The 66,449-nt window shown below is 35.5% G+C and overlaps 1 protein-coding gene across 2 annotated transcripts; it reads right to left on the reverse strand.

Moving 5' to 3' along the window:
- Nucleotides 1-39,763: 39,763 nt before the first annotated feature.
- On the reverse strand, nucleotides 39,764-44,250 carry LOC113357639 (serine/threonine protein phosphatase 2A 55 kDa regulatory subunit B beta isoform-like). 2 transcript variants are annotated; one of them, XM_026601080.1, is made up of 14 exons: nucleotides 43,810-44,250; nucleotides 43,450-43,553; nucleotides 43,272-43,367; nucleotides 43,071-43,190; nucleotides 42,828-42,977; nucleotides 42,496-42,587; nucleotides 41,793-41,911; nucleotides 41,472-41,595; nucleotides 41,197-41,320; nucleotides 40,912-40,980; nucleotides 40,733-40,824; nucleotides 40,573-40,650; nucleotides 40,422-40,489; nucleotides 39,764-40,306 (listed from the first exon to the last, which is right to left on the reverse strand). In XM_026601080.1, exons 1-14 carry the CDS (start codon nucleotides 43,910-43,912, stop codon nucleotides 40,146-40,148), a joined length of 1,500 nt encoding a protein of 499 aa, XP_026456865.1. In that variant the 5' UTR covers nucleotides 43,913-44,250; the 3' UTR covers nucleotides 39,764-40,145. The 2 variants fall into 2 exon arrangements, with proteins under 2 accessions (XP_026456865.1, XP_026456866.1); XM_026601081.1 differs by having other exon boundaries at nucleotides 42,831-42,977; nucleotides 43,810-44,249.
- Nucleotides 44,251-66,449: the final 22,199 nt, after the last annotated feature.

Here is a 66,449-nt window from a genome sequence, read left to right on the forward strand (position 1 = left end):
TCTGGGAACTCTTTGTCCCAGTGTGATCTGTCTATAGTGAAAATGCGGGGGGTCTAACAACCACACCCAACAATTCGTTTGGAAATCTGAGAGGACTTACTCCAATACACTTTCTAGAGAATCAACTAGACATTTAGACTCAATCTAGAATAAAGTATATCAAAAAGTTTAATATCTCTAACTCTTAATTCAAAACGAAATCAACAAATAGAAGCCCGATTGAATATAAGAGGAATTACTTGAACGGTACCAAAGACCAATATTCAAGTATCAATCAATGTAAATCAACAACCAACGGTTGGATATTCTAATCGATTGATCTTAACGCAAAACTTGTGATATTTCAATTATATAACAAAATATATGCGGAAAAGAAATAACACAGACACCAGAATTTTGTTAACGAGGAAACCGCAAATGCAGAAAAACCCCGGGACCTAGTCCAGATTGAACACCATATTGTATTAAGCCGCTACAAACACTAGACTACTACCAATTAACTTCGGACTGGACTGTAGTTGAACCTTAATCAATCACACACTGATTCAAGGTACAGTTACGCTCCTTACGTCTCTGATCCCAGCAGGATACTACGCACTTTATTCCCTTAGTTGATCTCACCCACAACTAAGAGTTGCTACGACCCAAAGTCGAAGACTTGATAAACAAATCTGTCTCACACAGAAAAGTCTATATGATTGAATAAATCTGTCTCCCACAGAAATACCCAAGAGTTTTTGTTCCGTCTTTTGATAAATCAAGGTGAACTGGAACCAATTGATAAACCAGACTTATATTCCCGAAGAACATCCTAGTATTATCAATCACCTCACAATAAACTTAATCGACTAGCGAAACAAGTTATTGTGGAATCACAAACGATGAGACGAAGGTGTTTGCGATTAATTTTCTATCTTGCCTATCGGAGATATAAATCTCAAGCCAATTTTACAATTGCACTCAATCACGATAGAAACAGCAAGATCAGATTACACAACTACAAAGAGAATAGTTGGGTCTGGCTTCACAATCCCAATGAAGTCTTTAATTCGTTAACCTACAGGGTCTCGAGAAGAAACTTAAGGTTAAAGGAGAATTGACTATAGTTATGCAACTAGTAACACACAGTAGGTGTGGGGATTAGGTTTCCCAGTTACTAGAGTTCTCCTTTATATAGTTTTCAAATCATGGTTTGCAATCCAAGTTACCTTGGTAACAAAGCATTCAATAATTACCGTTAGATGAAAAATCTGATTACAACCAAGCTAATATCTTTCAACCGTTAGATCGAACTTAGCTTGTTACACACAAATGAAATATACCCTCATTCAGGTTTATGTAACCGTGCCTAAACGTGTACACCATGTTGGTTCACAAATAGTTAACCGAGGTTAGCCATATGATTACCCTCATATCAACCTTATTCATCTTAACCATAACTAGTTCAAATGACTGAAATTAAACTAGTTAAAGACTTGTTCAATTGCTATATTCTCATGGATTTATACAAGAACACAATTGAATCAAAATCGGTTTGATTCACTCGAACCGATACATGAACAGTATAGCCACGGTTTGCAAAGATTGCATTCCTTATTGATAAATGTTTTAGTTCATGAACTGACCGATTTGATAAAGTAACCAGCTTAAGTATGCATACTTAAGCAACCGGATTTGAGTTGGTTTAGTTTCCAAACTCAGCAGAAATGTTCGGTTCGAAAACTTCTGCCAGTATGCGTACGGGTACGCATACTTAAGGTGACTAGTTAAGAGCTTGTTAATTCCCAAACTCAGCAGAATTTTTCGGTTGGAAAACTTCCGCCAGTATGCATACGGGTATGCATACTTAACCTGTCTCCTTCACCAATTTCATATACACACATATGCATACCCTTGGTTCCGGTTTATGGATTTATACACTAATGTGCCAACACACTATATATGCTTATATCCAAAGATGGTTACATAATCTCAACTCTTCATTTCAATCATTGAAACATTCTTCTATGATGATAATAACCGTTTTCACACACTATTAGCATCAAAGCAATTTTCAAGATATTGAAATAATCATTATCGAAACATTCCACGTCTCACACCAAATGATTGTATCACACAAACCATGTAAGATATTACTCGGCAATTTTCTCATGATATAAGATGAACTTGGTCGAAGCGAAAGCTTACCAATACATATTTCGAGAAATATGTGATGGGCACCTAATATTGCATACATTCTTATCATTTTGTAGGTGTTTAGGGTATTTTGTTGCACTAATTGCTTGTAATAATGCCAAACTATATATTTTGTACTTCTTATTCGTTGCGAGTAAAATGTGTGGCAGTTGTCCTGACTTTTGTTTTGTAATTCTAGGGGAATGGAAAGAATGGTCTGAACATGTGCTTTGAAGGAAGTGGAGCTACAATACCCTGTCAAGCTAGTTACCAAGTCGATGTTAGGCAGACGCATGTAGTGGAGAACGCAGCCATGATGCCAGCAGAGTTGTGAAGCTAATGGATCTACTAATGGACCAGAAATGCAAGAAGAAGAAATCAATGGGCCTAAATTCAAGTGATAGCCATGTTGGGAATTAAAAGGAAGCCAAGCCCAATTTTTCTTCTCATACCAAAATGGGGTCTTCATGCTTCACACATGAATATCCATTCCATTACCTTTCCCAAAACCCGATCTCATCACAAGAAACAAAATATCTCTCTGTTGTTGTGTTCTTCTTCCCCAAAATTTCAATCACCCATCTTTTGTGTCTCCCCAATTTGCTTAGCATGTCAAATCTATCAAACCCATACCTCTATCACCACTTTTACCCTGTCAAGACTAGTTTCTTATCTTTTCTATTATCAATATTGAGTCATAACCCTAGGCTTTGAATGATACAAGAGTAGGTCAGCTGTTTGGTCCTCACAAGCGACAAAATTGACAAGCTAGAGGTCTGATTTTGTTACTCCTTGCAAACATCAAAAGCATCAGCAAGAAATTGACGGCAATAGTCAGAAAAAGAAGAAGATGTTGACCAATTCTCTCTACAACAGCAGGCAGCAGGCGTGTAAAATTAGGTCTGAATTTGACTTTCTTTGCAACAACCACAAGATGAAGATAAGTGCAGTGGCGGTTCAGTGGTGAGTTTAATCACATCAAATCCCTAATTTTGTGGTTGTACTTTGTTGAAAATGGGATTTGTATTTTGGGAAACTTTTGTATAAATAGAGAATGGGTTGTTGATGAAAAGCAAGCCCGGACTAGCCGGTGCAAATTGTAGTTTTAGGTTTTAATTTTGCAGTGATGTTTTAGTTTGTTAATTAGGGTTGAGATGAAGGGCTTACCCTGATTAGAATACGTTAGCAAACTCTGTTGTTCTGTTTGAATATTATTACATATGGAATGGTTTAATACTTGTTTACCAACATATATGTATAACTTTCACTTCAAATGTCTTGCATCTGTAGTTGTTAGGATATTTGTATGTTGTGGATCCAACTCATGCTTCATTTGATATGGTTAATCTGTGATTAGTTGTGCTATAAAAATACATCTAATTTTAGGGATTAATCCTTTAGTTGACATTAGACCATCTACTTAAGAATCTTTAAATTATCGGAAAAACGGGAGACTTGTATCTCTACCGCCGATTAAAGGGACAACACTGTTAGCTAAACTATCCAACCTAGGTTAAGTACTAGATTCAACTGCCTTAGTACTTTCCACTTGTGTGTTTAAAATCCTCTATTTCATTTACTTTCTGCATTCTATTTAGCACTTCATACCAACTGTTTCTTCGTATCGACACCCAAAAAAACAACTCTTGTGATACTCTCTCTTTTGAATCAGTTTTAGTAAGACTTTGGAATCAACGTTACACCGACCTAGTCTCTGTGGGTTCGACCCGTATTTTCCCTGTTTACATTGTTGACACCGTGCACTTGCGGTTTATTACAATTGTAGGTTATCTTTCTTAGCCTACCAAGTTTTTGGTGCCGCTGCCGGGGACTCGGTAGCGGTGTAGTTGATTCTTTAGCTTCATCTTACTGGTTTTAATTTAGTTTTGTATATATGTGTTAGATTTTCTTTTGTTTTCCTGTCATTATAGTTGTAGCTTGTTCTATTGCATATTAGTTGTAGTAGTTGTTGTAGTTTTTCTTTTAACTTCAATTATTCTATCTACCTGCATTCTCGTACAATCATCATTGTATTAGTTAGTCCATTTGCACATCTTTCTTGCATCACTTAAAACTGCCTGCATTTGTGTTGTTGTGGCTTGTCAATTTTCTGTGCTTCTGTAATTTTTTCCATTTGATGTTTTGTAGTCATAACTTAGCAGGTTAACTCCATCCCATCTGTAGTATGTCGCATCCTGTAGCTGCTTAGCAAAAATTTTAATTGTTTTCCTTTACTTTCTTAGCTTATAGTATTTAAACCCATTTTTGTATCTAATTTTCAGTAGTATAATCCACTTGTCTATATAAACTGCATTTTAGCTTTGTGTTGTTAGTTGTAGTTGTAATATTTCAGTTCACTTGCATCTGTAACTTTGCTGTTGTTTTGTAGTTCAAGCTAAACCATTTGTTCATATATTTTGCATTACTTAAAACTATTTGTCCTTGCAGTCAAAAAAAAATATTGTAGTTGTAGCCTTTAACTTCGATCATTTTGTATCTGCACCTCTTCATAGTTATATTTTGTAGATTAGTTCATAGTTGACATCATTCCAGCGCCTGTAACTTTCAGTTTGTTGTGATACTATAACTTTCAAGTCATCTCGTTCATAACTACACTTTGTTTTATATTTCAGTAGGTACACTCAATGTAAATCAGTCAGTTTTATTTATTTGTCTTTAACTTAGTGGATGTAGTTAAGTTTTGTATATACTTATTTAGATTTTAGTCATTGATATAACTTAGGCTTTTAACTCCATCTGTGATATAATCTGTATCTTAGTTCTAGGTGAAAGATTCGATCCATGTAAAGCTGTAGCTTGACCTTGTAAAGTTTTTGTAGCTAGTTCTGTTATAGTGCAGGTTGTAAAATTTGTTAGATTTCCATTGTTTTTAGCTTTCTCTGTATATATAATATTGGGATCTGTAGCTGACTAATAATTGCAGCTCATAATATTTTCGCACCTGTAGCTCTCTAACTCGCATAATCTATTTCAATAGTTGAACGTTCTCTTAGTATAACTTTTGTTTCCGCAGTTCTGTTTCATTTACCTTGCACCTGTAGGATTAGGGTAGCCTGTACACTTTGTAAATTTCTTAGTTGAGTCATAGAATAGTACCACCTGTAACTCATCAATCTGCTGCAATTTTTCTGTCACCTGCACTTGAACATTAAACCTGCAAAACTGTCTTGCCCTCATCTCAGTTAAATCTCCTTAGTGTTAACTGACTCCTGAGCTGTGTTAGGTGTTACACAGCTGTTGCTGTAGTTTTCATTTCACGGAAATTGCATCCGTAAGGTGGTAAGCACTGGATTTGTTCAGTATTTTGCATCTCATACCTTATTGTACCTTGTACGTCGCTACGTATTTTGTCAGTCCCAATCAGTCCAAATAAGCATAAGTGGTATTCACTTTCCCCTGTAAAATATCAAATTTCTGCACTTTGTAACTTTTCAATTTGTGCTTGCATTCGGACTGTCCTGAACAATCAAGTGGAATAACTCATTTTCAGGCAGTAAAGTACTCTCAGTTGCTTATACTTATATCGATATTGTTTGTAACTGCACATTTTTGGGAGCTGAAGCTTGCTATTGAGTTTACAGGTACCTGTGGTGTCGCTGTACAAATCAAAGAAAAGGAAGAAAATGAGCAGCAAAATCTGTGGTACTGCTTAAACCCAGTTTTATACTGACGGTATCATTCTCAACTTTTAATGTTACTTTCTCAGATAACTTCCATGGCTGCTTGTTGAACCTGTAACTTCATTGCTCAACATTCAATCTCTCAACTTTTAATGTTTTATCTTGAATGAATGCCATGAGTGCTCGATTCTGAACTAGTTGCTTGATGACCCAACCCCTGAATATCTGGAGTTTATGCTTGATTCTGGGAAACTTGGTAAAATTTCAGCTAGCTGAAATTCTTTTTCGCTGCACTAAATCTGTGTCTGTTTGAATCTCTGAATCCTTGAATCTGATTGTCATTTCCATAAATCCTTGTTCCCCTGATCTGCATAATTACTGCTTTGTTGATCAGTGCATCATTTTGAATCTGTGTGCACAATTCTGAGAACTAGTTTTTGATACCCATAAACATGATCCTGTGAAGCCGATTAACATGTTTATGTGCTGAAATTGCCATTTAACTGTGTTGTTCTCGATTCTTAGACAAAAATACTGTGTATGCGTGCATGCATCTCTAGATCTAATTCTCAGTCTGCTAAGCATCATCTCTGGCCCGAGTTTACTATTGTGGGCCTCTGAACCAATTTGAATAGTGTGTTATGTGACCAAACTGATGGTTTAGATAGTCTTCATCAAGACTGCGTACTTCAAACACCATCCCCCATTATTGACACACATGTCCAAGTTGAGACAATGGGTGATGACATCAGTCGGCCCCGTACTCTCCATGAGTACATGTATCCCACAAGAACAAGTTAGTTCTCATGTATCGTCTTATCCCAGACTGACGGTCCATTTGAATTGGATGCAAACATGATACAAATGCTTCCAATATTTCGAGGGGTTGAATCTGAAAACCCCTATCATCATGTAAGAGAGTTTGAGCAAATCCATCGGACTATGCAGTTTGAAAATATGTCCGAGGACTCTCTAAAGTTGCGTTTGTTTACGTTTTCGTTAAAAGAAAATGCTAAATCATGGTTTTACAGTCTGAGACCGCAGTCAATCACCACTTGGGACCAACTCACTACAAAAATTTTCAAAAAGTTCTTTCCATATCATAGAACCATAAGTATTCTTCAAAGCATAAACTTTTTTGTGCAGTTAGATGGAGAGACATTTTTTCATTATTTTGAATGATTTAATGATTTTTTGTTTGAGTTTCCTCATCATGGCTTTGAGAAGTGGAGACTGGTGGCTATTATTTATGAGGGACTAGACTTTAAGTCCCGAGTCATGGTTGAGTCCATGTGTAATGGCGAATTCATTGATAAAACTGTGGATGATGCATGGTCATTTTTAGCTGAACTTGCAGAGAAAACCCATCAATGGGAATCCTTCAGAGAAACTAGGACAATGTCACATGATATGGGTGATCTCCATGACTCTGATACAAATATAGAATTCTTGATTAGGAGAGTTGAAGCTCTAGAGAGGTGCACAGATGAAAATTTTGTTGCACCCAAGTTATGTAACCGGACTGAATTCCCTTTTTGTATCTTGTGTGATAGCTTAGGCCATTTTCTTGAGAATTTCTCTGAATTACATGCCATTAAGCAGTATAAAATGCATTGTGCCAATACTTTCCATCAAATGTATGATCATAACCTATATTCACCAACTTGTGAACTAGGAAGGAGAAACAACCTGAATCTTTCATGTACTGCTGGCCCTACACAAGGTTTACAACCTGCAGTAAGCCAAGTTGTCACTCAACCAAATGAAAATGGAAGAATTGATGAGCATGTGGACTGTGAGCCTGAAATGTTTGTTTTCCCCAATGAATTTAATTTTGAGTATAGTATTTCAGACCTTGTTGCTGAAAATGTCAATCCATGCTCACCTATTTTAGAGGCAGCCGAATGGGCAGAAAACACTAATGGTTTTGATGGGGTAGGATTTTCATGCATCTGTGATGACAATGAGGATATAATGTTAGAGGAGGTCGTTAATTTTGAAAATGAAATTTCAGAGTCTTGTAACTCCAAAATGCTAGACCGTAGTGTAGAGACCTTCACTGATAATGTTTCTTCTAATGTTTATATTCATCACAATCAATATCCAAAATGATTTTGATGCTGATTTGGGGCTTGTTAATTTGTTCGATGACCGAGAGCATGATATTATAATACTTGTTTCTAACTGGGGAAAAACTGAATTGTGTAGTGATACTTTTGAGCCTAAACATGAATGTAATTTAGACGCATTTGATTCCCTGTCTAAGTCACAAAATGATTGTGTTACATCTGACCTACAGCTTGTTCCTTCAGAGAATGCTAAACTCACTTTGTTGGCGAGTCCCAACCTAGGGTTAGAGTTGTGTGCATTTCAAATTCTTTTGGACATCCTGTCCACTAAATATCATGTTATTGAGAAGCCACATATGGGATCACTTCCTGTTTTTCTGCATGTCCCTGAACATGTCAATTCATACTTTGAATTTGTGCAGGAAATGCCTCAAAATCTACCAGTTTATGTTAATAAATGCCATATCTTTGTAAAATTCAGGTTTGGGGGTAACTCGTTTACACCCGCAGTTTCGCTTGCATTTCTGTGCTGTTATATATGCTTGAAACTGTCGATATTTCTGCATGTCATTCTATGGATTGATCCTCAACTCTTTAGGTTGTATATATATGATGAAGAACCTCTGTATAATCCAGTAGGGAAAGTGAGGTTTATGTCTTGAGGAAGTTTGAGTCTTGTTCCATTTTTTTGCATACCTGTTTGCTAATCCAATGTGACTATCAGCTGATTTCCTTGGGTTCCAGCGTTGAATAACGGGGTTTTAATCTTGCTTTCGCTGACATCTGGTAATCTATTTCCCTTTCTTTACTTAGCATGATCCTCATGGTATGTTGCAGTTATAATTTTGTTAATCTTTAGAAACATTGAGGACAATGTTTAGTTTAGGTTTTGGGGTGGAGAGTAGATGTCATTGACTGTCACTGTGTTATATTTTGAAACTGAATTCTGCCATATTAAAAAAATGAAAAAGATGAAAAATGGAGCTCATTTACCTTGATTTGTGTTGCCTGTGCATGTATGTTATCGTAGGATTCTTAGTCTAGATGATGAGGCACCCCTGATTCTAGCACAATTCACATGTTGATAAGAAATTTGCACATGCACGATCTACCAATACATCTATAGCCTCGGGTCGAGGTGTTTTATCGGTTAAGTAGACTGCCAATCATCTAGAATACTGAATGAGACTTGACTAGCTTGTTCTTTGGTTGGCTGGGATGGAAGTTGGAGGATACGTTAAGAAAAGCAACCATTGAATTTGACCGGGTGCATCGAAAAGGGATGCCTCTTGCCAAAAGTGTCATGTAATGTATTGTTATGTTTTTGTGTAAAGTTGTTGTGTCATCTTGTGTTTGTATATCTCGTTATTGCAAAGTCAGATGAAAAATCAGTTTGAAAAAAAAAAAAAAAGCAAAATACAGTTGAAAAAAAAAAAGAAAAAAAAATCAGAAAATGAAAAGAAAAAAAAAAGAAATATTCATTGTCTGTTATCATGTTTTATTTCAGTAAAAATGTTAAAGTGTCTCTCTTTCCTCAAAATGAGAGTAGCCAATGTAAAATGTTTTTTGTTGTTATGTGTTGTAAATGGTCTTGTAATATGCAAGGAGGGTGTAGCCATCGACGTACAAGGCGGGTAAGCTGAAATATCACCAACTCTTAGGTGAACATTCACAATTCTCGTAAAGCCGGACAGCTAGCTTGGCTTTGAATTCAGTTCTTAGCCTAAAAACTATCTTTAGCAATTGGCAGTCATAACTTCTGATCATTCTCTAAACATGTGTAGATACACTTTACACTCTTATCACATATCCTTAGTTGTTTCAGTGCTAGAATTGTGCCTTTGAAAGCTAGATTGACATATCCTTTTGCTGTGAGCTAAAACTGAATGCAGGTATCACTTTCATGGATCTGAGCTTATATTTTGTCCTAGAACTTTTGGATATTTTTTTGACCAGCGCCAGTGGCGTAGGTAGGACTTTTCTTTTGGTTTTGTGTTTTACTCGAGGACGAGTAAAAGGCAGGTTTGGAGGTATTTGATGGGCACCTAATATTGCATACATTCTTATCATTTTGTAGGTGTTTAGGGTATTTCGTTGCACTAATTGCTTATAATAATGCCAAACTATATATTTTGTACTTCTTATTCGTTGCGAGTAAAATATGTGGCAATTGTCCTGACTTTTATTTTTTAATTCTAGGGGAATGGAAAGAATGGTCTGAACATGTGCTTTGAAGGAAGTGGAGCTACAATACCCTGTCAAGCTAGTTACCAAGTCGATGTTAGGCAGACGCGTGTAGTGGAGAACGCAGCCATGGTGCCACCAGAGTTGTGAAGCTAATGGATCTACTAATGGACCAGAAATGCAAGAAGAAGAAATCAATGGGTCGAAATTCAAGTGATAGCCATGTTAGGAATTAAAAGGAAGCCAAGCCCAATTTTTCTTCTCACACCAAAATGGGATCTTCATGTTTCACACCTGAATATCCATTCCATTACCTTTCCCAAAACCCGATCTCATCACAAGAAACAAAATGTCTCTCTGCTGTTGTGTTCTTCTTCCCCAAAATTTCAATCACCCATCTTTTGTGTCTCCCCAATTTGCTTAACATGTCAAATCAATCAAACCCATACCTATATCACCACTTTTACTCTGTCAAGACTAGTTGCTTATCTTTTATATTATCAATATTCAGTCATAACCCTAGGCTTTGAATGATACAAGAGTAGGTCAACTGTTTGGTTCTCACAAGCGACAGAATTGACAAGATAGAGGTCCGATTTTGTTACTCCTTGCAAACATCAAAAGTAGCAACAAGAAATTGACGGCAATAGTCAGAAAAAGAAGAAGATGTTGACCAATTCTCTCTATAACAGCAGGCAGCAGGCGTGTAAAATTAGGTCTGAATTTGACTTTCTTTGCAACAACGACAAGATGAAGATAAGTGTAGTGGCGGTTCAGTGGTGAGTTTAATCACATCAAATCCCTAATTTTGTGGTTGTACTTTGTTGAAAATGGGATTTGTATTTTGGGAAACTTTTATATAAATAGAGAATGGGTTGTTGATGAAAAGCAAGCCCGGACTAGCCGGTGCAAGTTGTAGTTTTAGGTTATAATTTTGCAGTGATGTTTTAGTTTGTTATTAGGGTTGAGATGAAGGGCTTTCCCTGATTAGATTACTTTAGCAAACTCTGTTGCTCTGTTTGAATATTATTGCATATGGAATGGTTTAATACTTGTTTACCAACATATATGTATAACTTTCACTTTAAATGTCTTGCATCTGTAGTTGTTAAGATATTTGTATGTTGTTGGTCCAACTCATGCTTCATTTGATATGGTTAATCTGTGATTAGTTGTTCTATAAAAAGACATCTAATTCTAGGGATTAATCCTTTAGTTGACATTAGATCATCTACTTAAGAATCTTTAAATTATCGGAAAAACTGGAGACTTGTATCTCTATCGCCGATTAAAGGGACAACACTGTTAGCTAAACTATCTAACCTAGGTTAAGTATTGGATTCAACTTTCCTAGTACTTTCCACTTGTGTGTTTAAAATCCTCTATTTCATTTACTTTCTGCATTCTATTTAGCATTTCATACCAACTGTTTCGTCGTATCGACACCCAACAAAACAACTCTTGTGATACTCTCTCTTTTGAATCAGTTTTAGTAAGACTTTGGAATCAACGTTACACCGACCTAGTCTCTGTGGGTTCGACCCGTATTTGACCTGTTTACATTGTTGACACCGTGCACTTGCGGTTTATTACAATTGTAGATTATCTTTCTTAGCCTACCAAGTTTTTGGTGCCGCTGCCGGGGACTCGGTAGCGGTGTAGTTGATTTTTTAGCTTCATCTTACTGGTTTTAATTTAGTTTTGTATATATGTGTTAGATTTTATTTTGTTTTCCTGTCATTATAGTTGTAGCTTGTTCTATTGCATATTAGTTGTAGTAGTTGTTGTAGTTTTTCTTTTAACTTCAATTATTCTATCTACCTGCATTCTCGTACAAGCATTATTGTATTAGTTAGTCCATTTGCACATCTATCTTGCATCACTTAAAACTGCCTGCATTTGTGTTGTTGTGGCTTGTCAATTTTCTATGCTTCTGTAATTTTTTCATTTGATGTTTTGTAGTCATAACTTAGCAGGTTAACTCCATCCCATCTGTAGTCTGTCGTATCCAGTAGCTGCTTAGCAAAATTTTCAATTGTTTTCCTTTACTTTCTTAGCTTATAGTAGTTAAACCCATTTGTGTATCTAATTTTCAGTAGTATAATCCACTTGTCTATATAAACTGCATTTTAGCTTTGTGTTGTTAGTAGGTGTAATTTTTCAGTTCACTTGCATCTGTTTTGTAGTTCAAGCTAAACCATTTGTTCATATATTTTGCATTACTTAAAACTATATGTCTTTGCATTCAGAAAAAAAATATTGTAGTTGTAGCCTTCAACTTCGATCATTTTGTATCTGCACCTCTTCATAGTTATATTCTGTAGCTTAGTTCATAGTTGACATCATTTCAGCACCTGTAACTTTCAGTTTTTTGTGATACTATAACTTACAAGTTATCTCGTTCATAGGTACACTTTGTTCTATATTTCAGTAGGTACAGTCAATGTAAATCAGTCAGTTTTATTTATTTGTCTTTAACTTAGTGGCTGTAGTTAAGTTCTGTATATACTTATTTAGATTTTATTCATTGATATAACTTAGGCTTTTAACTTCATCTGTGATATAATCTGTATCTTAGTTCTAGGTGAAAGATTCGATCCATGTAAAGTTGTAGCTTGACCTTGTAAAGTTTTTGTAGCTAGTTCTGTTATAGTGCAGGGTGTAAAAATTGTTAGATTTCCATTGTTTTTAGCTTTCTCTGTATATAGAATATTGGGATCTGTAGCTGACTAATAATTGCAGCTCATAATATTTTCGCACTTGTAGCTCTCTAACTCGCATAATCTGTTTCAATAGTTGAACGTTCTCTTAGTATAACTTTTGTTTCCGCAGTTCTGTTTCATTTACCTTGCACCTGTAGGATTAGGGTAGCCTGTACACTTTGTAAATTTCTTAGTTGGGTCATAGAATAGTAACACCTGTAACTCATCAATCTGCTGCAATTTTTCTGTCACCTGCACTTGAACATTAAACCTGCAAAATTGTCTTGCCCTCATCTCAGTTAAATCTCCTTAGTGTTAACTGACTCCTGAGCTGTGTTAGGTGTTACATAGTTGTTGCTGTAGTTTTCATTTCACGGAAATTGCATCCGTAAGGTGGTAAGCATTGGAGTTGTTCAGTACTTTGCATCTCATACCTTATTGTACCTTGTCCATAGCTACGTATTTTGTCAGTACCAATCAGTCCAAATAGGCATAAGAGCTATTCAATTTCCCCTGTAAAATATCAAATTTCTGCACTTTGTAACTTTTCAATTTGCTTCTTGCATTCGGACTGTCCTGAACAATCAAGTGGAATAACTCATTTTCAGGCAGTAAAGTACTCTCAGTTTCTTATACTTATATCGATATTATTTGAAACTGCACATTTTGGGGAGCTGAAGCTTGTTGTTGAGTTTACAGGTACCCGTGGTGCCGCTGTACAAATCAAAGAAAAGGAAGAAAAGGAGCAGCAAAATCCGTGGTACTGCTTAAACCCAGTTTTATACTGACGGTATCATTCTCAACTTTTAATGTTACTATCTCAGATAACTTCCATGGATGCTTGTTGAACCTGTAGCTTCATTGCTCAACATTCAATCTCTGAACTTTTAATGCTCTATCTTGAATGACTGCCATGAGTGCTCGATTCTGAACTAGTTTCTTGATGACGCACAAGCTCTCCTTAGTAGTTCTTCGTCTTCAAGTGATAAGCGCTGTGAAGTCTAAGCTCAACTACACAAACTATGTCCTAGTCCGAGACATCTATAAATAGGCTAGAAATCAAGACTTATAGTTTTGATCACTAACATTGACAAACATGCTTGAGATAGCAATGCATGCGAGTTCGACCGAGCAGTGCTCTAACATATGTTGCTTGCAAAGAGAGTAGCATTAGCAAGCTTTCCAAAGACCATTAAATCAAAAGGGACTTCTTTAGTTGTTCATCTTCCCTTTTCCCAGTCAAGCGTTTTTCCAATAAGACCAATACAGTTGATATGGTATCCTGATCAACTTCATTACCAGTAATCATATTACTACATTTCTCATTATACTTGATGATGTTTGAAATCCCCTTACGATCGACATGATCAATAAGATTGCAGCCAATAAGTGTGGCAAAGGTAAGTTTTTTATGATTAATATTAATATTAGCATAAAAAATTCTTACCATATCCGGTGAATAATTATCAAAATTAAAGAGTTTTCCTCAGTTCCGACCTTGAAAAAACTTCACATAGTTTGCTTCTGTCACTTCAGAATCAAATATATTTTCAGTAGTAAATCATATTCCTTTGAGAGAATGATACTTTTTGCAACATGAACTATCCACAAACGAGGTAAGAGCATGCTTATCCTTGATCATATTGGGAAAACAGATCTTTTCAATATAATTAAAAGGAATAAAAGGATTTAAAAGATTCTTATTGGAAAGAAACCCTAGTTTTATTACCAAAAAATTTCTTTAAAATTATTTGTAAAAACAATACATGAGCATTTCCTTTTATGTGAAGAGAAAACATCATTTTTTTCCTTCAGAAATTGATAGGTTTAGTTAATAATATTGTAATCAGAAATACAGTTTTAAAGGGAAACTGATTTGGATTTGGAACTTTACCTTTCTTATGAAAGATTTCTTTTCCTTTTTGGATTGGGCCTTCAAAAAGGGTTAATTATATATTCATGATCAAAGATGTGGTTATACTCTTATTACCCAAGACTTTCACTAACATCTTCCGGAACCCACTCATGGTGAAAAACACACGATAGACTTTTCACTGAAGATGGCTAAGTAAGAGAGAATTAACCTAGTCATGAAAAGATATTTAGAGACAATATCCTTAGAATCATTAATCCGAAAATCTTTTAAAAGATCACATGCTTCATAAAATAAGTTGTCAAGAGCATGAAGAGTCCCTTTGCTAACAGTATGGTTAATAATCATATTATCTTTCATGGACTCAAGAAGGTACCAAGAGTCAGACTTGTTTTGAGACACACAAACAGTTTTAGTTCTGAATGTGTACTTATATATATTCAGATGGATTTTATACCATTCAACGACAACAACTTCAAAGGGACTATAGTGAAAAGATATTACTAGAGAGTCCTTTTGAAAATTCTTACACATATCAGCTTTTGACATAAATGTCACATAGGTATTTATGATACCTCTAACTGTTAATTGTATATTCAATAGACTTGGGATACGTATGGGATTAATCCATATTCCAAGGATACTCTGGAGAGAGTGTTTCTCTTTCGTCATTCGTATCTTCCACCACGAAAAATTGAAGCCATCAATTCTTGATGGTACGTACGTTAACTGAATCAATTATAGGTTTCGTCAAAACCATTTAGATTCAAGTCTTATAAGTTGGATCACACCAAACACATATTGTTAGATCTTTTCGTTTTTTCCTGCTCTAATACCAATTGAAATGATGAGGGTACCAAGTACACCATAATATTTTGATATCAACCAACAATTCTGATACCTTGTGTGATCGTCTATGGAAAAAGAAGTCGAGACAATACAACTCTGTTTTTCTTGTTCGATAGATTTCTCAAACCTGCATATGAACAGAGTTAAATGCAGGACATAAGAACAAGACAAACAACAAGAAAAAAAAAACAAAAGATTATACTCACAAATATCTCTGGTTGAGAGTCATAATAGCAAGAGCAGCACATCTATGATCAATGTAATCAATAAAACCATATAATGACTAAAAAAAATAACGCAAATGGTAAGCAAACACCTATATAAACAACCAAAAAAATAGCAAACCCTTAAAAAAAAAAACTTACAGCTGTCCATCCCTACAAGGTTGATCAATTATCATCCCTTTATAGGAAATTCACACACTGTACCTTCTCTTTTCGAATTAATTAACTTGCAACCTTCAGCTGACTAGTACTTGTAAAAACCTCCTGAAGAAGTGATTCGGTCCCCTGAGTATGAATGTTCCCAACATAGCTGCAATCACATACACGTAACTGATCAGATACTAATTAGACCGATGAATTAAAAATGAAATATTAAAATATAGTCTATATTCAACAATTGCAACCTCAATAAACAACACTTACAACTATGTAAAATTATAACAGGTCAAGATCATCTAGTTGTGGTTCAGGTTCTGGCTCTATAAAAGAGTCTAGATAAAAGGAAATCAGGGGCAGGGTTTCATCATTGGCATGATCCATAGGATTAGGTTGTGGAGTTCAGAAAAGCTCAACTAAAAACTTAGAAGAACATAACGATAACCTGAATAATTGTGGATCCTCAGAGTTAATAAGATTTAACTCACATAGTTGACCACAATGAAGGTAGTGGTCATTCTTAGGAAAATGTGTCTACTATAATCTCCTAAAATAATTAGGTTTAGTCTCAAAACTTAATATTTGACACATTTAAAATTCATAAGTTCTCGCAATTGGCAGAATTTTTTTTGGTGGGAGAACAAAGTCAATCTTGGTATCATAGCCTGGATAAACCATATCAACCAGATGATGGGTTACTAACAACATAACTTCTTTCCGGACATCATTACTTTCAGTAAAACGTTCATGGAGAGAATATTGTAAAACGGTTGAGGCACAAGTGAGGGATCTTTCTAAGAGCCAACAATGAAGCACATGGAAAACGATAATCACCCCCAAACTTAGAGTTTTTCAGTGTCTCTAGATAGACTAGTCACAATTTAGAATCAGGAGGTGCATCCACACTCATATTTAAACTCTCTACGAGTCTAAAACAATCATTTTTTTTAAGTCGTTGGACTTTAAAACAATATTCTCTAGATAACCCATTCCTTTAAACCATCATCGACTTCGAAACAAGGAAATACTACATCGTCTAAAACGATGGTATCTCCAGTCAAATCCTCATCCTTTTGAATAGGTGAATAATCATTAAAAGTATTAGGATCTGAACTAGAAATAACATTTTCATCCTGAAGTTCAATTGGAGTAATAAATTCCTGATCACTATGCCTACATATTTCAGATTCTTCATCAGTATTATCCTCAACATCATCATAATCATTATAATAACCTGAAGATGGTAGAACCTTATCTAAACAAGTAGTTTTACCAATTTTAACCTCGTCATCCTAATTAGGTGAATAATAACTATTCTCATTTTCAAGGGTGATACTGGAAACACTGTATTGACAATTAAGATTATTTTGAGAAATTGTTTCCTTCGTCAATAACTCAAACCTACGCGTCGACTCAGCTAACTTCCTGAGGGTATCTTCTAAAGAACCACCCTAATATATCTTTTGTATCTCTAGTAATTGACCACTAATATATGATACTCGTGCTTGTATTATTCTCATTAAATGATTCTACCAAGGTTTCCAGCTCTCTTTTATATGAGTCAGAATTACATCTCGGTCTCATGCTCGGTAGATAATTTACTCTGTACCATTACTATTGAAGCCAAAATTCTATATCTTATACAATAATATATATATATATGTATATATGTATGTGTGTGTTTGTGTTTATGTTTGTGTTTTTCACATGTTCCAGTATACCGATGTGGATATATTCTGCCAATCTAAGCCTCCTTTTGTCAGAATCTTTTCCATTGTTAACATTACTGTAACGACCCTCAAGATCGTCAACGCTATTAGACCAATTAAGAGACGAATTAAACGCTAATGACTCGATTAGTTAACATAGATTTTAATTAATAGAAATTAATCTAACAACGTTCTAGATATGAAACTAATATCATCGAATAAGTCTCGAAAAGTTGTGTGAGATGGGATACTCGGAAGATGCCTGGCTGTCCTTATCCATTTTCTGGGCGCCTTAATAATTATTTTTGGTCTTATCCCCTTCACCAATCGAGCAGATAAGCTCATTCTCCTTTCTTTTCTTCTTCATTCATCTTTCTTATTCTTCTTTTTCCTTCTTCTTGTTTTTCTGCTTCTGTCCATCGCCTTCGGCGATTTTGTGAGATGATTCTGAGGTCGAATCGAAGAGAAACTTAGGGGAAACGTTAGGAATTGATTTCTGGTGGTGTTGTTGATGCTATTTGAGCTCGAGAGAAGAAGGAGTTATGTTGTTGAATCGAATTAGGGTTATGCTCTTGATTTGGAAGAGAGACTAAGGAGAGTTTTGAGTTTCTGTTGGATGAAGATCGAACGGGTTGGTGTTTAACTGAAGTTCTGAAGCTGTTCTGGTGTTGATTCGACATAAAATAAGGTAATTTAGGAATTCCCTATTTATTGATCAATTCGTTAATTTTTGATTGATAAGTTGTTTGTTGTAATGGGTTTGTCTTTAATTTGAGGTGGAGTCGATTGCATGAGGTTTAATTTAAGTTTCTTGAGAATTCATGGATTAGGGTTCTTCCCCTGTTCTTCCCCAAATTAGATAATTAGGGTCTGTTTTATTAATTAAAACTTAGGGTCCCTGAACATGGTTTGGATGTGTTAGAAATTTCCAAGAAGAAGATGAAGAATTATTGTTTTTCTGAGATATGGGGTAGCTGAAGTTGTATGTATTGAAGGGAATTGGATAAAGGAAGTTGTGGTTATAGCATGGTTATGATGTGATTTTGAGCATGAGTATCTTAGTTAGATGAAGTAGTCATGCTGGTGGAGATGAAGATGATTCTGGAGATTAGTGAAGTTAGAGTGTTGGTGTCTTCTTAAAGATATTGAACTGTTGATTGCAGGGTGCTGGAGTTGTGATTTATGGAACTGGTATTGGTTGTTGATGAAACTCAAACTGAAAGTGAAGAATATGATGAAGATGTTGATGATGTTGTTGTCACATTTATGGAGATGGGGAAAACTCAGTTTAGAAAGTATAATGGAAGCAATAGTGGAGTGGTTAGTTTTTGGATGAGATGACTAAAGGAAATCAGGGTTGTAAAGAAAATGAATGAGCTAGGTAGATGTATGATCTGCACAGGTGAGATCGAAATGTTGGTGGAGTTGGATTCCTGGTGGTGTTTAGATGAATGCTAGGATATTGTGAGAATGATCTTAACTGCAATTGTGAAGATATGGGTTGAAGTGGTGGTGCTAATATTGGTGGTTAGGATGTTGCAGGAATGAAGGCGTTGGCGAAGTTAAATGCTAGGAGTTGCAGGGGTAATGGTTTGGTTAGTGCAAGGCTTTGCAGGATCGTGATGGACAATGAGAATTGGATTTGTAAACTTTGATATGGATGCTATATATGTTGAGCTGAGCTTATAGATGTGATGAATATGCATTTCATGGAGTCATGGAAAAATAGTACTTAATTTGAATCAATGAAGAGATGATTGAATTATGTATCTTAGCAAGAGGAGTTAGAAATACATCATTTGAGTCTTGTTCTGGTTTTGTGTTGCATTAGAAATATGCAAGTTAGTCATCCTATGTATGACCGATTCGACCCACTTGACTTAGCTATCTGACTGAGTTAAATCATTAACCAGAATTGACTCAGTGATTCTTGACCAAGCTGGATCGTTTGAATAGACTTGACCTTGACGTTTGACTGGACTTAGACGACTGTTAGTTGGCCATTTGACTGTTATTGACCGTTAGTTGACTCTGGTGGACTGGGGCTTATGTTAATGGGCTTGTTTAGTGAACTTGGGCTTAGGAACAGTTTTCCCATTTTGATATATTGGACCTTATGGTCTGAATTAACCTTTAGTTCCTTCAAGTTGTAGATACTCTTTAGACTTATCAAATGGACTATAGATTCTATCTAATTGGATTAGTAAACCTTCGTATGCTAGAGATAGGTAATGAAAATGAGTAGAACCTAATTGGGCGTAAAACCATTAGATAGTTCACTTATCCTCTAATTAGAGGATTATATGAGATTATGTTATGAGCCTTGTGTGAGCCTTTTGGCTAATCTCTTGGAGTGCTTGTGTGATTAACATTTACTCTTTATTAACAAAGATCGATTTAAAGAATGAAGAACTGGATTGTGGATTTCGAGGCGGACATGGTTTGCCTACAAATCAGGTGGGAACTCTTGTAACTCTCTTGTAATCATTAAGTTACTTTAAATGGCGAGCATGATGTGTCTTATTAATTTTGACCATGTTTGAATGTAGCTATTTGTTCTTATGCAATACATGTTTGAGTGCAATTGATTGTGTATGTTGCGTATATGCATTGTCTAGTCTCCTCGCGAGGATTGTCTGTATTCTCCACGAATTCTCGCTAAGCGTTTATAGGTGGGGAAGGCCACGCACTCGTACATAGGTGAAGATCGGTACCCAATATTACTATAGGTCAAAGCAACCTATAGATTACATAGACCCTAGAAGTTGTCTGGAGGCAGTTGTAGGTTGATATTACTATTTTATACCTATTTTACTATAGGGGGAATGACTCTCTGCCTTGAGGGTACCTGCGGGACACATCAGGGTATCACTGGGTAGCGGAGAACAATAAGCCCCCAACTATCGAATATATATAGGGAGATTGGTCGTTTGCATATTATGCTTGATTATTCAGTCTTAGCAGTATGACTGGGTTACTATGATCTCGACTCAGGAAGAAATTTTAGGTTCCTGGTAGGATGACACCTATTGGGAACCTGTTGTACGGGGTCGAGTCATAGTAATCAAACTTTCTTATATATTCTAGACTTAGATGGTGGCATACGAATTTATGAGGAGTACGCATTCCATGAAAACATCATATGGTACCTGGATTCATGCTATCATTTGAGACTGGAGTTATTCTAGCATCTTCTCCTTCATTAAGTGAGACGAGGTTAGGATGACATATGTTTAGGTTGCTGTATTTCATCTCCGTAGATCCATCCGGTGGTGGATCTTTTATAGATATTGTTCATGGACACAATATTTTGGGAGGAGAGTTGGAGCAATCTTCTGCTTTGTGTTGTGTGTATCAGATGTGCAATCATTTTTTTTTAGTAGAACTGTGAAGTATGTTAGTGATTTACCTGATTGTTATAAAGGTATCCACTGAGCCCCCTTTTGGGATGATGCGCTCACTCGTTCCCACTTCAGTTTTCAGTTACCAGAAGATATGGTGCACGCGAAGATATTCGTTTCCGTGTCTTAAAGATTTTAGAGTTGTTGCGAATTATTTTAGGATTTGTACATTATTTTTGTAATCACAAACACACTATTTTATTTATATAGAGAGATTTTTCATTTATAATTGTTTCGAGTGATGAGTTTAGTTTTGGGTTAAGTTTTGTATAAGATTTTCTATTTAGAAGTTAAGATATATGATTGAGATATTTAATGCCTCATTAGGTAGTTAATCGCTTGGATTAATAAGTAGCTTAATTTTGGGGCGTTACAAACTTGGTATCAGAGATCACTATTAGATCTTACATGGGCGAAGATAATAGATAGTGCCAGATTGATTATTAGATTAGTTTATAGTTGGGATGGGTTTGTGAGATAAATCTTAATTCACTAAAAACAATTAATAATTAAAAGATGAATTGATTGATTTGATTTGTGTAACATGTTGAATTACTTGTTCTTTGTTTTATGTATGTATGTTACGTTTATAATATGAAGTAAAAAAATTGTAGGTTGAAACCAGTTATGTTATCACTAGAAATTTTATGAGAAAATTAAAGATTAATTAGTCTCAATGGAATGACACTTAACAACTTTCAGTGTTGAATAGTGAGGCTTGCAATACTAATGTGTTTGTGTGATACTTGTTACCTTGGTAGGCATTGTCAGGCGTCGCGAACCTAGACAGGAAAACTTGTTTCTATTAGTTAATCGATAGATCCCAAATTTTACTGAGAAACTAATAGAGTATCTTTTCTCGTAATTAGAACCATTATCCTATTAAAGTAGAAATAAAGTTAGGTTGTGAGAATAGTTAAGATAATTGTTCGACCACTAATGTAAATAATAATTAGGATCAAGTAGTTACGCAAAATTATTAGTAATTATTTTCGGTCAGATTTTGTAAATTAAATAAAATTAGAAATACATTCTTGAGCATTGAAACAAGATAGATAATATAGGACTTGTTAGACTAGACCTAAGAACGTGCGGATATATTGCATAAAATGAAATGACTAAATTTCTTAGTAATCTTATACCCAAATTACCGTTAGTCCAACATATGATTTACTAAATCCCAAAAATATACACATACAGAAATAATAATAGTATTTTAATGGTTAGTACAATAATAGGCTTGAAAGAAAATAAATTCATATATTAATTGGATATTTTATATTAATAGAATCTAAATTAATAAATTCATATGTACTATTAAAGTATTACATATCAAGTATATAATAAAGAAAATATCTTATTAATATATACTAATAAATATCTTTAAATATGAATTTATTAAATACTCGATATATATGCACAAGATATATATACAGAATACAGACTCGATATGCATAAATAAAATCAAATATATCAACTTTTATTAAGACTTAGTATATCAACTGGACTATCAATAAACAAATAACGATAATAATAAGATAGTGATAATAGTAACACAAATAATAATAGTATTTAGATAATTATGTTTATAGCAAATATAAAGTAGACAATATTTGGAAACATTATTATTTTGTAACAGTAGAGTTAAAATAGTAGATATTATAGATTTACGTGAAATCAAATTTGAATTAGTTAATATGGATAAAATGAATTTATTTTAATATGAAATACGATATTGATATTAAATAAAGGAATTAATTTATATATTTAATATAGAATTAAATTAAATATGTGAAAGTAGAAAAGTATGTATATCTGAGTAATATGTGTTTAATGAAAAAGTATTAGTATAAATAAATAGGTAAATTTGTATAAATTTAAAATGATTTAATTTTGATAAAAATGATGATTAAAATTAATTACAATGAAAGTTGTTCTTAAAGAAGAAGTGGGCTCAAGGTTTTCCAAGCCCAAACTCATTTCCCAAACCCATATTCTATACCCAAAAGCCTAAAACCCAAATCCATACCCGCTTGCGTCTTCAGCCGTCAGATCAGTTCTCAGAAGCATCCGACGGTCGCTCCCTTGCTGTGCATCGAAGTTTGATATCTCCGCCTTACACTACAGCACCTACCTCCATCTTGAGCCGTCAGTTTCGTTGTATTTTTGCATCCAACGGTCGCTCATGATCTGTCTCAATTTCTCCGTTAGATCCGTTTCAGAAGTTATCATCCCACAGTTTTGCTTTGCGATACATCAAACCTTGTTGATCCCGACACACACTATAACACCTAACCCTATATCCCACCAAACCAAACGCACCCTTCCCCTTTCTCCATCGAACCCATCTTCTCCTCCACCCCGTCACAGAGAACCACCATCACCTTCACCACCAACTCCACCAACTCCACTGCCTCAATCACCACAACGAACACCATCATCACCAAACCAACCCTAGACCTAAACCCATCACTACCATCATCACCCCCCTCTTTCTAGCCCCCTATTTGATTGATTTTTCTTCTCACCTTTCTCTGAAACCCTAGAAGAAAAATCAATCGATTAGGCGAGTCTAGAGAAGCAATTGGCGCGTGGGAATGGAGCAGGAAGAGATTACAAGGTATGGGTCGACATCAATTGGAAGAAATTGCATCAATTTAGGTGATGTTCAACAACCCTAATTTTACTGATTTGGGGGATTTGTGATTTATTTGGTTGTAACTATAAAAGGGTATTAGGGGTTGTAACTGTGGACAGGCCCGGAGTAGCCGGTGCACCAAGTTGTAGTAGTTTATTTTCAGTAGTGGTCATCATGTTATAATTTAATAACTAGGGCTTTGATGAAACTCATAATCATATGTTAAGATAATTCATGTTCATGTTGTTGTTCTTGATTGTGCTTCATTGCTTTAGGAATGACAGGAGGCTAATTAAACCAAATGAGCCTGTGATAGGTTGTGCTGTAAGAAGACAGCTTATACTAGGGGTGAGTTAGTGAAGTTGGTTGATAAGTCTTCCATTTGAGACCTCTCTGGAAGAAGAAATGTGCTTCATTGTTTTAGGAATGACAGGTAGCTAATTAAACCAAATGAGCCTGTGATAGGTTGTGCTGTAAGAAGACAGCTTATACTAGGGGTGAGTTAGGGAGATTAACCGATAGATCATTCATTGTAGCTTTATCTGGAAAGGAACAAGAACACAATTTGAATAGGTATTGCCTTAGTTTAGGATTATTGGGTGAATTCAAATGCCCTAGTGCTTTTAGTCACTAGAAAGATTTAGAATACAACACCAGCTCCCTCCTTGTCCCTGTGGACTTCCCCTTATTTGCTCACTCACTACTTTAGATCCTGTATACTTGCAGGTTTAGGTTAAAACATAGTTTTAGGACTTATTCCTTGAGCTACCAAGTTTTTGGCGCCGCTGCCGGGGATAATTTCTAGGACCTTTTAGAAGCCTACCAAGTTTTTGGCGCCGCTGCCGGGGATTGGTGCTGTGTTTTATCTGTGTTTTTCTTAGCTATTTTGCATTCCATTTCATAGCATTTGCATCTGCATCTGCTTCATTTCATTTGCTGTTGGACCTGCTGATTCTGAACCTGTTTTTCCTCTGCTGGGACGCCACCAAGGAAAAGAACCAAAACCCAACTGGGTTTTTGCAACAATATCAGAGCAGCTGGGCTGTGCTAAAAAGGTAAGCCTAAACCCATTCATTTGAGAGAACCCAACCTGTGGGCTTCCAAATTTTTAATTGTGGGCTTGTAATATTAAAGCCAATTTTTGGGCTTCTCTTATTTTCTGTTGGGTTTGTAATAATTTATTTGTGGGCTTGTTTGTTTAATTTGTGGGCTTGTATTTATTTTGTGTGGGCTTGTTTAAATTCTTCCATTGGACTTGTATTTTGGACTCTGGGTTTAAACCCAGCTGAGCTTATAACTGATTGTGGACTTGCTTCCACTCAAGAGTGGACCTCGAAACCAAAGTTTTAAAACAAACGTCGGGCCTTAACCAACTGGGCCAAATTAAACTTTCAAAATTAAAACTTGGATTTTCGTAGGCCGCAGCCTTCATTCCATTCCATTAGAGGCTTGCACAGTGGGCGTGCTCCCAATTCAAAAACCAAATTTCATTTTCTTTTTCAAAAAAAAAAAAAAAAAAAAAAAAAATTCTTTTGCTCCCTATTTTTAAAACCAAATTTCTACTTTGCTCCCATTTTTTAAAACCAAATTTTCTTGTAGATAATGTGTTAGTTAAATTTCCTTTTGTATATATTTTGCTAATCCAATATGATCTCGGCTGAAATATGTTGGATTTTTGCCTTGAATAACGGAGTTTTAATTCTGCTTTCGCCGAAATCGGGTATTCTCTCTCCTTTTACTCTACTCAGCATGTCCCTTTCCATATGTTGCATTTTAATTCTTTCCATATTTTGAAACATTGAGGACAATGTTTAGTTTAGGTTTGGGGGTATAGAGTAGATACCATGATAATTTGTCATAATTGAAAACAAACTCCATCTTTTTGAAAAAAATTGAAAAATTCCAAAAAAAATTGAAAAAAATCAAAATTCAAAAAAATTAAAAAAAAATTGAAAAAAATCATAAAAATGGAGCTCATTTACCTTGAAATGTTGACTCTTGTGCAAATATGTATTTTTATTAGGAGTCTTAGTCTAGATATTTAGGCACCCTGATTCTAGCACAATTCACATAGTGATAAGAAATTTGCACGCGCACGATCTACCAATACATGTATGGCCTCGATCTTCAAGGTGTTTGATAGGAAGTTACGATTGCCAATCACTTTAGAATACTGAACGAAACTTGACTAGCTTGTTCTTTGGTTGGTTGGGATAGAAGGTGGAGGTTACATTAAGAAAGACAACCATCGAATTTAACTGGGTGCATCAAAAAGGGCTACCTCTTGCAAAGTGTCATGTAATTTTTGTTTCTTTTTGTTATGTATCAAAAGTGTTTCCTTGTTCAAAAAAAAAAAAAACAAAAAAAAAACAAAAAAATCAAGTATTTATCAATTCCATCATCTCTTGTTCCAAAAATAAAAAGAGAATAGTCAATGTAAATAAGAGTCATTTTGTTGTTTCATTGTAATAAGCAAGGAGGGTGTATGCCATTGATGTACAACGCGAGTAATTGTGAAATACCTCCAACTCATTCACAATTCTCGTAAAGTCCGGACAGCTAGCTAGATTTCGACCTCAGTTCTTAGCCTGAGAAACTATCTCTTGGTGATTAGTAGTCATAACTTCAAATCTTTCTTTACACATGTGTAGATACACTTTACACTCTTATCACATGTCCTTATTTGTTATCAGTGCTAGGATTGTGCCTTCGATAGCTAGATTGACATCTCCATTTTGCTGTGAGCTTAAACTGTTTTGCACATGTCACATTTGATGGAATCTGAGCTCATTTTTTGTCCTTAGGTTTTGTAGGCACACCTCTGGTAAACCTTCACGAGACTTCAACTCGTCCACTAGGGACACTTAGTGGTTTAAAAGGCTTAGTGCATACGCTAAATGCATTCGAGAGACCAGCGACAGTGGTATAGTTAGGATTTCCTTAGTTTTGTTTTACTTGAGGACAAGTAAAATTCAGGTTTGGGGGTATTTGATGAGTGCCAAATATTGTATATATTTATCCCTTTTTGTTGGCATTTAACTCATCTTTTATGCATTAAGTCTACATTTTATCCCATATTCTGTATTTTCATTGTTTTCAAGAATAAATATTTTTCTTACTTAATTTTGCATTTTTAGGTAATAAATAAAGATTGGATGAGTTGCGGAGCAAAAAGAGCAGAAAAGTAGTGAAAAGCCAGGAGGAATTACGCAAGGAAGCCGCGAAGAGTGATGTGCGGAAGACCAAAAAAAGGATAGAAATGGGCTTGAAGAAGAAAGTTTTCTTAAAGAAGAAGTGGGCTCAAGGTTTTCCAAGCCCAAACTCATTTCCCAAACCCATATTCTATACCCAAAAGCCTAAAACCCAAATCCATACCCGCTTGCGTCTTCAGCCGTCAGATCAGTTCTCAGAAGCATCCGACGGTCGCTCCCCTGCTGTGCATCGAAGTTTGATATCTCCGCCTTACACTACAGTACCTAACTCCATCAAGTACCGTTCGTTTTGTTGTATTCCTTTATCCGACGGTCGCTCCTATATGCTCCTATCTCACCGTTAGATCCACTTACCATCTTCGCATCCAGTGGCTTACCTTCGCTGGACATCGAACCTTGATATCCCTCCTAACACCCTAGCAACCGAATCATTTAACCTCAACCAAACATCCCCTCCTTCCTCTCCATCGACCTCATTTTCTCTTCCACCCCCTCACCTCTGCAGAGACACCATGTCCTGCCACCACCAGAACACCACCTCTGCCACTGCCGCTTCATCACCAAACACCATAGCCACCCTACATCAAAGACATCGAAACCCATCCATCCTATTAGCCTATTTCGCTAGTTTCACAAACCCTCTCAAATTTAGGGTTTTGAAATTAGGGAAATAGAGTTATAGGCATGACAGAGATGGAAGAAGAAGCAATAGAAGCATGGGAAGAGCAGGAGGAACAAGAATAGAGCATGGGTCGTCGACGTGGGTGAAGAATTTTAGGTAAACCCTAACCCTAGTTTTCTCGGTTTTGGGAATTAGGGTTCGTCATTCCTTTTTTGTATAAATTGAGGGTTGGGTATTACTGTTGAGGTGTTCTTGGTTAGCCGAGATACCCCCTACTTGGGTTAATTTCAGTTTAATTTCAATGTCCTGTTAATTTCAGTTTAATTCCAATTTTAGTTTCAGTTCAATGTTCTAGTTCAACTTCAATTCCAGTTGTTAATTAGTTTCAATATGTTCTAACTTCATATGCTAGGGGCTAGATGATACTCTTGAATTGTATGCTAGGTTAATCCATGATCATGTTAATTGTTCTTGTAGTGCTTAAATGTCATAGGACTGATAATATCTACTTGAGTGAATGCATCTGTGATCAGTTGTGCTGTAAGAAGACAACTGATTCTAGGGGTGAAAGAATGATGGTAGCTAAGAATTCAGTCCATTTGAAGGACTGTGTTTAACTGTCTTAGGGTGATAGATAGCTTCTTGAACAACAAGCCTGTGATCAGCTGTGCTGTAAGAAGACAGCTGATGCTAGGGGCAAGTGAGTAAAGATTAGCCAAGAAAATCATCCATTATGATCTTCCCTGAAATGAAACAAGAACAATGATTTGAGTAGGTACTGCCTTAGCTTAGGATCAAGTAGTGGATTCAAAGACCCTAGTACCTTCACTCTTAACTTCACTGCCTTTGGCTCACTGCCACTGAATTTTCTTTGGTTCTTTAGTTCACTGTCTGTCACTAGCTCAGCTATCTAGGAAACTTCAATAGCCCTCTCCAAGTCCCTGTGGACAAACCCTTTCTTCCCATCACTAGCTACAACTGACCCTGTGCACTTGCAGGTCAGTTTGTAGGTTTCTTTCAAAACCCACCAAGTTTTTGGCGCCGCTGCCGGGGACTCGGTAGCGGTGCCATTGTTGTTTTCTTTTTCTTTACTTTACCCTGTACATATTTTGTGTAGTTTTTTTTCTTTTCAGTCATTGCTACTGCAACTGTGTAGTTCTGCATCATTTGCATACTACTTGTATATATGTGTTAGCTGTACTGTTAGTTGTGGTTTTAGCTGCATCATTGTTTTATCTCACTGCATCATTGATAGTGTAACTTAGTGTAACTTGCATTAGCATCTTGCATATTGCATATTAGTTTGCATCTTAGTTTGCATATCATTGCATACCTGCAAATCATCACTGCATCTGTAGCATTGCCCTGTTGCTTTGCTCATTGTCTGTGATTTTCTCATTTTGACATTGGCTTTGCTCATTGTCTGCATATTTGGTCACTGCATTTGTAGTTTTGCTTAGCCCTGTATCTGCAAACTACTAATGTGCATCTTAGCATTGGTGTGCATCACTACATCTGAAGCATTGGTGTGCATCTTAGCAACATCACCTGTACTTAAGCATTGAGTCTTATCATTGCAACTACCATTGAGTCTATGTTAGCTGTAGTTGTCTCCCTGTAGTCAGCTGCACCTTCTCTTTGTTAGTATATCCATCTTGATGTGCTATGCTTCGCTTCAAAGAGACTGATCTTCTCTTTTGAGCCAACAGATGCTGTTACAGCCAGCCTCTGGTGCTGCTGCTGTTTTTTTGTGGTGCTGCTATTGCTGCTGAGCTGCTCCACCTGCTGCTGCTGGTGCTCTTGTGCTGCTGTGGTGCTCCTGCTGGTGCCAGGCCAAGAATCCTGTGAGCTTCTGCACCTGTTGCTGTTGATCTGCTCCTGCTGCAAGGCCCTGAGCTGGTGAGCCTGCTGAAGACCAAGCCCAACAGGACTGTGCTGCTGAGAAAAAAAAAAAAAATCACAAGCCAATCAGTAGCAAATCACAAGCCCAACTGGGCCTGCTGAAGTTGCTGCCAAGCTTAACAAGTTGAGCCAAGCCCAACTGGGCCTCAGAAAAGCCAAAGCTTAGGATGATCCAAAGCCCAACTGGGCTTTTGCAACCAAACTGAGCAGCTGGGCTGTGCTTAAGCAAGTAAGCCTAAACCCATTAAGAGAACCCAACCTGTGGGCTTCCATTTTTAATTTGTGGGCTTGTAATAATTTTTTTTCCATTTTTCTGTTGGGCTTGTAATCTTAATTACTTGTGGGCTTGTTTGTTTAATTGCTTGTGGGCTTGTGATGTTAGACTGATTTGGGCCTGTAGTTTTAAATTAGAAAAACTGAACTTTTGAAAGCCCAACTGGGCCTCCGACCAAACAAGCAACAGTTAGGCTATTTCAAAAGCTACATTGGGCTTCAGTTTGCATACACATTGTAGGCTTAGTTCAACTTCCCTTGACAAAGCAATTTCTCCCACCAATGTGGGCTTGCTCCTAATTTCAAAAACCAAAATTGCTCCCAAATTAAACCAAATTTTTATCATCTCCCTTGGGCCTTACTTTTTTGTGATTTGTGTGATTATTTCATAAAACAAAGACATGTCTGGATTTTGGTCTGTCTCTGGGAATAAATCTATTAGAGATGCTTACGGGCAAGATTCACCTTATGAGCCTCCCACAGACCATGATGTCAATAGTTATAGGGATTATAATTATGGACCTTTTCAAGGTCATGAGTCTCAATATGCAAACCCGTATAACTATTCACCCATGTATCAACCTAGCCAACCTAATATGCATGTTTGTACCTTTTGTGGTGGTTTAGACCACCCTGATGAATATTGCTATGTTTTGCATGAATTTAGGAAATCTAGGGGATACCATGAAAATCCAAATTATGAAATGCCCACAAATTGTGAGGCTGGTAGTCATTGGGACCATAATCAACCTTTCGAAGGTTGTGATCAATATTTTGTAAACCCTAATGACCATGCACACATGTACCATTCACCACAATTTGAACATGAAGAATTTTGTACTCCCAGGAATTTAGACTCCACCGTAGAAGCTCTCAGACTCGGTGAGCAAAATTCTGATAGAACTATGTCACGCATTCAGGCGAAGTTAGATCAGATTTTGCTTCAACTACAAAAGGAGGAAATTCATGAGAAAATGCATGTTGTCCCTAATGAAGTGTCCAGTCCCATTCATCTAAATGCTATTGAATATGAACCTGAATTAGAGGAACATGAATCGACTAAGGACACCACCACTTTTAATGAGGATCAATATGCATGTTACCATGATGATGATTATGATGATAATGATATGTTAGAAGAACATATTTTTGCTGAAAATATTGTGGAACCTTTTGGTTCAATAACATATGGCTTCTCAGCCTCAACCTTCATGAATGTTGTTTCTTCTGATACTCATTGTAATTCATATGATTTTGATTCTAATATGGGGCTTGTACAATTCTTCTGTGAAGATGAACATGACATAGGAATAGTTGAATCTTCTGTAGACACTAATTTTATTATGCATGAGGACGAATTTGATGTGTCTGATTCCTTGCCTAAGTCACAAAATGTTATTTCTTCCGGTGATGATTTGAGTACTTCGAACAATCATGATACTGATTTAGGTCTTGATGTTTTGTTCGATGAATGTGAGCATGTTTTACCTGTTTCTGATTTAGGGAAAGTATGTGTTGGTACTATTGATCTTACCCATGAAAATAATTTAGATGTACCCACTTTCTTACCTAAATCTCAAATTGAGATTATTCCACCCAACCTAGATTTGGTTTGCAACAAAAAATTTAAACCAACTTTTCTGAAAAGTCCCAATCTAGGATTGGAACTGTGTGCCTCCCAAGTCCTATTGGACTATTTTGCTTCAAAATATAACACTTCTAAAGAGCCACAGTTGGAATGCATTTCTTTGCCCATCCCGAAAACAGTCCATTATGAGTTAGACCTTTTGAATCCTGAACCCCTAAAATTAAAAGATTTTGTGCTTAAAAGTAAACCTGTTGAACAATTTAGGTTTAGGGGTGATTCATTCGGTTTTTCACTCTCACTCCCATTTCAGTCCAATTTTAGTGTTTTGAAACTTTCTATGTTTCAACACTTTGTCTTTTGGGTTGATCCTCAACTCTTTAGACTTTATGTATATAGTGAATTTTTGTATATAATCCAGTAGATAAATTTTAAAAATTTTTGGTTTCTTTTGTATATATTTTTGCTAATCCAATATAATCTAAGTTGAAAATGTTGGATTCTAGCCGGTGAATAATGGAGTTCGGTTCGTGTTTTCGACGAATCGGGTATTCTCTCTCCTTTTACTCTACTTAGCATGTTCCTCTTCATATGTTGCATTATAATTTTGTTATCTTTTGAAACATTGAGGACAATGTTTAGTTTAGGTTTGGGGGTATGGAATGGATACCATGATAATATGCTATAATTGAAAACGAACTCCTTCTTCTTTTGAAAAAATCGAAAAAATTCAAAAAAATTAAAAAATAAAAAATTGAAAAAAACATAAAAATGGAGCTCATTTACCTTGAAATGTTGACTCTTGTGCAAATATGTATTTTTTTAGGAGTCTTAGTCTAGATATTTAGGCACCCTGATTCTAGCACAATTCACATAGTGATAAGAAATTTGCACGCGCACGATCTACCAATACATGTATGGCCTCGATCTTCAAGGTGTTTGATAGGAAGTTACGATTGCCAATCACTTTAGAATACTGAACGAAACTTGACTAGCTTGTTCTTTGGTTGGTTGGGATAGAAGGTGGAGGTTACATTAAGAAAGACAACCATCGAATTTAACTGGGTGCATCAAAAAGGGCTACCTCTTGCAAAGTGTCATGTAATCTTTTGTTTCCTTTTGTATATGTATCAAAAGTGTTTCCTTATTCAAAAAAAAAAATAAAAAATAAAATAAATCAAGTATTTATCAATTCCATCCTCTCTTGTTCCAAAAATAAAAGAGAGTAGTCAATGTAAATAAGAGTCATGTAAAGAGTCATTTTGTTGTTTCATTGTAATAAGCAAGGAGGGTGTATGCCATTGATGTACAACGCGAGTAATTGTGAAATACCTCCAACTCATTCACAATTCTCGTAAAGTCCGGACAGCTAGCTAGATTTCGACCTTGGTTCTTAGCCTGAGAAACTATCTCTTGGTGATTAGTAGTCATAACTTCAGATCTTTCTTTACACATGTGTAGATACACTTTACACTCTTATCACATGTCTTTTTTTTGTTATCAGTGCTAGGATTGTGCCTTTGATAGCTAGATTGACATCTCCATTTTGCTGTGAGCTTAAACTGACTTGCACATGTCACATTTGATGGAATCTGAGCTTATATTTTGACCTAGAACTTTGTAGGTACGTTCTAAGCAAACCTTCACGAGACTTGACTCGTCCACTAGGGACACTTAGTGGTTTAAAAGGCTTAGTGCATACGCTAAATGCATTCGAGAGACCAGCGACAGTGGTATAGGTAGGATTTCCTTAGTTTTGTTTTACTTGAGGACAAGTAAAATTCAGGTTTGGGGGTATTTGATGAGTGCTAAAAAGTGCATATTTCTTTATATTTTTCTTGGCATTTAACTCATCTTTTGTGCATTAATTCTACATTTTATCCCATATTCTGTATTTTCATTGTTTTCAAGAATAAATATTTTTCTTACTTAATTTTGCATTTTTAGGTAATAAATAAAGATTGGATGAGTTGCTGAGCAAAAAGAGCAGAAAAGTAGTGAAAAGCCAGGAGGAATTACGCAAGGAAGCCGCGAAGAGTGATGTGCGGAAGACCAAAAAAAGGATAGAAATGGGCTTGAAGAAGAAAGTTGTTCTTAAAGAAGAAGTGGGCTCAAGGATTTCCAAGCCCAAACTCATTTCCCAAACCCATATTCTATACCCAAAAGCCTAAAACCCAAATCCATACCCGCTTGCGTCTTCAGCCGTCAGATCAGTTCTCAGAAGCATCCGACGGTCGCTCCCTTGCTGTGCATCGAAGTTTGATATCTCCGCCTTACACTACAGCACCTAACTCCATCTTGAGCCGTCAGTTTCGTTGTATTTTTGCATCCAACGGTCGCTCATGATCTGTCTCAATTTCTCCGTTAGATCCGTTTCAGAAGTTATCATCCCACAGTTTTGCTTTGTGATACATCAAACCTTGTTGATCCCGACACACACTATAACACCTAACCCTATATCCCACCAAACCAAACGCACCCTTCCCCTTTCTCCATCGAACCCATCTTCTCCTCCACCCCGTCACAGAGAACCACCATCACCTTCACCACCAACTCCACTGCCTCAATCACCACAACGAACACCATCATCACCAAACCAACCCTAGACCTAAACTCATCACTACCATCATCACCCCCCTCTTTCTAGCCCCCTATTTGATTGATTTTTCTTCTCACCTTTCTCTGAAACCCTAGAAGAAAAATCAATCGATTAGGCGAGTCTAGAGAAGCAATTGGCGCGTGGGAATGGAGCAGGAAGAGATTACAAGGTATGGGTCGACATCAATTGGAAGAAATTGCATCAATTTAGGTGATGTTCAACAACCCTAATTTTACTGATTTGGGGGATTTGTGATTTATTTAGTTGTAACTATAAAAGGGTATTAGGGGTTGTAACTGTGGACATGCCCGGAGTAGCCGGTGCACCAAGTTGTAGTAGTTTATTTTCAGTAGTGTTCATCATGTTATAATTTAATAACTAGGGCTTTGATGAAACTCATAATCATATGTTAAGATAATTCATGTTCATGTTGTTGTTCTTGATTGTGCTTCATTGCTTTAGGAATGACAGGAGGCTAATTAAACCAAATGAGCCTGTGATAGGTTGTGCTGTAAGAAGACAGCTTATACTAGGGGTGAGTTAGTGAAGTTGGTTGATAAGTCTTCCATTTGAGACCTCTCTGGAAGAAGAAATGTGCTTCATTGTTTTAGGAATGACAGGTAGCTAATTAAACCAAATGAGCCTGTGATAGGTTGTGCTGTAAGAAGACAGCTTATACTAGGGGTGAGTTAGGGAGATTAACCGATAGATCATTCATTGTAGCTTTATCTGGAAAGGAACAAGAACACAATTTGAATAGGTATTGCCTTAGTTTAGGATTATTGGGTGAATTCAAATGCCCTAGTGCTTTTAGTCACTAGAAAGATTTAGAATACAACACCAGCTCCCTCCTTGTCCCTGTGGACTTCCCCTTATTTGCTCACTCACTACTTTAGATCCTGTATACTTGCAGGTTTAGGTTAAAACATAGTTTTAGGACTTATTCCTTGAGCTACCACCTTCGGCGATTTTGTGAGATGATTCTGAGGCCGAATCGAAGAGAAACTTAGGGGAAACGTTAGGAATTGATTTCTGGTGGTGTTGTTGATGCTATTTGAGCTCGAGAGAAGAAGGAGTTATGTTGTTGAATTGAATTAGGGTTATGCTCTTCATTTGGAAGAGAGATTAAGAAGATTTTTGAGTTTCTGTTGGATGAAGATCGAACGGGTTGGTGTTTAACTGAAGTTCTGAAGCTGTTCTGGTGTTGATTCGACATAAAATAAGGTAATTTAGGGTTTACCTATTTATTGATCAATTCGTGTGATTTTTGATTGATAAGTTGTTGTTGTAATGGGTTTGTCTTTAATTTGAGGTGGAGTCGATTGCATGAGGTATAATTTAAGTTTCTTGAGAATTCATGGATTAGGGTTCTTCCCCTGTTCTTCCCCAAATTAGATAATTAGGGTATTTTTATTAATTAAAACTTAGGGTCCCTGAACATGAAGAAGAAGATGAAGAACTATTGTTTTTCTGAGATATGGGGTAGCTGAAGTTGTATGTATTGAAGGGATTTGGATAAAGGCAGTTGTGGTTATAGCATGGTTATGATGTGATTTTGAGCATGAGTATCTTAGTTAGATGAAGTAGTCATGCTGGTGGAGATGAAGATGATTCTGAAGATTAGTGAAGTTAGAGTGTTGGTGTCTTCTTAAAGGTATTGAATTGTTGATTGCAGAGTGTTGGAGTTGTGGTTTATGGAACTGGTATTGGTTGTTGATGAAACTCAAACTGCAAGTGAAGAATATGATGAAGATGTTGATGCTGTTGTTGTCGCAGTTATGGAGATGGGAAAAACTCAGTTTAGAAAGTATAATGGAAGCAATGGTGGAGTGGTTAGGTTTTGGATGAGATGACTGAAGGAAATCAGGGTTGTAAAGAAAATGAATGAGCTAGGTAGATGTATGATCTGCACAGGTGAGATCGAAATGTTGGTGGAGTTGGATTCCTAGTGGTGTTTCGATGAATGCTAGGATATTGTGAGAATGATCTTAACTGCAATTGTGAAGATATGGGTTGAAGTGGTGGTGCTAATATTGGTGGTTAGGATGTTGCAGGAATGAAGGCGCTGGCGAAGTTAAATGCTAGGAGTTGCAGGGGTAATGGTTTGGTTAGTGCAAGGCTTTACAGGATCGTGATGGACAATGGGAATTGGAGTTGTAAACTTTGATATGGATGCTATGTATGTTGAGCTGAGCTTATAGATGTGATGAAAATGCAGTTCATGGAGTCATGGAAAAATAGTACTTGATTTGAATCAATGAAGAGATGATTGAATTATGTATCTTGGCAAGAGGAGTTAGAAATACATCATTTGAGTCTTGTTCTGTTTTTGTGTTGCATTAGAAATATGCCTGTTAGTCATCCTATGTCTGACCGATTCGACTCACTTGACTTAGTTATCTGACTGAGTTAAATCATTAACCAGAATTGACTCAGTGATTTTTGACCGAGCTTGATCGTTTGACTAGAGTTGACCTTGACGTTTGACTGGACTTAGACGTTGACTGTTAGTTGGCCATTTGACTGTTATTGACCATTAGTTGACTCTGATGGACCGGAGCTTATGTTAATGGGCTTGTTTAGTGGACTTGGGCTTAGGAATAGTTTTCCCATTTTGATATATTGGACCTTATGGTCTGAATTAACTTTTAGTTCCTTCAAGTTGTAGATACTCTTTAGACTTATCAAATGGACTATAGTGTGAATTAACCTTTAGTTCCTTCAAGTTCTAGATACTCTTTAGACTTATCAAATGGACTATAGATTCTATCTAATTGGATTAGTAAACCTTCGTATGCTAGAGATAAATAATGAAAATGAGTAGAACCATAATTGGGCGTAGAACCATTAGACAGTTCACTTTTCCTCTAACTAGAGGATTGTATGAGATTATGTTATGAGCCTTGTGTGAGCCTTTTGGCTAATCTCTTGGAGTGCTTGTGTGATTAACAGTTACTCTTTATTAACAACGATTGATCTAAAGAATGAATAATTGGATTGTGGATTTCGAGGTAGACATGGTTTGCCTACAAATCAGGTGGGAACTCTTGTAACTCTCTTGTAATCAGTAAGTTACTTTAAATGGCGAGCATGATGTGTCTTATTAATTTTGAGCATGTTTGAATGTAGTTATTTGTTCTTATGCAATACATGTTTGAGTGCAATTGATTGTGTGTGTTGCGTATATGCATTGTCTAGTCTCCTCGCGAGGATTGTCTGTGTTCTCCACGGATTCTCGCTAAGCGTTTATAGGTGGGGAAGGCCACGCACTCGTACATAGGTGAAGATCGGTGCCCAATATAACTATAGGTCAAAGCAACCTATAGATTACATAGACCCTAGAAGTTGTCTGGAGGCAGCTGTGGGTTGATATTACTATTTTATGCCTATTTTACTATAGGGGGAATGACTCTCTGCCTTGAGGGTACCTGCAGGACACATCAGGGTATCACTGGGAAGCGTAGAATAATAAGCCCCCAACTATCAAATATATGTGGGGAGATTGGTCGTTTGCATATTATGCTTGATTGTTTAGTCTTAGCAGTATGATTGGGTTACTATGATCTCGACTCAGGAAGAAATTCTAGGTTCCTGGTAGGATGGGACCTATTGGGAACCTGCTGTGCGGGGTCGAGTCATAGTAATCAAAATTTCTTATATATTCTAGACTTAGATGGTGGCATACGAATTTATGAGGAGTACGCATTCCATGAAAACATCATATGGTACCTGGATTCATGCTATCATTTGAGACTGGAGTTATTCTACCATCTTCTCATTCATTAAGTGAGACGAGGTTAGGATGACATATGTTTAGGTTGCTGTATTTCATCTCCGTAGATCCGTCCGGTGGTGGATCTTTTATAGATATTGTTCATGGACACAATATCTTGGGAGGAGAGTTGGAGCATTCTTCTGCTTTGTGTTGTGTGTATCAGATGTGCAATCATTTTTTTTTTAGTAGAACTGTGAAGTATGTTAGTAATTACCTGATTGTTATAAAGGTATCCACTGAGCCCCCTTTTGGGATGATGCGCTCACTCGTTCCCACTTCAGTTTTTCAGTTACCAGAAGATATGGTGCACGCGAAGATATTCGTTTCCGTCTCTTAAAGATTTTAGAGTTGTTGCGAATTATTTTAGGATTTGTACAATATTTTTGTAATCACAAACACACTATTTTATTTATATAACTTGAGAGATTTTTCATTTATAATTGTTTCGAGTGATGGGTTTAGTTTTGGATTAAGTTTTGTATAAGATTTTCTATTTGGAAGTTAAGATATATGATTGAGATATTTAATGCCTCATTAGGTAATTAATCGCTTGGATTAATAAATAGCTTAATTTTGGGACGTTACAATTACCATGGTAGCTTATGTCGAGAAATTTCATTTGAACAGTGCATTTTCATTGGTATAAATGTTTATGATAGAAGTATAGTTTTGTTTTGCACATAAATTATTTTTCACATCATAGACCCGCTAATGGTTCCCAAGTACCTTTGAGTCCAAAAGGTAAAATTCGAACCGAGTTGGTTTAATCAAAGTCCGGTCAATTTTTTGGTCAAGACCCGGTCCATTGGGTTGACTAAGTCATGGCCAACAAAATTGCATATATGTGGTTCATTATATTAGTGTCCATGCCCATTGATAAATTTATTAACATAAGCCCACACCACATTGTTAACCCTGAAAATTGAAAATTTCGTCTTTCAACTGTTCTGAATAGACAATCCTATCATATCATGATGAAATTTTTACTAGATATAATCTTAATGTTTTTTTACACATACTAAAATTTTAAGATAACCGAACGGTTAGAAACAAAATTATGTACGACGCCATGCATAAGATTGTTTCAGATTACGTTTCTTTATAACACAGCTGGAATATCGCATACTTTCGAGTACTTTCCATTGTTGGATCTATATAAAAAATTTACAGGGGTACATACGGTCAAAATATAACTCATATCAAAATTATAACTTAATCTAACCGTTCAAATTCTAAATATTTAGGTATTAATATGTTGCTCGAAATTTGTTTTTTTCTAAAAAAAATAGGGTTTTTCTGAACAAAACTTAGTATCATTCACAAAGGTTTTGGGGATGGCATCATTCTCTAATGTTTATGAAATTTTAGCGTAATTATAAGAAAAAAAATTCAAGAAAATCTAAGGGGTTAACCTCTATGTTTGATAATTATATATCCGTGGAATCTTAATATATATTATGAAAAAGAAATTCTTTTGTTAAGGGGGAATACCTGGCAACAGATCCATAATATAAGCAAACTATGATCAAAACCATACTAATATCTTCAAGAAGTATTTCTTCACTAATCTCGAATGAAAAAAATTCACGTCAGTAAAATGTTGACAACGTCTTAAAGTAGAAATAGAATAGAACATAATAAGGAAACTTTTATCATTAGAGACAAGTTAAATGTTACATTTGCTTAAGCCTCTATATTTACGCTATAACGCACTCTGGTTACAACTATATGGGCAACACATACATGAGATTTTGCATCCTATAAATGCACAGATGAACGGATTGGGCGAGAATAATCTAATGAATTTGTTTTATAATTAAAATTTATAATTAAAAAAATAAAGCTTGAGAGGTGTTAGCTTCTTTGTTGCTCCAAAAGACAAACAGTAGGATGCAATAAGTTGAATTATGGGCAACTTGGGACCTAATTAGAAAGGGCATAACACTGTATAACTCTTTCGTAGTGACAAGTGACAACTAGTATCTTATGAAATTACAAGATACACTGAAATCAAGCCCACAAGTAAACAAAGTAACGAAATAAGTGCCTTTCATTGGAGACGAAAAAGGTGCCTTTCATTGGAGTTGCGACTACAAACTTACTACTACTTGCAACTTTCTAATGGGGCTCAGCCTTGACCCGTATAAATAAGGATACGAGTGCTGGCAGAAAAATTATCCGGTTGAATCAGGTGGAGTTTTATTTAGAGCTCTTACAGGTTACAAGCATGTTGTTATTGATTTGTACTAATGTATATGTATCAAAAGTAATAAAAGCCTACTACAACAGCAACAACTACATGCTCTCCTCTTAGACCAACCAGAGAAGAAGCAAAACTGGGTGCAATTCCCTCTCTTAAATTACAAATTTTGCACCATTCAGGTAAGCCTAGAAATAAAGGTAAAAACTTGCAGAAGTAAAAGACTACAAAAAAATTGTTCATCGCAATTTTTCCCTGGAAAACAAAGTACAAATGATGCAAAAGGTGGTAATGGAACTGAACTCTTTTTTCCAGTTGCATCTCATAACCAACAACTAACATGTGGAAAACATATTCTACTTTTGATGTTCGCTTTGTGGATTTTCCTCAGCATAATACATGTAAAGACTATTTGCGGCTGCACAAGCCAGAACGTTGGAGGTTGGATGCCATGCAAGATGGAGCAGCTTAGTGGAGAAATCATTTCCACCAGCGTCTATGCCCATATTCTCAGATCCTAAAGAGAAGATTATACAGGCTTATGTGTGAATACACAAATAAAAAGCATATCTAACTACTAAGGAAGCTCTTGAATCAATAAAGAAACAAAGCAAATCAGACCCAATACTAACCTCGTCTACGTGAGCGTGATAGACTGGTGAGTGACCTTAAAGATCTAGTAGGAGTCTGAGGTTGACGTCTACAATAGTAAAACAACACCACAGTGAGTTCAGGGTCAAAGATCTGATCAGTACAAACAGTGATTCAGAATTTCTCAGGTACCTTATGGGGTTCTTGCTGGCCTCTAATGTTGTTGCCTCATTACTGCCCGGAGCAGAACCAAATACACGGAAGAGATTGCTGCAATGATAATTGGATTTTTAGCTGAAACATCAACAGTATGAAAACAAAAAAAGGCATAACAGCTGAGGGGACAATGGACCTGTAAGAACCAGTGGCAACGCGCAGGCCATCACCACTCAAACAACACTCAAATTTGTCAAAAATTGAATCATTCTCATAAAGATCACAAAGCTGCACAGGAGTATTGAAGAAACAGTGATTGTCTAATCAGATTATATAATGTAGTGAGTAAAGGGTGTTAAGTAGGTGGAAACACACCTTGGGTCTCAGGTGTTCATGGACTTGAAAGGTTGCAACAGGGCTAGCTTCCATATTTAAATCCCAAAGCTGCATTGTACAACTAAAACATCTTAGAGATATACACAGTAAAGAAGATCGTTGGAAGACGCAGTTACAATTAACTTCAACATGGGGAAGAAAGGTGCAGCTAAGATGGCGAGTCCAAAAGGGGATCAGTAATATGCAAAATCTAGTTACTGCCCCAGTGGCAAGTTTGCTGCACGGTAAGAAATTAGCTCCAAAAAACATAAACTATACTCGAACCTTTAGCGTCATATAATCACGACTCAATATATATCTCCCATCTCTTCCAAACTTAATATCTGATATTGAGGCAATTATTTCTGTGAAGAATGAGCGTGAACCAGGTGTATCGTTCTCTTCAAATCTGGAAAGATTAACTAGATGTTACTTTCAGCTTAATAAACAACTGATAAGAGTTTAAAGTGAAGGCATGTCACAAATGGAGAGCACATTTAACTTTACCAGGCACTAACAAACTTTAACTTTAGGCTAAAATATTGCTTTGGTGTACTTACATTTTGGCATGTGAATCACATAGAGCTGACTGCCTCATATCGATAAGGCGTATTGTTCCCTTTGAGCTACTGTATGCTAATGTATGACAATGTGTAGGATGAAATTCTGCAGACGTTATGACCTCTGTAAACCAGGGGAAGAAATATTAGCATCCGAATGCAAGTAAAACTATCTTGGGGGAAGAATAAAAAGATCAACAACAGAGTATCTTAGAAAAGTACATGAATAAGTGAAAGTCTTCCTCGGGTACAGTGAGGGATTCAGCAAGTAGGAGATGGATTATATGATGAAGAAAGTATCTATCATTAGGAGGCACATACCAGTGAGATCCTCCATGTTTACTGGCTTCACATCAACAATATTAAAACTTTGATTACTGATCTCCAGGTTCCACAAATTTATCCGTAAATCATCTGCAGAGATAAATGTCTCACCGTCACTGCAGAAAGAAAAAACACCTGTTACTCAGATGCACAAGTTTGAAGCCTAGGTAAGGGTGATCACTAAATGAAGTTAGAGATAACTCAACCTCGTTCAAAGCATTCATTATATAATTTATATGTTTGAAACTGACACTTCTTTTCAATTAACTGTGTCAAAACTGAAATGCTACTTCATTGGTAAGATGGTAAGATATATCAGTTAAGAAAAGTTAGGTACATAAATCATAGAAATAGTTTTCATTAGCTCTCCAGGGGATATTTTATGTATTACAGACTGTAGGGCCAACGTGGAGGTAACCAAGTTAAGGATCTTGGGAGGATAATCTGCATTGTGATATCATTCTCACAAAGTGCAGCACGAAACTTCAAGTTCTGACCATATGGAAATTCTCTAGTTATAGGTGTAGAACGTTAGAAACTTTCGGCAACAAGCAAATGTAACTAACATGAAAACTAAAGACCCGTATTAGAAATGCATTTAAAATTTATAAACAATGAGAGTAATATTTAATCTTCCCATTGAAAAATGACACCAACATCAATCTCTAATTAACAAAGAAACAATGAATTTTAACTGAACCTGTTGTTTGCAATGGAATTTATGTGGTAGTCATGTGCATGAGCAAATACTCTTCGACATCTAGGAACAAGGTTTGTTTCCTGGCCAACAATCTGCTCAAAAACAAATAAACCAACGCAATATTTTAGGATAACATTCAGGCTGTATTCTCTAACAAAAAGAGGAATGAGATTGAAGATTCAAAAAACAAATCAATCTTGATTTCCTCCTGAGAATTTAGAGAATTTCATGGTTCAACTTGAAAAAACTAGAGGAAATGTGTAATGGATCATCTAATAGACTATAGTTTTGTCACTTAATACAAACAACCAAAATCTGGGGAAGATTACAACTACCACTGGTAAATGTAAAGAGGGAATTCCTCCAGGTGGAAATACAAAGTCAGATCCAGCTCCAATTTTTCCAGGAAGTCCTCCATTTGATTTTGCCCCTGAAGTGTCTAAGTTCACCTCAGCTACCTTCTTTATCTTCTTTTCTTGAACCTAACTCCAAAAGCATAAGAGCTCAAAATTAGTGCCATGTTCCACCAAAATGTCCAAAAAAATCATGATCAATTGAAAATATAGCTCAAGCACCTTCCAATATTTTACTGTTTTGTCATTTGTCGAGAGAAGGAAAAGAGCACCATTGGATGTTTGACACCACCGTACTTTATTAATTTTCTCTTCTATTTCCAAACTTTTCAAGTAATCAAACTGGCAGAAAGAAGAAAGAAGATTTCAGTAAAAAGCAGTGCAGTTATCCACAAACAATATCAAAGTCCGTGTCTTTAGTACCTCAGGCTCATGACTCTGAAACTCAGTCTTGTAACGGAATTCTGGATGCCTGGGGATGGAATAATCCGTTTTCTCCAGCTCCTTGCGGAAGGTAAACTGGAATTTTCACTTAAGCTCATCAAGCAGCAATCATGAACATAAGGAGACAAGCAAGTGACAGGATAGAACACACACTTACATCTTTCCCATCTGTTTTCTCAAATAAAACCACTCGTCCTCCTCGATCACCAGTTGCAAGATGCTCACCGCTTTTGTCGAATTCAATAGCAGAAATAATATCAACTGAGGAAAGTAAACAAATATAGTAGTCTCAGTTAGCATTGCCCATTCTAATCATGACAGAGAATAGTATCAAAATATCAGGTCCAGACTTGGGTTTCCTAAATCTAGCATAAATCTTCAATAAACTAAGGGGTTTAAACAATAGATTCAACAAATCAAAGAGTCAGAATGCAAAACTCATGTTTGTAATAACTAAATATCACTGAAACAAACACAAATCAAGTGAATAAAACCACAAACGAATCTCAATTTGTACCTTCTTGAACTTCTTCACCAGCTGCTCTTTCACCAAAAACCTGTGAGAATTTCCACTGAAGTGGAGATGGAAAACCCAAATCTCCATTAACAGGTGGAGTCATTTTAAATCAGAAATCTGGGTTCTTTGTAAAGGGAAAAGAAAAGAAAACACCACTGATTGATTGGATAATACTCAAGAGTCAAGACCCCATCAGAGTTGTAATGAAAAGTCACCACATTTGCTTGGAAAATGCAGCTTAAATTACCAAACAAAATTCCAAATTTCTTTCTCTGTGTAGTTTGGAAATTACCGCGAAAGGGAGAGTGGAAGAAAAGGAGATGATGATGGACTGATGGTGATGAAAGGAAGTGGAAGCAAGCAGAGAACAGAAGTGTACACTACAAAGGAACTAAGCAGCTCGTCTTGGTAATATCTCGTTAATTTATCGCGATAACTTGGTAGTAAGTTGACTCAAATAAATACTCTTCCCCATACCCTATCCACCAATGAAAAAGATACATTCCCTGTATGCATCCGGTATTTTGTTCAAGGCCACGCCACAACCTGTGCCTGTCTTTTTGCGATCCCGGTGCCAAGTCGGAAGGGGGCGGAGCAAGCGGCATATAATTGCTGGTGAGTGGTGGCACTTCGTGGACAAAGATGATAACAAAATTATTGACATTATTATTCGAGTGGATTAACTTAATTTTCAAGTTAACATCGAGCTACAGTGCTGCTAATAATTAACCAAGTTCCCATTATTAAGGACTAATAATTCATCTCCATTGGAAAGCTTTTACCACCTTTTGAGATTCGACGAGTCCCCTTCAAATTTGAGGCTAAACTTCCTCGAGTTTGAGTCACACGACTAACATTATCGAAAAGTTGTAGATATGGTGTGGATAACTGGAGCTTCCGGATTTACATCCTTTTGGGCTGCATCTCATCTGCCTTATTTTAATTTGTAAATATTTCTTTGTTCAACATATTTATTAAAAAATAATTATTTGTTAGTAAGTTTATCTCGAAATCACTCAATTTCTTTAAAAAATATATATTTTATTGTTTGTTGGGAATTTAAAAAATTTAACTTTATAATAAGAAATTAATTTTGGAATACACTTTCAGAATAATTTTATTGAAGCAACTAAATCTACTTTTCGCGGCGCAAATTCTTTTTGCTTCTCATTTCTAAGATTGATTTCTGCTTCTAATATCCAAACACCCTCGAATGTACAAATAATTTTTTCGTTTTTATTGTTTTCAAATATTTATTAATTTAATATTCACTGAAAAATAATTTTATTTCTTTTAACAAAAAGAAATTATAAAATTATTTATATAAAATTTTATTTTATTTTATTTTTTATTATTAGTAATTACTTTTTTTATGTAAGTATAATTTTAATGAAAAGCAATTTTGATATTTGAATTAAAAAATATTTAAATTATTATTTTAAAGAATACAAAACCGAAGAAAATCATGCAAAGCTATTGATTGGCAACCTAGCAACAAGCTGGGCACCAACCCCCTCTCAATAGAACTATTGGTTGGCAACCCCCTTTTAAATAAATGCAATACCAATAATAATAATTTTCGGTAACTACTAGTTTTTAATTAATAATCATTTTTGGTATTTTAAATAGAACTATTATTTTTCATGAAAAATTAATAAAAAATATTTTTTTAAAAAAAAGAGTAAAACAATCAATAATGTTAATGTTTTTAAATGATAAGAAAATATTTCTTTCATTTTTAGATATGAGAAAATACTAATTATGTATTTATATTGAAAAGATAGATTCAAAATAAAGTATTAAGAAATTACTAATAAAAAAATTATTTAAAATTATGTTATCAAATAAATATTAAAAATACCTAAAAGATTAAAATATAAAGCAGGCAAAGACGATAAGATCTAAAAATCTTTGTTTGGTAGGATCCAACCTATAAGACTTGAAGCTAAATATGATTATGGGAGAACCTAAGGCTTAGTTTGGTAATGTTGCGGCTTTTGTAAAAGCGCTTTTCTACTTTGTTGTGTAATGTTGTGTAAAAAAAGCAGTTAAGTGTTTGATAAACAATATATTAAAAGATAAAGCTGATTTAAAAAATGATTAAATTATGTTTGGAAAATATAAATTCACATATTATAGGTGTAGCATATGACAAAAACAGATATAGTCTTTTATTATAGTTTTATTCTAATTTATGGGATTTAAACATAATTAGATAATTATATATATTTTGAGTAACTATTTTTTATTATAGATATAATTTGGGATAAAGAATATCATACTAAAATCAAATATTTGTTTAATATTGGCTCTTATTTATTTGTTTTTCAATTGTAAATGGTATATAAAATATAATTTGAAAGTGAAAATAATAATCTTTAAAAAATGTGACATAGATTATGTTTCAAAAAAAAGTCATTGATTTAAAATAACTATCTTTAAAGAATACTAGTTTGAAACCCGTGTTACGCACCGGGATTGTTGGAATTTCTTACATTGTTGGTCATGTCTCCACAGAGGCGGGGCTTCGCCCCACACCCGTCTCATGAGAATTCTAATAAGTTATTATGGAATTACTATCCAACAATTGATAATTAACAGTTAAAACCTTCTAATAATCAAATATATTATAATGTTATAATTTAGATCTCACATGATTTTGAAAACTAATTTCAAGCCATCTAACAAAACAGTAATCATTTCTAAAAATAAACCAAAATAAATAGATGTAAGTAATCTCGAGAGTAAAATAGTTTAAACTATAAATACTAAAGCATAATTAGATTTTTCTAATATTTAACCCGTGTTATGCACCGGGTACGATGGAAATTGATCCCAAATTTGTGAGGCGGGGCTTCGCCCCGCACCCGTCCAATAAGGGTTCCCAATTAACAACCGCAATGTATTATGAAAACACCAATTGTCATTTAGTAGATTAACAAATGAAACCCAACTATTCACTCTTTATACATTGTTTAAAGTGTTGGAGATTAAGAAATCCTCCCAAAAAAATACTTTTGGAAAACTATATCGACCTTTAAAATTAATAAGTAGTTCATCACATTGTCAATATCAGTACTGTTGGAAATTAAATGAAAAATCTCAGTACTGTTGGCAATTAAATGAAAAATCACACATGCTATTTAGTTGTGTCGATATCTGATATTTGAGACGCTAAAAAAAAGGAAATTAATATACAACATATTGTCAAGTGGTTTTTAAAAGCGCCGCTTCACGCTACGCTTCGTTCCAGATTTTTCCGATTTGCTTCGAAGCATAGTTATGAAGCGAATCTACCATTGATAGACACATTTTTGTGTCTAAGTTGTCCTCAATTTTCTCTATGTTGGTACTCGATTTTTGTACTTATTATGGTGTTTTGTGTGTTTGTAGGTATTTTTGGGAAATAAACTTTTTTGGAAAAATCGGCTTGAAAAATTATGCGGAGCTAGACCCATCACTGGGACAACGGAGGAGGCTGTTTTTCATTCATATGGTAATTAAAATAATTCTTTTATAACTATTTGCATAGAATTTAATGATTTTATGATTTCTATTAATTATTTGTTATTTTATTTGATGTCGCATGCTTGGTTTTAATTACTTTTGATGCGTCATGCTCACAACTTACAACTAAGGTTTTATGAAATCTACTTAACCAAAGAATAGAGTTATTGTTTATTTTGTTTTGAGCTATAAATGTCTAGGATTAATTTATGAACCCCATGAACATGAAAAGCAGTAGAATCCTGAGTCCCAGTAAGTTCTTCATCCTGTGACAATATTTTGTATATATTTTTCTTTTATTTTATTTTATTAATTCTTAAAATCAATCTCATCAAGTCCGAGTGAACGACAACCTTATTTACCACTATCTAAAATCCGATCAATTTTTGGCGCCGCCGATGTGGACTTGTGTATAGATTTGTTTTTAGGTTTTATTTTAATATTTTTGTTCTTTTTTACGCGCTTTGGTATTTCTTGTTTGCTTTTAGATTTGGAGCTTAGATAAAGAAAAAGAGAGAAAGTGCTGAAATGAAAAGCGAAGCCAAAGAAGGAAAGAAAAGAGGAATCCAAAAGGAGTGAAGAAGAAGATTTTGTATATAATTATTTTATTTTATTTTATTTTTAGAAACTGTAAATAGGTTTTATTTTTTGTAATTTTTTTATTTTTGGACTTTTTTGAACTTTATTTGTGGAACATTGTATACTATTTTTATTATTATTTTAAAAACATTGAGGAAGGGTTAAAAATTAAATATAAAACTGCTGCAGGGAAGGACGACAGTTACGATACTGTCTCGGTCCCTCAGATTCGTACACTGACATAGGAGTCGGTGGCCTGAGTCGACTTCAACGGTTCATCGCCTGTCTGGTACGGGAGGTAAGACTTTATCCACCCACGAATCCCCTGTCAGTGGGTTTATATTTGAGAATGTCGAACTGGTATTATTACAATAGCCAATACAACAAATATTCGACTGATTTTCAAAATGGACATTACTTTGACCGTAGTGTGAATAGTGGTTGGGAACATCAACCTTTTGAAGGTTATGGCTCATATCATATTGAGCCCAATTACTATCCACACGCGCATCGGTCATACGGGCAAGAAGATTATAATACTAGTTCTTCGTTTTTCGAGGATACAATGAAAATTTTGAAAAATAGTCCTTTTTATGATCCTTCTGTTTCTACTCCTTCTTTAGAAGAGTCCCTCAGGGATTTAGCTGAATCGACATATAAGTTAGATGAGGTGAATAACGTAGTTATGGACGAAAGGACTGCAACAACGACTGAATCTTCTTTAGAAAACATCCTCAATAGATTAACTCAAAACTTAGATCCAACACTAAGGGAACTTTCTTTGGAAGAGACCCTTGAGAGGATAGCTGAGTCGACACGTAGACTTGAGTTAGAGACGAACGACAGTATTGCTCGAAATAACTTGAATTGCTAATATAGTGTATCCAATAACACCCTTGAGAATGAAGATAGTTATTCACATAATCAAGATAATGAGGTTAGAATTGGTAACACTACTTTTTTAGATGAGGTTCGATCATTTTCATATTATTATAATGATGATTATGATGAGGATAGTATTGATGAAGAATTTGAAATATGTAGGCATAGTGATCAGGAATTTGTTACTCCGATTGATCTTTATACTGATAATGTTATTTCTATTCCAAATCCAAATAATTTTAATAATTATTCACCTATTCAAAAGGACGAGGATTTGACTAGAAATACCCATGTTTTAGACAATGTAGTATTTCCTTTTTACGAAGCCAATGATGGTTTAGAGGAACGAGTTTATTTTGAGTCTAGCGATTTAGAAATAATAGTCTTAGACAAAGAAAATGAACTCTTAGAGATGAGTGAGGGTGAACCTGACTTAGAAGAATCAATTGACCATTTCCAGGAATCTGATGACCTAGAAATTAGGGAAGTTGTGACTAGTCTTTCTAGAGACACTGAAAACTCTAAGTTTGGGGGTGATTATTATTCTCCATGTGCTTTGACTCTTAGAAAGGTCCCTCACTTGGGACTTGACATATATGCCTCAACCAGTTTACAAGATTATCTTCATACACGTTTTCCTGAACCTAGTTGTGTCCATAAGGAAGTTCAGTTGTTAGAAACCCATCCTCTGATTGATGTGGTTGACCCAGTCTATGATACCGAGATTGATTTTGTTTCCCCACCAAATATTTTTCTTCCAAATGTGGGAACGTATGAGTTTCAAATGTGTTTGTTATTAAGTTCTGAGACTAAACCTAATTACTTTAAGAGATTAGGGTCGACACATTTGTTTAAGGAAGACCACCACTCTCATTGTGGTCAGTTGTGTGAGTCAAAACTGATTGACTTTAAGGATCCACAACTATTTAGGTTATTATTATGTGTTTCTAAGTTTTTAATTGAGTTTTTCCATACTCTAATACCTGAATTGGATCTTAGCTACGAGGAAATGCAGTCCATGAAAATATTTTATGTAGACCCAGTTATGGAACCTGAACCTGAACCACAGCTAGATATAGTTGTCTTAAACAGGAAACTAGACAAGAGTGTGATTTATTTGCTAATTTTCTTGGGATGTTGCAAATTCATTTTAATTGTGATAGCCCTATTTGGTTTTGGTGATCCGCAGTTATTCCGGTTATTACTTTATGATTCTATAAGGTGACTAATCCTTTCTTAGTCTGGCTGAAGACTTTAAACTTAGCACTTCTTGGGAGGTAACCATGCTCATGCAACACGGTAATATCTTTCCTTAACTCCTTTCTTCAAGTAGTAACAGTTTCTCCTTGTTCATGCTTTTAATTTCATCTTTAGAACATTGAGGACAATGTTAGATTTGAGTTTGGGGGTATGGGAGAAACTTTTTAGTTGCAGTATAAATAAATAAACTCCATAGCTTAGAAATTTATGCCTATTAAGGATAACACTAACCAATCTAAGTGGATGGAAGCATCTTGGTTGTTAGAGTTCAGGAACCAATCTGAGTTGGATGGAAACATCTAAATAGAGTCTATTCATAAAAGCACAGAGGTCAGGTGTTAGAAAAAAACACGGTAGTTTCGCCATATCTATTTGAATCTTTCACCTTCTGTTTTTATTTTCTTTTCTTTTAAATATGTTTCTAAGTGACTTGGTGGGGCACACGAATCAAGTTGTTACCACTTCTAGGTTGAAATAGAGTGACTGAGTTACCATAAAAAATGAAGAGAAGAATTGAGACTAAACCATCAGACCAACCGGAATAAATTCAATAAAGTCGACCATTGGTGCCTTTGTATATGCCAGTTGTGTTGACCTAGAGTTAGGATTATCACTCGCTGGTCCCCTTATATGTGCCAGCAGTGTTGATATTAGTCAGACCGGTATCTCAGTTCATTAGGATAGGTTCATCCTAGTAGTGGCCTTCAGACAGATATGGGAAAAACCGTTCACCTTAGTCAACATCAAAACCATCTACGCTTTTCTCTACATCCATCTTCTTAATCTATCCATATGATTGGTTGACTCCGGTTATGATGTCCAGAAACTATCTGAGTAGAGCTTTGTCACTTATATATGAATTTTAGTATGCTTGAGTGCAAACTCGTGTACATCAATTGGAATTTCGCATCAGGATACTTCCTCCTATAGTCAATGAGAGTATGCCAACCAAGGAGATTCTTTAGTGCTTTCTAAGGTTCTGCATAGATATCTAGGGTCTGGAGTAAAGGTTTTGTGGGTACACCTCTGGTAAACCCTCACGAGGATATAACGGTTTGTTGCACGACAGTGAGTTAGGTTTTTATTGTAATTGCAAGAAATCCTACAATACACCCCCCATATGATTTCATTGTTGATCAGCTCTAGGTTTACACTCTTAATTTTATTGATTAATTTCTGAATGTTCTTACAAGGAAAATAAAGAAATCAAGAATGATCTCTACTCTGAACTTTCTCTCTCCTATTTACTTGTTTCTTACTCAAAAAAGATCTCTCTCTCCTTTACAACTCGAGTGACTATTTATAAGGAAATACATAGTGGATGACAGCTAATTTGTCCTTTATTTTCGGATATGGTTTGCGACATTCTCGCAACCTTAAAAATGTTAATTTCGCAAGCTCTCTAATTTTCGCAAGACTGTCACATTTTTCTCATGACTTTAGATGACGTCATTTATTCTATCATTTCTGAAACTGTTCTGCGACGCTACTGTGCTGTACCATTGATAATTTCGCTGAGACATAATTGTTGCGAGATTCTGATCCTACATCTTGCCTCTTCTCATATCTTCTCTGCAAAGTAGATAATGATGTGAGAAATGCCGCAACTGCTTATCTTTTCATATTTTGCATTTATCATACGTATTCTTTCTTCCATTTATTTCTCGACACGTCTTTTGTAACCGTTACTTTTAAACCGCTTATATCTTTCCGTATTAACCGTGTTTATTTTCTCGAGGAAAAATTTTCTCTATATATATTCTTTTTCATTCTCTTCTTCTTTCTTTTTATTCTCTCTGCAACTTCATCGTTCTTCTGCAAATTCCATTATTGCAACTTTTCTTCTTTCCTCTTCAATCTTTTTAAGTTCTCCTTCATCTTCATACTAGATCTTCATAGTTCGTGATCTTCTTCGAGACAATCTCCCTGCTATCATTTTTCATGGATTCATCAAGGTTAGTCTTCTTTATTTTCGGATATGGTTTGCGACATTCTCGCAACCTTACAAATGTTAATTTCGCAAGCTCTCTAATATTCGCAAGACTGTCACATTTTTCTCATGACTTTAGATGACGTCATTTATTCTATCATTTCTGAAACTGTTCTGCGACGCTACTGTGCTGTACCATTGATAATTTCGCTGAGACATAATTGTTGCGAGATTCTGATCCTACATCTTTCCTCTTCTCATATCTTCTCTGCAAAGTAGATAATGATGTGAGAAATGCCGCAACTGCTTATCTTTTCATATTCTTCATTTATCATACGTATTCTTTCTTCCATTTATTTCTCGACACGTCTTTTGTAACCGTTACTTTTAAACCGCTTATATCTTTCCGTATTAACCGTGTTTATTTTCTCGAGGAAAACTTTTCTCTATATATATTCTTTTTCATTCTCTTCTTCTTTCTTTTTATTCTCTCTGCAACTTCATCGTTCTTCTGCAAATTCCATTATTGCAACTTTTCTTCTTTCCTCTTCAATCTTTTTAAGTTCTCCTTCATCTTCATACTAGATCTTCATATTTTGTGATCTTCTTCGAGACAATCTCCCTGCTATCATTTTTCATGGATTCATCAAGGTTAGTCTTCTATTTTATTCCTTATGAGTTTTGCTGAAATTGATATATTTGAAACTAATCTTGTATATTGCCTTATTTGATGTTGTTTATGTGATTCCCATACTCTTGTTATTTCAGCAAAAGCGGCTCCAACACTAAATTTATAGTTCAAAACCCTAACAATCCCAAATCACAACATAAGGTTGTCGCACATAAAAGAAAGTCTGCGAATGAGAAGGTAGTAAGAAACACTATCTTTTTCTAATAACAATATTGTTGCCTCTGTTTCTTATCTAGATTGTAATTCGCAGGGTGATAAAGATCTTCATAAACCTCATAAGAAATCTCGCCACCTTAAAACTGTTCCAACCTCTGTTCCCTTCCACCTACTCATTTCTTCCAAATATCCTGCGACATCTTCGCAAGATAAACTTTTATCTCCAATTCGTGAAGATGCTGCTTCTGACTTCATTTCTTCCAAATCTCCTGCGACATCTTCGCAAGATAAACCTTTATCTCTAATTCGTGAAAATGCTGCCTCTGATTTCATTTCTTCAATTGACCTTTCTATGATTGAAATTCCCCTTGTGGATCCTTCTGCGAATGAAACCTCTTCTCTCCCCATTGAGAATGTTTCTCAACCTTCTGTCTCTACCAGTTCTCTACCCAAGTCTCTCCCTCTGTCGAAAGAAAATGTGGAAGGGATAGATATTGCTTTCAAAGTTTTATCTGAGATTCTGAATGATGGCAAGAAGTTTTCTACTGATCCCACCAAATCCAATGTTTGCGAAATTCTGAGCAAGTATTTGGGTTCTGGCAGAGCTTCTTTGCAGACATCTTTAGAAAAAGAATGTAATGCTCTTCATCTTGAAAACCAGAAGCTTCAAAATGTTTTGCTGGATCGTGACAATCTTCGCAAGAAGAATGATGAATTAAGAGGTATGATTTCCTTATCTATGTCTTTAATTTGCCTTTTCGATGGTTTTATCCTTCCCATGTTTAATTATCCTTTAAATCCCTCTATCGCATGTTAAGCATTAAATCAGAAACGAATAATGGAGAGATATCAATTTGAATCTGTTGTAGAAGAAGCCCGTGTTGATAAAGAAGTCTTGATGAATCAATATAACCAATTAGATAACCTCTATTCATATTCTCTTGATCAGATAAATAATCTTACCAATGAAAATACCCAATTAGTTCAAAGACAAGATCTATTAAGTAATGAAGTATCTCATCTTTCTTATTCTTTAACTAAAGCTAATTTAGGGATGGGAACTTTATCAGATGAGAATAAAACCTTATCTCAAGAGAAGCGAACTTATTTAAACAAGATGGCGATATCTTCGCAACAACTTAGTATTCTCCAAAAAGTATGTGCTGACCAAGAGCAATCTCTTCGCTCTTTGAGAAATGAACTTAAAGAAATAACAGAATCATCTATCACTGAAAGAGATACACTCATTCAAGGTAGAATAGCTTTAAGTGTGAAGGAAAATCATCTTAAAGAACAATATTCCAAATTAGAAGAATCTTATTCTTCTCTTGCGAAGAAGAATGCCTTTCTTATTTCTAAAGAGAAAAATCTTCAGTCTCGACTTAAAGGTTTAGTTGGAGATAAATTTGATGACGCAATGGACCATTGGGAGAATAGTTGTATATCCTTGATTCAACACCTTATTTCGCAAAAGGAAGGTAGTCATAATAGTTTGACTGCCTTAATTATCTTTCCTTTGTCATATCTCTTTGAATTCCTTATCTTAATAAAATTTTGTATTCTATTTTTGCAGAGTCTGAGAAGAATCTTCATTCTTCTATTTCTGATCTGGAGGCTAAATAGGCTAAAATTCGCAAAGAGAATGCATTGCTCGTCTCTACCCTTACTGGTTCTCGCGACCGAGCAGAAAGAAGACTTGATTATCTTGCTTATTTTAAGGATATTCAAGATAGGAATCATCAAAGAGCTCTTCTTCGCCAAGTTCAGCTCCGGGCTGAAGTCCTTGTAAATGACATTTTACTGTCCAACTCTCTTCCTCCTACATCAATTGATCCTTTAGAAGTAGATGATGATGAAGTTCCTCGTCCTGCTGATAGTGATTATGATTACGAAAGCGGTGCAGAGGATAATTTCCTAGAAGATGAAGAAGAAGTTCCTTCTAAAGAAGTATCTGATGGTGTTAATCAGAATGAGAAAGAAATTTCTCCTGAAGAAGTAGTTGCTGACGATAATCAAGATGCTAGTCATGGCGAAGATCAAAGCCGAAATGAAGGAGAAGCTTGCGAGAATGTTGGCGAAGAATTTCTGTCATCTCCTGCTACTGACATTAATATTGAAGCTTGAGCTTCTTATCTAGCTTTGTTTTCTTGAACTGTCTTATTTTTATCACTTTTGAGAGTTACATTTTTCAATCGACTTTGGAGTCAACTTTTTCTTTTAATATTTTGTTGATAAGAAAGATAATGCTTCTTGTGTATCGATTACCGTACTTGACTCTCATTATCTTTCTTGCAAAAAATAATCTGTTATGAATGCTTATAATTAATTTGTTTTATCATATGGTCTTATTTCTCCTTCCTAATTAAAGGTCTTATTATGCCGTCTCTTGTCATTGCGACAAAATCGCAGGACGTCCTTGCACTTTCATACAAAACCCATTGATCTTGTCTTAAATTTTTATTTTGTATTATGGCCTCTTCAGGAATGTTGCGATAATATGACAGGCCTAAATATTCTTGAGAAAATAAAGCCCCATGACATTGCCGTCTTGCGCCGAAATCGCAGGACGTCTTCGCACTTTCATGCGAAAACCCATTGATCTCGTCTTATCCTTTTCTTTTGTATTATTGCCTATTCAGGATTGTTGCACAAATATGACAAGCCTTAATATCCTTGCGAATAAAAATACCCATGACATTTGCGTCTTAAGACACTTATCAGCTCCCTAATGGAGGGTGCCGCCCTTATCTCCCCCCTGGTTGCCCCTTCAAGGAGGCGTACTTCTACCATACAAGGTTAGCTCTTCCCATCCAGTCTTAATAACAACCAGTTGTTTTCGCAGTCTCTTATCCCTTTTACCTATAGGGCTTATGGTTACGAGACTGCACCCTAAGTGGGGTTTTCTTCAGGCCGAGTACAGTATAATCCAAGACTTGTCAAGAATGGCAAGGACGCTTCAAATGCCCTCGGCACTCTTGACTCAACCGTGTACCTCGGCACCTTGATCAGATCTGCACTCCTTGGGAGAGTCCTTATTACCTTAGTCGCCCAACCCAAGTCATATGCTCAAGTTGAGAATCCAAGGTGCCTCTCCCGGATGGGCTTTATTGACCCCAAATCTCCATGACTCAGGTTCCGGTGGCGGTATAGCCTTTCCCTGATCCATGTAGCAGGTACCCCCTAATATGACGTACTTTAGGTCTTACATTTTCCTCTTGCGAAATTTTATTCGCGAACTAGGGTGTACGCAATAAAGGTTCGCCCCTTTCTTTTATGTCATTGTTCTCTGCGAAAATTTCGCACATCATGATCTTGTTTTGTCATGAATAATCCTGCAATTATTCTTTCAGAATTCATAACTTCTCAAAGCTTCTTACGGATAATATCTTTTTAAGTACAATCTGTTCCATGGTCTGTATAATCTATGACCAATATCTCTTCCTTCTGGGTCCATTAATCTATAAGCTCCTGTTCCAACTGTCTGCTTAATGATGTAAGGTCCATCCCATTTTTTCGCTAATTTTCCACCATTTTCTCGCTGATATATTTGCGTTTCTCGCAGAACTAAATCTCCTGGTTGAAATTGGCGTATTTTGACACGTTTATTATATTCTCGAGCTAATCTCCGCTGATAATTCTCCATATGTTGTAAAGATTTTTCTCTTCTTTCTTCTAATTCATCAAGTTTATTTAAAATTAAGCCCGCACTAAGATTTTTCTCCCAAGCTTCTCTTTTTGTTGTCGGAATAACAACTTCTGTTGGTAATACTGATTCAACTCCATATGTTAAACAAAAAGGTGACATTCCAGTAGCTTCTCTTCTAGTTGTGTTATAATCCCATACTGCATTATGTACTTATTCGCACCATGCTCTGTGATGTCCTTCCAATTTCTTCTTTAATATGTCTGCAATTGTTTTATTTGTTGCTTCTACTTTCCCATTAGCTTGTGGATACAAAGGAGTTGACTTTCCACACTTTATCTTGAATGCATTAAGTAACATTTCTATGTTCTGCCCCTCAAACTGTTTCCCATTATCAGATACCAACTGTGCAGGAATTCCAAATCTGCAAATGATATTTTCGAATATGAATGTAAAGATATCTTTGTCGCGAATATGTTGTACTGCCTTCACTTTTGTCCATTTTGTGAAATAATCTGTTGCGACTATTAAGTATCTTCTTTGTCCAGTTCCTGGTAAAAATGGCCCCACAATGTCTAAGCCCCATTTTCCAAAGGGCCACACACTGGTTGAAGATGACAATGGTGCTCCTGGTGCATGTATCTTCTTTCCATGCCGCTGACAATCTTCGCAACGTCTTGATATTTGTTTTGCATCTTCATGCATGTATGGCCAGTAATAACCTTGCATTTTTGCTCTATGTGCCAAAGATCTTCCTCCACTATTATTGCCAGCATCTCCACTATGTAACATTTTCAGCACCTTTTCTCCTTCCTCTCGTATCAAACATCTGAGTGATGGTCCACTAAAGGATTTTCGGTATAGTAACCCATCTCTTAATTCATAATTTGTTGCTCGACTTTTTAACTTGTGTGTTTCCAATCTATTTCTTGGTGTTTCTCCTTTCGCCAAATATGCATGAAGTTCCATTCTCCAGTCTGCGACATTATTTATTTGTTCTTCTTTATCATTATCTATGACCATCACATCCACATCTTCCTCTTCTTTATTGATTGATGGTGACAGAAGTGTTTGTATTTTTATGCATCTCGCAGTTGGATCTGTCATCATGCTTGAGATGAAAGCAAAAGCGTATGCGAGTCTATTATCCTTTCTTGAAATGTGCCTCAATTTTATTTTTGGGATTTTTGCTGACAATTCTTCAACCAGCTTCTTGTATTTCTTCAGGGACGGTTCATTTGTAGTATACTCTCCTTTTATTTGGCGAATAACTATCTGCGAATCACTAGTGATCCTGGAATTTTCTAGTTTCATTTCTATTGCGAATTTTAATGCATGTATCACAGCTTCATATTCTGTTTCATTATTAGTGGATGCAAATTCCAATCTGAATGAAAAAGCCATCTTTATTCCTTCTGGCGAAATTAAAACAATTCCAACTCCATTTCCTTCTCCATTTGATGATCCATCTACCAGTATTTCCCATCTATTTGGTTCTGTTAATAAATATTTTGGATCTCCATGTTCTTCTTCTACATCCATCATTTCTTCTACTGCTTCATCTTCTTCTAAAGGAAATTCTGCCAAGAAATCCGCAACAACTTGTGATTTTGGTGAAGACAAAACTTCATATTTAATATCAAAATGGCCTACTTGTGCATTCCATCTCTCCACCCTTCCTGATCTTTTAGAATTCTTCATCACTGATTCGATTGGTACTTTTGTTAATACCTTTATCTTGTGTGCTTGAAAGTATATGTGGAGCTTAATGATGCATAAACTAATGCTAAGATTAACTTTTCAATCTTTTAATAATTCTTCTCTGCGGTATTAAAAGTTTTGCTAATGTAATAAATGGGTTTCTCCACTCCTGCGTCTACTCGCAATAACACAACACTTAATGCATGCGACGTTATCGCAAGGTAAATCAATAATTCTTCTCCTGGTTCTGCCTTTTGTAAAATAGTTGTATTCATAAGATTTTCTTTGATTCCTTGAAAAGCCTTTTCACATTCATCACTCCATTTAAATTTTGCACCCTTCTTGAGTATATCGAAAAAATATTTGCATTTATCTGATGATCGCGAAATGAATCTACCTAGCGAAGCTAGAAGCCCATTCAATTTCTGTACATCTTTTATTGTCGCTGGTGTTGGCATGTCACGAACTGCTTGCAGTTTTTCTGGATCAACCTGTATTCCTTCCTTTGATACGATTTAGCCTAAAAAAATTCCCGATGCAACTCCAATAGTACACTTCTCAGGATTCAATTTAATGTTATACTTCCGCATTTGTGCAAAAATCTCCCTCAAGTCTTGTACATGGTATTTAGATTCTTTACTTTTCACTAACATGTCGTCCACATATACTTCTAATGTTTTATGTATCCATTTTGCGAACACCTTCTCTACCATTCTTTGATATGTCGCTCCCGCGTTTCGCAGACCAAATGGCATTTTCATGTAACAATATAAACCTCTAGGGGCAAAGAAAGCAATATGTTCTTGATCTTCTTCAGCGAGAGGGATTTGGTTATAACCTTTGTACCCATCTAAAGATGATACCCTATCATTTCCCGCTGCGGATTCCACCATTTGAGGAATATCTGGTAATGGAAAACTATCTTTGGGGCAAGCTTTGTTTAAATCAGTGAAATCTATGCTAATCTTGATTCCTTTGTTTTTCTTTGGGACAATGACCATATTCGCTATCCATTCTGGGTATTTAGCTTCTCTTATAATTCCTGCCTCAAGCATTTTCTTTAATTCTTCTTCTATTTGGGAATGGTAAGTTGTTGCAATTTTTCTTATTCTATGTTTAAATGGTCTCACATTTTTTTTAATCTCCTATTTGTGGCATGCAATTGATGGATCTATTCCTGGTATCTCATCCATGTTTCCTGCGAAAATATCTTTATATTCTCGCAACAAGTTAACAGTTCTTTCTTCTTCTTCTATATCCATTTTGGTTCCAATTCTCAACATCAGAGGCTCCTCTATAGTCCCAACGTTTATTTCTTTTATTGGTTCTGCGGCAGTGTAACTGGGTTTAGGTTCTCCCATTGGTGTGGGTTCTTTGATTGCTTTTATGGGTCCTTCCCCTTCTTCCGAAATTTCGCTGGGTATTCCTTTGCCTTCTTTTACCCTTATCATATATACTCTAAGTTCTTCTTCCTTCTTTGCTTCCTTTACCAATTTTCTGCGAAATTGTTTCTTTTTTGCTTGTCCTTCATAATGTCTTACTTCAATTTGATGACATAATTTCGCATTGTCAACATCTCCTCTAATTTCACCTATTCCACTTGGAGTGGGGAATTTAATACATTGATGCAACGTTGATACCACAGCTTTTATCGCATGTATCCATGATCTTCCTAATAACATATTATATGGCGATTCCATATCCACCACGCATAATGTCACATGTGTTTCGATTTCTCCAAGTGGAATTCGTACCACTATTTCTCCTTTAGGTTTTGTTGTGGATTTTCCAAAGCCGTGAACAAAGTATGTTGAACTGGACATTTCTTCGTCTTTAAATCCCATTCCCCGGAATGCATGATAAAATATTATATCAACTGAACTTCCTGTATAAATTAAAGTTCTGTTCAACATCCATTCTCCTGTGGATTTTATTGCTGTCTCCTTCTCTTTTCGTGTAATAGGCACTGTGATAACCAATGGAGATGTATGGTTCAAATTTTCTTTTGGTATTTCTTCCGCCATGAACACAATTCTTTGCTTTTCCCAATCTTTCAAGGGTGATGTTTTTTCCACCGCCATAATTTTCTTTCCTTCAAAATTTCGTTTATGTATTCTTGCTTTGATGTTTTCATGGAATTCATTAATCAAGCTTTTTGTTATCATATTACACTCCAATTTTTTGCCATTTTCATTAATTCTATTCATCTTTCTTCTAACTGATTCACTGATTTGTTTAATCACTTTCTTGATTTGAATATTCTCAATCAACAATATTCAACGTTCGATCTTACTTTTCCCTGTTTCTAGCGCCATTATGTAATTGCCGGAAATCCTACAATACACCCCTCATATGATTTCATTGTTGATCAGCTCATTTTTAGGTTTACACTCTTAATTTTATTGATTAATTTCTGAATGTTCTTACAAGGAAAATAAAGAAATCAAGAATGATGTCTACTCTGAACTTTCTCTCTCCTATTTACTTGTTTCTTACTCAAAAAAGATCTCTCTCTCCTTTACAACTCGAATGACTATTTATAAGGAAATACATAGTGGATGACAACTAATTTGTCATTTATTTTCGGATATGGTTTGCGACATTCTCGCAACCTTACAAATGTTAATTTTGCAAGCTCTCTAATTTTCGCAAGACTGTCACATTTTTCTCATGACTTTAGATGACGTCATTTATTCTATCATTTCTGAAATTGTTCTGCGACGCTACTGTGTTGTACCATTGATAATTTCGCTGAGACATAATTGTTGCGAGATTCTGATCCTACATTTATTTTCTAGATTAGATTTGCTCGAGGACTAGCAAATAATAAGTTTGGGGGTATTTGATAGACACATTTTTGTGTCTAAGTTGTCTTCAATTTTCTCTATGTTGGTACTCGATTTTTGTACTTATTATGGTGTTTTGTGTGTTTGAAGGTATTTTTGGGAAATAAAATTTTTTGGAACAATCGGCTCGAAAAATTATGCGGAGCTAGACCCATCACTGGGACAACGGAGGAGGTTGTTTTTCGTTCATATGGTAATTAAAATAATTCTTTTATAACTATTTGCATAGAATTTAATGGTTTTATGATTTCTATTAATTATTTGTTATTTTGTTTGATGTAGCATGCTTGGTTTTAATTACTTTTGATGCGTCATGCTCACAACTTACAACTAAGGTTTTATGAAATCTACTTTGGCAAAGAATAGAGTTATTGTTTATTTTGTTTTGAGCTACAAATGTCTAGGATTAATTTATGAACCCTATGAACATGAAAAGCAGAGGAATCCAGAGTCCCAGTAAATTCTTCATCATGTGACAATATTTTATATATATTTTTCTTTTATTTTAGTTTATTAATTCTTAAAATCAATCTCATCAAGTCCGAGTGAACGACAACCTTATTTACCACTATCTAAAATCCGATCAACCATGAAGCGCCGCTTCACGCTACGCTTCGCTCCAGATTTTTCCAATTTGCTCTGAAGCGAATCTACATGAAATGGAAGATTCTTTTTTTTTTACTTAGTCAAGTCATTTCTAGGGGGTTTCTAGCCTCCAACTTACTGAAACTTACTGAAACTAAAGTGAACCACTGTGCCACGCTACTGTTTTTGAATGTTTTTGAAATTAATTAGACTTGTATTAAATTTATATAATTATTATCTTCCTAAATATTAAATTATTAATAACAAACTACTATTATTTATAGAAAAAATCCGCTTCAAACATCAATCATGAAACGACGCTTCACGCTTCAACATACGCATCGCTTTTTAAAAATAAAAAACGCTTCACGCCTTCAATATATGAAGTGCTTCCAGTCAAAGAATATGTAATCAAAAAAAAAATGCACTGATATATCTTTCTTCGAAAATCATATATTTGTGTTAAGAATCAGGGGACCAACTCAACTACTCTTCCAGGATCCAACTTCTTATAGGTAAATGAAAAATCACACTCATTATATGGGTACCCATATATGATGTTATAGAAACTAAAAAAATCATTATATTATTATATAGATTTCCAACTCTAAATAGTACAAAGCATATGAAGTGCTTCCCGTCCAACTCAACTGCTTTTCCAGGCTCCAACTTCTTGTAGTTAAATAAAAAATCACACATATTATATAATTAGAATTGATATCTGACATTAGAGACACAAAAACTAACACGATATTAATGTAAAATAAATTGTCATCCTATGTAGCATGGACACTCCAGTATTGATGTTGCGTCCATGCCAGACGCGCGTTGGACATCGACACGGTGAGGACACATGTGCGCACCACATGTTTTAAATCTGGACACACGCACCACATGTTTTAAATCTGGACACACTGCAGACGCAACTGGACACTCAACTAGACGCATTTGAGAAACAAAAAAAATGAATAGAATATTAAGAAGATCAAAGAGATATGGTGATGTTTGTCACGTTGTTTGTCCATTACATACAAAGATAAAATTTGAGGCTAATAAAAGTTTATTTCATTAAAATTGGGTTTTTTTCCCGTGTATTTGCATGATTAGTATATTTGATATACTACACATAAGAGTATAATCTTAGTATATAAGAGTTATATAATTAATCTTTACAAACGTGTATGTATCCTGATGATTTTGAATTTTGTCGATTCTTGTGTCCATGTCGTGTCGTATCCGTGTTAGTGCTTGCTGTCAACTATTAAATAGTACAAAGCATACATAGTAATTAAAAAATCCACTGATATATCGTTTTTCAAAAATCAAATATATTTTCTAAGTATCGGTGTAAGGCCTTTATTGAGTTCTTCTGGAAAAGAGACACCCTACCCTAATGTCGGTAATGTCATTAATATCGGTAATCTAGTACTTAACTTGTGCTACGCACTGAAAACGATGAGAATTGGTCCTTATTTGGTGAGGCAAGGCTTTCCCTCGCACCCGTCCTATAAGATCTCTTAACTAACATCTGCATTGTACAATGGAAATACCAATTATCGTTTAAATAGGTCACTAATTGAAATCTAATTCTGCTATTACCAGGGACGAAGTGAAGTTGGGTCTAGTAGGGTCGATAGACCTTGGCTTTGAGATTTTTTGAGATTCAGTTAGACGTAGGCTTAATTTCTTTGAAATTAGTATTCTTATGGGGGAAAATTTATAATATCAAATCTCTTTGAAATTAGTATTCTTGTGGGGGCAAATTTATAATACCAAATCAAAAGTATTGTTTACAGTGAGATCAAGTTGTAAAATGACATAGCCACGATAAAAATACACCAATAGAGCATACATATGTAATTGTAGTAACTATTGAGTGGTGTGGGTCATAAATCACGATCTAATGCTGACACCAGAAGCATGTAATAAGGTTTCCGCCTACTTGAAAATGTGTCATCTGTGGGAGTCAATCCACGATGTAAGTGGGATTTGAGATAACGACACCGGATTTGAGTGAAAATGATCTATATATGACATCCAATACAATCCAAGATCTGTACCATCAACATCATACCATTTGAATTGTAATGGGTATCACTTGTCTCCTCAGAAAAGCTTCGGTGATCACCACTCCGAAGGGCTAAAAACAAAAGGTGCCAAAAACATATATGTAGAGGGAATATCCACCAATCCTAAAATGGTTTTGACCGACCAATTTTTATTATATATCATATTTATGAATCATCATAAATGTCTATATATTCCAACTCCTTGATGAGAGTTCACAAAACCAAAACTGTGCACCAAAAATATTTTTAAGCACTACCCTAAAAACGCTAACTATAAATGATAAAAGTGTTGATAAAATAAAGAAAAACCTTACAGGATGTACATCATCTTTGTCGTCCATTCCTATCACCAGCATTAACTGCATCTTTAAAGAGAGTTTCTCTTCCTCTTTGATTTCAATGGAAAAAGAAAATCCAAAAAGAATACATGAAACCACAAATGGAGTAAAGATGCAACTTAAGAGTTAAGAATTGCAAAGTCACAAACAAAATTCTATATACTGCAATCACGCTACTTGTTAGACTCTTAATAATAATAAATAATAACGGTGAATTTTAAATATCTCGCCATCTTGGTTGAGTGGCTATAATTTAGACATGGCGGAAAACGAAAAATAACACATAAGCTACTTATTTATCAAAACAAAGTTTATTGCGCAAAGTACAAATATACATACGTTGAACTTAAGATGCATAAACATATCGACCTTAGATTTTTGATATTGCGCTTCCAATAGAAAATGCATATATGCGTTAGCTATATTTCAGCTTAATTACGATCTGCAAGAAGGAAAGAAGTAAATCTTTTTTGTTAGACAGATTTGGTCAGTTAATAGTTAATGTCATTTTCTTGACCCCTGAACACCCATCATAATTCAGACTAAGCTGAGATGGCTAGTCATATGTTCTGTATGCGCAAAATCTTTACTGCTCTCTCACGAATATTGGCCTGATGCTAGCTTAACATGTATGTACGTATAAAATTCTCTACCAGAGAAAAGAGGACTTTCGACTATATGGCCAGTGCAAACTGCGCACATAAGGAAAACTATTGGATTAACCTCGAATATTGCTTCGGCTCGATCTCAACAGCTTCACTCTTGTGTCTCCTCTGTTGACTGTTCCTCATCTCTGTCATAAGGTTACACAATAATTGATTATCATCAATATTAAAAATGATGTAAAATATCTTAGTTGCTTTGTTAACTTAAGTTACAATTGGATCCTCTTATAATGAATTCATGGTTTGCCTGGTAAACGGAAAAAGTGTCAGCGGAGTTTTGAATTTCAACTTATGGTTGTAGTCTTTCTAAAATAAACACGGAATAAGACGAAAACTTTTAGAAAACAAAAAAATCGAAATTGATACAATATGAAAATCAATTTTACAGAACGTTAAATTAATAATTGAAGAAAATTCTCTTACATCTATTCTCAAAGTCAATGTAAGGAGCTCAGGGATGAAACTATTACCAGCATAAAAAAAAATGAAAACTGGAACATCAGTACCTACACCTTTCAGTATCATTAACTTGTACCTGAGATAGTTATTCGTAGGACTTCCATCAAAATGCAAACGAATAAATCCATTAGAGACAGTGATAGTATTGCAAAACACCAAGATGTGTCTTGAGGTAGAGATACTACATACTAAAAAAAAATGCTAGGACATCAAAAACGAAAGGTCACAAAAGGATTGGATATCTCACAACAGAGAACCAAGAAGGATTATGCTGGATGGTAATTCTTTGTTTACATGCGCTTGTATTTTGCACCACTGGTAACTGTTTTTTTCTTCTTTGTATAGAACACTACACTTACAAATTACAACCCTTAAGCGTCAATAATAAATTCACTAACATTGTCATGTTCATCGGTCTCTTATTCTCTACTTCAGAAGCATCGTAAAATAGCGTTAAAACCACATTTTAAGTGTTTCTTTTTCGGTCCAACCTGGTAATAAATCATCGCACAACATAAAAATATATTAAATCAGATAAAAGAAAAAAAGAAAAAGATATAACTTGCTAATGTTTGATTCTCCCACTGTAGAAAACAGTGCAACTAATATAGGAGGGTCCAAAAAATTACTAAAGACATGAAATGAAATAAGCCTAATATATCTTTTGCCTGTTGGAATCGGACATCAACAAAATCCACCAATTCACACTTGAAGTTTTGGTTGCACCTAAGTCAAGGGATTGTAGTATGCATACCTCTGCAATTAAAAACACAAACTGAGTTACTATTAAAGCAAAGTCATGTAGTTTCCTGAGGTCACCTTCTGTTTCACATATTCAGTAGTTTCATATATACAATAATAATAAAAAACCACTACTTCTGCAAGGCCTTGGTATACATTAGAATAGCAGCAGAAGATAGAACCGCAAGTGTTAGGGCACCAGTTACACCACGTGGTAACATTGGCACTGGTTGTCCCGTTCTTCTGCTTAGAAAGGAAAAATACAAAACACACCACGAACAGGTTTGAAACGTGCATCGCCACTCTATAAACTGTACCTTAAAAATTAATGATCTTGTAGTAATCAACTTTTTCCTGCAAAATAAAACAAAAAAGTGATTCAATAGGAAAGACAACAACCTTAATCAGAAGAGAGATGATAATGGCAAAAATCAAATAAGAAACTAATATGAAAATATAGGGTTAGGAGAAAACTTGAAACAATATCAGAGATGATTATACAAATAGTGAGAAGCATACTCATGAGAATAGGAGAATAGGAGCAAAATCATAAAACGATGAGTTCTTGGGTTTTTTTTTTTTTTTTTT

Source organism: Papaver somniferum, chromosome 3 (assembly GCF_003573695.1).
Source record: "Papaver somniferum cultivar HN1 chromosome 3, ASM357369v1, whole genome shotgun sequence".
Lineage (NCBI taxonomy): Eukaryota > Viridiplantae > Streptophyta > Magnoliopsida > Ranunculales > Papaveraceae > Papaver > Papaver somniferum.

What these genes read in the sequence shown, in the direction of transcription:
- LOC113357639 (XM_026601080.1), bottom strand. Translation starts at nt 43,912, where the DNA reads ATGACTCCACCTGTTAATGGAGATTTGGGTTTTCCATCTCCACTTCAG. An exon ending in ATGAACACCTGAGACCCAAG is followed by an intron (nt 40,825 to 40,911) that starts GTGTGTTTCCAC and finishes ACTCCTGTGCAG; the next exon opens with CTTTGTGATCTTTATGAGAA. An exon ending in GTTGCCACTGGTTCTTACAG is followed by an intron (nt 40,651 to 40,732) that starts GTCCATTGTCCC and finishes TTATCATTGCAG; the next exon opens with CAATCTCTTCCGTGTATTTG.